This window comes from Leptinotarsa decemlineata, unplaced genomic scaffold (assembly GCF_025532065.1).
Source record: "Leptinotarsa decemlineata unplaced genomic scaffold, Ldec_3_MD MMD2_tig00000218_RagTag_RagTag, whole genome shotgun sequence".
Lineage (NCBI taxonomy): Eukaryota > Metazoa > Arthropoda > Insecta > Coleoptera > Chrysomelidae > Leptinotarsa > Leptinotarsa decemlineata.
The window spans coordinates 963124-1035212 of record NW_027412545.1 but is presented as its reverse complement, the minus strand read 5'-3'; the positions used below and the strand labels follow the sequence as shown (position 1 = coordinate 1035212).

Here is a 72089-nt window from a genome sequence, read left to right as displayed (position 1 = left end):
AAAAGAGTTTGAAACTCTTCTAGAATATTTGAAAATCAATAGATTCAAGAATTTGGGTAATTTACTGAATGATTAATTAGAATAGAATAACTCCCCTTTGCTAAATATTTTTACAAATGTGGAAACTGGGACATAAGCTCAGGTAATTTAATTCATTATAAACGTAGATAAAAATCAGGTACACGCCCGGAGAAGCCATTGAATGGCGAAACACGGGTTGCATGTTTGTGAAATTGTCTACTGAAATCTCACAATAAAGTGTTTTTCAAGTACGTTTCATAATTTGTAATAATTTGTATCGCTTTATATTTACATATATTTTTCATTCGTTATTTTGTATCAATTGGATAGAGTTTTGGAATCAATTCAAGATGGTAACTCCGGAAATTGAAACTCCTACAGAAACAGTAGAGTCATTATTTGGGGATAGGTATGATACAAGTAAACTATTGTTTGGGAAAACACTGAACCAAATAAATGAATGGCAGCATTTTGATAATTAAAAAAACTGTTTAATGATCTCATAATGAACTAACGCATCACTGTATGCATTATGAATCGTATTTTTCTTAGCAACTGTCGAAAGCTCCATATATTTTGTGATAGTGTAGAAGAAAGATATCATACTTTTTGGCTTATATATGGTGATAATGATATCTCCAAAGAAAATATTGCATAAAATTGCCCTGGAAAATCCACCTATTGAGAGAACCTTTGTCTGAGTGAGCTATGGAGTATGGAGAATCTCCATCCTAATTCACTGATAAGATTTATTTTTACTTTCCTTGTAAAAAGTTTACAAAACCGTGACACGTGTTTCGTTATACAATAGCTTTCCTGGGCAGGATTTGATTCAAATTGATCAAATCCTGCTTGAGAAAGCGAAACACCTATCGCAGTTTTATAAATCTTTTATAGATACAATCAAAATAAATCTCATCAGTATTTTTGGTAATATAGACCTTTATCAACTATTTTGAAATTACTGTTTTAATCATCTCCTGATGATGCTGACTTGGTTAGCGAGACACGCGACAAGAGACAAAACTTTTGTTCTGGTGAAGGAAAACTATTATCAATAGATATTAGTGATGTTTTCTGACCTTCCATTGAATCTGTAGAATAATCAGAACAAACCAATAGAATAATCGGAATAATGTACACATTGAAAGGCTTTCTGCTCAAAAACTACAGCCAACAAAGTGGTTATTTTTTTTGTAGTATATCTTGGATATGAATTTGATGGTACCTACCTTCAAACAAGCTCAATATGAACAAGGCGTCTGGTTCTGATGAAGTGCCCGTCATCGTACTTAAAAAGTGCGCAAATGAAATCGCACCAGTATATTGCAGACTTTTCAACCTGCCTTTCAAGGAAAGGGTTTTTCCTTTTTGTTGGATCTTTAAAATAACTCTATATCAGTCGCTTTGCTATCACTGATATCAAAAATTATGGAGAAACCCGTAAACTACCATATCCTCAAATATTTGGAAAGCTTCAATATCTTTAGCTATCATCAATATGACTTTCGGAAACAAAGAGCAACAGGCGACCTTCTATCGTATGTCAAGAGGTGTTGCGATTGATATTTCTAAGGACTTTGACCGTGTGTGGCATGAGGGTTCTCTGGCCAAACTTCAATGGTATGGCTTGTCGGAACATTCTTGTGTATGACTCTCCAGCTTCCTGAAAGAAGGTTCCCTGCAACCTTGATAGTCTGGAACATTGAAGAAAGGTTGGGGATTTGTCTCTCTTCAATAGATACTTTCACGGGAAGTGTTCAAGTGACTTGGCACATTTGATTACACCAACAGCGGTATATATCAGTAATGGCTGCTCTTCGTTTTGAGGTCCAACTCAGTACATCTCCAACTTCACTGTTCAAGAACTCTCTCATTTGGAGAACTGCGTTCATGTGAAATAAACTTCCTGAGAACGTTTTTCCAAATGGATTCAATCTCCACCGATCCAAATCCAATGGGAATCGCTACTCACGCACAGGCACCGTTCTTAGAGCGCCTCAAGGATTTTCCCATCGTGCTTGTGTTTGTCCTTGAAAAAAGTTGTGAGGAGAGCCCAAAAACGAGGCATTCGTGATCCAATATCAGACAGCGCTATTTCGACCCAAAAGTAATACTAGGTACATTCACCAATGTTCTCAAAAGATAAACCTAGGAAAGTGAAGACGATCACATGTAACCATACGAAGATGCCATCTATAGGATCGACAGACTACTCAATCCACCATAACTCTCATCAGTGGCGCTAGACTGATCCATGAGTGCATTGCTGTACTCAACCGTCCATAATTGACATGCCTGGGAAAGTGAAAGCGATATGCAGAACGCGTTGAGAGTTCTTGCTCTTTATCTGTTTAAAATATGTTTCAAAACTGTTTTTTCGTTAACCAACTGTCGCCTTCTCTACGAACGATGACTCTCAAATGTCGAAACTTGTGCGATCTAAGGACTTACGAGGTCTCAAACCTTCAAACGTGTGATTCCTAGCACGGGTTGGACGATTTGAAGTGAAAATTGATCGTCTGGCCTCGTGGCTTAAACCAACAGCACCGGTGCACGCAGCGGTTGATTAAATGAGTGGAGCAAAGCACCTCTGTCAACCTGACCGACTACCATCTGTTGTGGAAGAAGCGTTTTCAAAAGATTATTTTCATGCCAGAGATTCCAATTCTACCTTTCATTTTTCGTATGCCAAAATATTCTTTATAAATTCGCCAAGTGGATATGAATGACCCATTATATTCAATCTATACTATTTTTCTACATTTCAAAAAGGTTCACCTTGAGATGATTCCCACTTCACAGAAATAATTTACATAACTAAAAAAAATCACAGAAAACCTTGAAGATTGGGTTATCTGTATCTGTAGAGTAGGTAGGGTGAGTGTAGGCCCACAGCACTTAGGCCACATGTGACCCATTCTACATCCTCTCAAGGAGTTGTCCTCCTAGGTCATCGTCCATCCTGTCCTTCCCAGGAAGATGAACAGGTCTCTGGGAGACATCTCCTTATAATCGGCAGGTGTAGGTCAAGACTCGCCGAACACACACTCTCTTATTGACGATAACTCCGGACATTCTCATAGGACATACCTGACAGTTTCATCTTCTTGTTCACATATTCTGCATAGAGGTGTGTCCACTAGCCCTATATTGTGGAGGAGTTTCTAGTTGACAGTGTCTAGTCAGAAATCTTACTGTTAAGCGTAGATTTTTTCCTGGTCCTGGTCCTGATCCACATATTTCTTCGGCGCTAGCTTCCCAGGGTCGCCAAGGGTGATCCTGACAAAATTGCATCCTTTGATTTCATCCCATATCTTTAGGGATTGAGCATTAGTGTGACGTTTGGCTAGTTCCGCAATTGTCGAAGTCATTAGGCCTTAGTCCTTAGTCACTGGGTCCTAAAATTCTCAGTCCAGCTGCTTCCTTGGCTAAAGAGTCGGCTATGCGATTACCATTACTCCTGTCGTGCCCTTTAATCTATCTCAGGATAATGTTATTATCTACCGAGACTTTGGCTAAATCTTGGTGGCACTCTAGTACTAACCTTGAGGTAACACATTTTCTGTTCAAGTTTACTAGGCCTTTTCTGCTATCAGAAATTCCTTTCCTGTTTATTTCTTCTGTGGCGATTGAGGTACCAGCCAGTTCTGTTTGAACCACGCTGGTATTTTTTCCCATTCCCAACTTAATCCTTAGGCTTAGTGATCTGGAGTATACTCCACATCCTGAACCTTCTTTGGTTTTTGAGCCGTCTGTATATATGCATATTGCATTTGTAGCATTTGACTCTGTATTCTGTTTCATTTATATTTTGTAGGGTTTATTAAACACAAACCCGAGTTCAATTGCATCCCTGATTGCCTACAGCAGAGGTTGTGCAGTAAGCGCTTCTTGCCAGAGGCTCAGCCTCAATTGACCCATTCCTACTTCGATGTTTACACCAGCCGTGCACAATCGTAACATGACCATTAACGCAACCTTCTTATCATACAGGTCCAGAGGGGTCAGATCAGTAAATAATTCCATTGCCATTGTCGCGGTTGGTGTTGTTCTCATGGCTCCCGTGATGTTCCAGCAATTGTTGGATTTGATATAATTTTTGGATGACCGTTGCTTGTAGAACTTTCGGTCCCCTTGCAATGGCGTCGTACGTTAACATAGGTCTTTTTATTGCAGTGTAGATCCAGGTGACCACACGGAGTGAAAAATCCCATGTGCGTCCCACTGTCCTCCGACATTGCTCATAAGCCACATATGCTCTTTTTGCTTCACTCTGTAGGGTTCCATGTTAGCTTCCTGTCGAGAATAGTACCAAGGTATTTCACATCTTCAAAGAAGTTCAGTTTGCTTTTAAAGGTTTCGGGAGGTTTAAAGCCCGATAAACTTATTTTCCTTGTTAGAAGTCTCTCAGTCTTTTTGGGACTGATCGACAATCGGTGTTTCTTACACCATGTTTCTATTAATTTGAGACCATCCTGCGCTCTATCGCACAGTGTGTTCACAAATTTGCCTGTCTGCATGATAACTATATCATCTGCACATGCAATTGTGTAGAATCCATTATTATTGAGGTGATTAATTACGGTATCCAGAACTATGTTCCAAAGAAGGGGTGATAAGGCCCCTCCATGTGGACATCCCCTCATGACCAGTCCTCTCACTGTAATGTCTTCTACATTGATACCTAATTATTGCTCTTTATTGAAGATTGGGTTTTGTGCTTTTTCTGTGAGAAGAAAAAAAGTTACTTGATGGTGTTGAAAATTCAAATAATATTCGTACGAGATACTTTCACATCTATTTGTAGATTCTGGAGATAGCTATTACCTCGGCCGGCTATAAATAGTTGGTAAAAATTCCGTATTCATTCTTCATCCACAGAATACACCATTCGTTATGGACATGATTTAAATGACCGTTTATTTTTCAACCAAAAATATTTCAGTGTTGACCAAAATCAGCATACTCTCACAAACTATCAAGAAATGTCGAAATTTCAAAAGAAATTAATATTTATCAGAGGCCGCTTTTTTGTATTCTGGAGCGGTCCAAATAACCCAATTCGGCCCTGACACTTCACGTAAAAAATGAACAAGAACGACGACAGACGTCGTGAAGGCAAAGCTGAAGGTTGGGAGTGTGAAGGATTACGAGTTCGTTGACTTCACGGTTATTCACCTACTGAAAGTTGGAGTGCCAGATCACGACTGGTGTGGTACTCGGCGTGTACTTACTGACCCACTGTCCGCAGCGAAACGATCATGCGGATCCTATTCGGCAGATTATATGAGATCTCGCAGCGTAGGCTGCCAAAACATACAGAGTGGAGAAAATTACTGAGAGTTATACAAGTGTGAGAATCAAGGTAGTAACTAGAGTGAATCCATTCGACTCTTCACTGCAGCCTAGGAAGGTGATAACTTCATTCAATGAGTGATATTTCGGATCAACTGACAAGAGTGGGACCCTGCCAAACGTTCACACCTGATTTCGTACTCTGATACCAGGCAGGGTAGATAGAGTGAATGTGCTCTACTATACCTGGATTTGAATTCGTTTGTGCAGAATACGTTCACAAACCAATGTACACCAATGTAGAGACTGCGTCTCTCACGACATATTATTAGCATAACTATATTACCATGGCGCCTGGGAAGTATCTCTATCCCTTATAAAATCATATTTGTCTAATAGATATCAAGCAGTCAGTAGCATTAATTGCATTTCGAATTTAAAACTCGTTAAACATGGTGTTCCCCAAGGATCAGTATTGGGACCACTTCCATTAATAATTTACCTGAATTACATTACTAACTTCATGCATCCATATGAATCTGTTTTGTTTGCCGATGACACTACGTTCATTTACTCTGACAAAAATTCTATTGAACTATCTGGAATATCAAAGGAAGTCGGTGAGAAGGCAGAAAGTTGGTTCGTGACAAACTGACTCAAACTGAATACAGACAAAATGTAACAGTTACAGTTTTCAGCAAGCTCTGCCACTACATCAAGTGCAAACAGTGTTAAATTACTTAGGTTAGTTGTCGATAGTACTCTCACTTGGACCTGTCATATAGACCAATTGAGTGAAAAATTATCTAGAACTCCTTTTTATTGCGTCAATTGAGAAATATAACTAGTTTCGATACACTGAAAATAACACATTTCTTCCTCTTCCATTCTCACATTAGCTATGGTGTTATACTCTAGGGCAACTCAACTGGGGCTGTAAAAATTTTTAAATTGCAAAAAAGCTTTCAAAATAATTTCTAATTCTGGTTATGAGGATCATTGTCAACCTCTGTTTCTATGGCTGCAAAGTACTAACTGCACCCAACAGGGTGAAATTTAGGATAGGTTGAACGTATTTTGTACCTTGCACCTATCTTGACAAAAAAGTTGTGTGTACTTACGTATTTTGATGTGTAGATCATCCTTATATCCATTGGTATAGCCCTCCAAATTTACGAAAATTGCAACTTTCCAGACTTCATTTGGCACAATATAAAATTTAGAAAAACACAAGTATTCATCCATCACATCACCTTCATTTCTCATCACTTTGACACTTTTCAGTTTGATAATTACCATTTTTTCTATGAAAAACTTCAATAATTCACGGGACTGCTTTTCGGTGATAAATCTTAATATGGTACAACGTATAACCGCTGCTAACACTTCAACTTGAACTAAATAGAAAACTAAAATTTGTCTCACTTTGACTATATTTGAAATGCATGTTCAAGATTTTTATAAATCGCTCATATCATATCAAATTATATGAATTTCGACTAGTAGTCAGTGACAGAAAACAAATAGAGTTTGAAAGGCATTGGAGAGGATGCATCAGACCAAGAAGGAAATATCTTGACATTAACAGGATGTTGCTTCACCCCGTAATACAGAGAGTAGCAAAATAATGATGGAAAAAATGTTTCAGGAAAGATTGTTGGCCAATGAAGACTCATATCTTCAACCAGCTTGTTCACCATTCGTTACAAAATATTTTCGATGTCTTGCAATCGATCAGTCGCGAATATGTTCCTGAAAAGACAATTTAAAGAAATATAAAGTTTCATTTGTCGATAAATTATCAGATTTATTCATTCCTTTCATTGGCGTCCCTGTTCACAAGCCGTTGAAGAAATAAATTGCAGTCAATACTGTATCAATTTGTTCAGTTTTCTTCTGTGATGTATCAAAATATACATTTTAAATTCAAGTGTTCATACACCAGAAGATTTTCAATGAAATCTGTAGATTCACGACACTTTTTCTACGTTTGTAAGAAAATCTTTATCATTTTTCTCATTTTTCTACACCTGTATATAGTTCTCCATTATAATTTTTTTTCATATTTAGGAAGGGGGAAATTTCCAAAATAGGTAGGTCGCTGAAAACGTTTCCAAAGCCGGGCTTGCGCAGAATTATTGAAAACTATGTTGATTCGGATCGCTGAAAATAGTGTTCAGAAGTTTATTGTTTTGATTGTTTGAATGAAGTTGCCAAGTTCAATCAGAAGTATATTGAGTTGAATGGTCAAAACAATGTGTATTTACAGTTTTCTGCTTATTTTTATCACTTTTAGGAGAATGAAATGAGCGACGTCACTCGAACAATTTTGTTAAAGTATCAGTTAACATGAAATTCCATAATATAAATCACTGACTTGTTGATCTTACACAAAATAATGTTCTGGAAAGTAAAGGACAAAAGGATGGAATTCATCCTGATTTTCCTTGCTGTTCCCTAAATGTTAGGAAATATAGAATTTTATGTTCCAAACAGAATTTTTTATGGACATTTGGATGGATGAGTAGACATCAAACGAATTTTGGTTCATCATCTTAGTTGTTGTTGTAGTTATTCTTGCACCTGAGAAATTAGTCCTAGTATGTTATTCAATTCATCCGAAACTGAAAGCAAAAAACGAATTAAGTTAAAGGGAGTATAAATTGAATTGAATAAAATTTTATAACTACGAAATTTTCACGTTTTTATGTAAGAATAATCTACTTTCACTTTTTTATATATGAATTCAATTCAATATGAGCAGTAGGTTTTTCATTAGCATATTCATAAACTCTCGAAAACAGGTAGGTGAATGACACCGTTGACCTTTCGCATTTCAAGTTATATTGACGGCAACTCTGAGATTCTGTATTTTTGTTCAATGAATGACATTGTTTGATCCAATAACAGCAAACCAAAAAAACGTAGCTCATGTCTTTTTTGCATTCTGTGTTTGAACTACTTCAAAATTTTCGACGCCCCCGTGTCCGCGGTTTGCCCCTAATTTTTGAGTGTTCTGTTCACGAATTTCCCCCTTTTGATTTATATTATACACACTCGTTAATATTTATATCTCTGTATTTATATCTTGGACCCGGAAGTCACGCAGGTAGCTATAGCTGCCTACGTGGTGATGGTAGATGATGCCTGGGAATTCTAGGTCTTCTAATTGAAACCACAAATGTGCGGTTAGCTCCTGTTGGTAACACCGTGCATATATGATGTTTTTCATTTTTGGTAACCAGTTGTTGTCCATCTTTGCAATTGGCTGCACCGCGCTGGCTATTGGCCTCACCAATAGCCAGAAACACGTGTCCGCGGTTTGCCCCTATTTTTTGAGCTGGAACTCATGGATATCTCACTAGACTTGGCTGGACAGGTAGGTTTTTTCACTGAATTTATTATTACAAATCAGTATTGACTACTATTCTGTTTACTTCTTAATTTATATACTATATATTTCAAATTTTAAGGAGAGAAAAATTTAGCGTGGCGTCTCTTTCGTTGCCTCAAGAAGAATCCCGTTGTTCATGGAAAATTTGAAAATCTATCTCGTTCCCCTAGTTACCATCTATCAATTTTCACATATACAAATTTTCAAATTCTTTTTCAGGAAAATTATCTATTCTACTAATTTAACATTCGCTCTTAAATTTAGATACATTTTCATTTTATAGTTTCGTACAAAAACAGTTAACCCCACTTTTATGTAAATATAAATATTTTCCAAAAGCATCACTTGATGTCAGTTTCTAAGGAAGTGATTCACAATAATAAATTTTGAATTTTACATAATTCCTGAATAATGACAACTAGTTTATCATGCCTTCTTCGTTTTTTCATCACAGATGTTAATTTAATTTTATCTGACATTTCTTTCTAACCTATATCGGTTATCAGTTTTTCGTATTTCGATGCGTTTCGATGCAAGAATCTTAATATTTGAATTTCCCACTCTTATTTGCTTGTTTCCGGTCAAAGCTGTGGGTTTCAATATATGTACAGAGTGTCCTTTTTGTAGTTTTGTATCTGAATTCCTTCGTGATGTTTTTAAAATTCCCATACACTGTTGTATTCCGAGTCTTTTCATAACAAATACCTCAAGTATCAGATATATTTTTTCTTATAAAAAAAAATATAGCTCATACTTTCAATTATGATTATGATTATGACATGTTTCTATTTTTACGTTGGTTTATAAAAATGAATATCATTTATGTTGAAAATCCTCTTATTCTTTCATTTAAATATATTAATTTATGGCTATTCATATTATTTTCACTGACAATTCCATGAGGACCTTCAAATATTGGAAGTAGCTTTGCACATATGTTCTTTTTTTAATCAGTTTCTCTATTTGCCCTTATTAAAACCAATTAACCTTTTTAAAAAATTATAATTTTATGTGTTTTTTTTTATTAATTCTTTTTAAATATTTTCTACCATTTTTATTCTGTCTTATTCTTACTTGTGTTAAAATTTCCTCTAATGTTTTGTTTTCCTCTTTCAGCCATTTTCTGGGAGGATGTTGTCCCATCATTAAAAAATATGGAGTTATTTCTGTTACTGTGTGTGGCAACTGATTGAGATATTTCTTTACCTCTGGAAAAATATTGTCCCATTTTTGATGATTTTCTCTGGACAATATTCTGAGAAATTTGATCACTTTTTGAACATATCTTTCCAATGGATTTGACTCTGGATGTCTAATACTGGTTCTTCCAAGATGATGTCTCCTATTTCCTGCTGTACCTCTTCCACATTTTTCTCAGTAGTCTGTTCTGGCTGTTGGCTCTTCTTTGTTCTTCTTGTTTCCATTTTTCAGTAAGTTCATTTGAATTTTATATATATATATATATATATATATATATATATATATATATATATATATATATATATATATATATATATATATATATATATATATATATATATACATATATATATATATATATATATATATATATATATATATATATATATATATATATATATATATATATATATTTGAAGGACAGTCTTTGCTGACTAGTTAAGAACAAAACTTGGGAATTTCTTTGGGTGAACAGCAGAACGGAAGTGTACTCTTATAACACAAGTTATTCCAATATTTCGATAAAATTTATTATCATCTTCAGGGAAAAGCTACAAATGTCAAATGTTTTATGGTGATAATACAATATGAAAAAGTTTTTTTTTTATTTTAATAATGATATAAAAAATTTTTTTTTAACAACTTACTGTTAGTGAGGTTGGCCGTGTCGAAAAGAATGTTATATCTAAACAATTGAAACATGTCAATACAATAAAATAGTCATCAAGTTAAAAGAGGTAGACACCTCACTGGATACAAAGAAGAATAATGAATTAAAACTTTTAATAAAAATCGTTATTTGTTTTAAAATTATGGGAATACCGGTAAACGCCATGTGCATTCAGAAACAAGAGAGAGGCACAAGACAGTTGACATTTTGACAATGACAGTTGTCATTTCATTATATTATAAAGGTGTGTTAGTTTGTAAATGATAACAATCTGGAACACAAAGGGAACTGATTATGGAACAAGTGTGATCAGAGACATCTGCTGTTTTGTAAGTAAATAAATGAGAGAAAATCCACAAAATCAAATATATTAATTAATTAACAAAATCCTCAGTGGTCTTGAGGAATGGAATGAAGAAAATATTTAATCAAAATAAAACCCTGCCTTAGGGAGGTTGGAAGTTTTGTTGAAACAATATCAAATATTATGAATTTATATTGGAGAAAAGAACCCAGAATTATTGTTCATTTGGAAATTATGTAAATTTTTATCAATGTCTAATAAGAAGGCATAGATTCCACTGAGATGATCAATGTCAGACCTTTTATTAAGGCAGTTATCTGATTGTAATATGAAAGACATTCCCAAAAACAATCTTTTAGATGTATTTCTTTCAGTTGATAAAATTTTTGCTGAATTAAAGTTCATGTTATGACCTTCTTTGTAAACATGATTGCTGAGAGCACATCTCTCAGGATGTAATCTACTGTCACTCTTATGTGACGAGATTCTGTCTTTTAGTAATCTTGACGTTTGACCAATATATTCACTACTACAATTTAGACAAGGAATGGAATAAATTAGATTAGACTGAAGGTTGATAGGAGTTTTATCTTTAAGTTTAGAAAATAGTTTATTAATGGTGAAAATGGTACTAAAGGCTATTTTTACATTTAAATCTTTGAAAATTCTGCATAGCTTTGGTGTCATATCGCTTATGTATGGTTCCTATATTATTCTCCTCTTTCCATACATAAGCGATATGACACCAAAGCTATGCAGAATTTTCAAAGATTTAAATGTAAAAATAACCTTTAGAACCATTTTCACCATTAATAAACTATTTTCTAAACTTAAAGATAAAACTCCTATCAACCTTCAGTCTAATCTAATTCATTCCATTCCTTGTCTAAATTGTAGTAGTGAATATATTGGTCAAACGTCAAGATTACTAAAAGACAGAATCTCGTCACATAAGAGTGACAGTAGATTACATCCTGAGAGATGTGCTCTCAGCAATCATGTTTACAAAGAAGGTCATAACATGAACTTTAATTCAGCAAAAATTTTATCAACTGAAAGAAATACATCTAAAAGATTGTTTTTGGAAATGTCTTTCATATTACAATCAGATAACTGCCTTAATAAAAGGTCTGACATTGATCATCTCAGTGGAATCTATGCCTTCTTATTAGACATTGATAAAAATTTACATAATTTCCAAATGAATAATAATTCTGGGTTCTTTTCTCCAATATAAATTCATAATATTTGATATTGTTTCAACAAAACTTCCAACCTCCCTAAGGCAGGGTTTTATTTTGATTAAATATTTTCTTCATTCTATTCCTCAAGACCACTGAGGATTTTGTTAATTAATTAATATATTTGATTTTGTGGATTTTCTCTCATTTATTTACTTACAGAACAGCAGATGTCTCTGATCACACTTGTTCCATAATCAGTTCCCTTTGTGTTCCAGATTGTTATCATTTACAAACTAACACACCTTTATAATATAATGACATGACAACTGTCATTGTCAAAATGTCAACTGTCTTGTGCCTCTCTCTCTTGTTTCCGAATGCACATGGCGTTTACCGGTATTCCCATAATTTTAAAACAAATAACGATTTTTATTAAAAGTTTTAATTCATTATTCTTCTTTGTATCCAGTGAGGTGTCTACCTCTTTTAACTTGATGACTATTTTATTGTATTGACATGTTTCAATTGTTTAGATATAACATTCTTTTCGACACGGCCAACCTCACTAACAGTAAGTTGTTAAAAAAAAAATTTTTATATCATTATTAAAATAAAAAAAAAACTTTTTCATATTGTATTATCACCATAAAACATTTGTAGCTTTTCCCTGAAGATGATAATAAATTTTATCGAAATATTGGAATAACTTGTGTTATAAGAGTACACTTCCGTTCTGCTGTTCACCCAAAGAAATTCCCAAGTTTTGTATATATATATATATATATATATATATATATATATATATATATATATATATATATATATATAGAGGAGAAATACGGAATAATGTTGGGGATGCAGTCAAAATTGCTGGGCTGTTGTTTAAAGAATACTCTTTGTTATATGGTCGAGCTTTCGAGAATGTTTATTCCCTTTATCAAAACATCTACAATAAATTGATAACATTGAAGCAAAATTGTAAAACAATAGATAAAAAGTACTTACTAACTTGAGGTTATAGTAAAAAGTCGAAAATTTCACTGAGAAACACAAAAAAAGTCCTTTTCATTATGTAGAAAAGTGTCACACATTAAATTTTTATGGTTTAAAGAAAAAATATATATATATATAAAACTTATTCAGAAGTAACATTTAGAGGATTTGAAATTTTAAATTTTATTTTAACGGCCATGCATGGCACTTACTAGTGGCGTGGTAGCAACTAGAAAGAAAGAAAACAGGAAATATTTGTAAATTGATAATTGACATTATGACATTTGAAGTTTAAAATTTGAAAATTGACAATATAACTGAAACAGGATTACCAAAAGGTACATCAAACAACAGTGTTGACACTAGCAGTCTCAAAAAGTATCTGAATATGGATACAGTGCATTGGTTGAACATGTCATCAATACAAAACACACAATGAATTACACAGAAGATCAAAGTCGGACATAGCACTGACGAAATTGGCTTTTGGCCAATCATCACTATGGTGCAGTCAAGTGTAAGGATGACCAACATTTGGTTACCAAAAGAAAGAAATACAAATGCACGGAGTCACCAGCAGGAGTCAGCCGCACATTAGTGGATTCAGTTAATAGATCTTGTGTTCACAAGAAAACTATCAAAATCAATTATCTTCTGTATTTATATCAAGATACTCAATAACCTTCCTATTTGTATAATTTCCTGGACCCGGATGTCACGCAGGTAGCTATAGTAATAAGGTTGAGTTCAATAATTGCCAAAGTTTGTTGAAAATACTTACGAAAATTCATACATAAGAAGCAAGCATGAGAAATACTGTTTTTCTCAAAAACTGCTACATGTGGGGGTTAATGAACACTCATCAAATTTATTAACTTAATAAACATGAAAACAATGTAAAAAAGGGTGGATGACGCTAATATCATCAACTTTGTTATAACATGATTTAAAAAAATATACACATTGTGAAAAGGACATGTCCAAGTCAACTGTCAATTGTCTTGCCAAAAATTTGAAATGGAAAAAGATAGTGTCTGAGGCATGGAATCCAAAGAGAATGGTTGTGTCTCTCAAATAGACTCTAATGAAGTTGTAATGAACTCGAATATATTCATTAGAAAAACTGATTAATGAATTTTCAAAGCAAGTTGGATAAATGAACAGTTTTCCTGTCATGACCAGAAAACATTGGAGTTGATTCATATGTTGTGTAACATTGATATGATGATATGAAGGCTCATCACACTCAAAACAAATATAAATATTGCCCTTCCGTCCATGTGTTTTGTTTCTGATTACAATTATAAAAGTTTATATCAGCAAATACAATAGTAGTGGAATCGATTGTTATACTTCTTGAACCTCGTAATTTCGACTTCTTTTCACATTGATCCCTCTTCAATTTAGAGAAAAATGGAGGTATGAATTTCTTTCTTCATTCCGAACAGTGTTTTCCGCAGGTTCCACTACTTTCTTTTACTGAACGACTCGTTTACTGAAAGAACTATGACTCTTGTAAGCATCCACTAGACCTTCATTACCATATTTGAGTTTTCTATTTGTGGCACAATATATTACAGATGATTCATTGTTCAATCAATAAGTGTGAGTTTTTTCATATAAAAGCCATTTTCTGAGTTTTTGTACGTGGTCTGCAGGTTTTTAGGCGTGACGTTTCGTTAAAAATTGTTGTTTTCGCAGTATAACGTTCAGAGCAAGGTAAATAGTTGAAACCATACTGGTTCATATAAAGACATCACTGTTTCGACCTGCCTTAGGTTTCATCAATGCTACAATGCAGAAGAGAGGACAAATGTCGAAGTTTGGCTTTGCAACTGACCGTGCTGAGGAGACTTGTTTCACTTCGATATTATTGAATTGAGTCTGTATGAATGAGAATATTATCACTTCTACTTATTATGGCTCATCTTCTAAGGACAGATGGGCCATACTGATGAGACCCAAGGTTGGACGAAAAAAATGAAGAGGAACTAACGTAACGTTAGTTACAAATAAAGGTGGTAAAACATAGAAAGCTGTTTTCTTCATATTGTAGTTACGGTTACATCCATCAATTTATTGGAATCGGGAGAAGTCAAATACGGTGAACGAACAAGTCATTCCAGCAGACCATTCCTACCAGTCCATATGACTGGATATGTATCCAACCAATCCCTTACAGGCCTGAAAATGTGGGGCGCAACATCTTTTTGAAACGCAACTGGATATTCAAATTCATCTTGATTGTTGGCCACAATTCCTTGAATTCCTGGGTTATTGACGTTTTGAAGAATTTCCAAATATAAATCACTAGTCAAATTTTCCTCTAGATATATGAGACCAACAATAAAATTTTCCAATATTCCTGAGGACACACTCATTTTCTCAGAAGTTTGAGTGTGATGATTTCGAGAAAAATTAAGGTTTATGGCGGTTGACATTTATGTTTAAGAAACAAACCTATTCGTCACTGAAACTGATACTGATATCTTCAGTCTATAGGATTTGGATGGGTAGGGTGAAAATAATACTTCACAATTCACACTACATCAGAAGATGACACAGTGTGTTAAATTAGATCTCAGCATTAATTTCTAGTGTAGTGTAAATTATGAAGTATTATTTTCACTTCATCCATTCAATTAAAATGAATTTGCACATAATTATTAGAAGCCGAAACTCTAAGACATTTCTTCTGAAGTTTCTATTGAAGATGGTTGCTAAGAAATCATACTCACGAGCAACTGTTGTTGTGGACTGCAGGGGTTATTCGCTGAACACGCAACAATTCCTATCCGTTTTTCCAGTTTGAAAATTTACAAGTAATTTCCTGGGATATTTCCGGCAGATAGGTTATTTAGAGAAACTTGCATTGAATACCCTTCTGCCTCATCTGAGCGTATATACGAATTGCTTCTGTTTTTCCTCTAAACATCTGGCACAAACCATTCCTGAAAATTCAAACGAAATGAAATAAAGAGAATTCTCAGTATCAAAAGTGAATATTCTGTTGATTGTAGAACTAACGCAATACTCTCTGTCATTAGGGTAACAAGGTCGATCACAAAAAACATTAATGGCATTAAAAGAGAAATGCACCATTTCGTTAAATATTTAGGTTCAATTTCATCCTTGATGCGATTCATTTCCATCAATTCCTTTACCATAATACAAACTTTGTGTAACCTGTGCTAACTGACTTTGGAGCTGTTTCAAACCTATTAAAGTTGCGATTATCATTTTCCCTAGTCTTCAACTCATACACCAATCACTCCGCAACCGGTTATCCAAATCTAAAACAGTGAAGGTCATTGTACAGAGAAGTGGGGTATCATTCGAACAGAGAGTCACACGATCTTCCTTTTTTTCAAGAAAAAAAGATGATGGTGGCGAGTTTTGTCACACCATTGGCTTTTTTTCTCAAATAGTTCTGAAAATGATTCGTTCTCATATTTTTTTTTCGACATTGATATCTTGCCTTGTTCGAAAGTCAAGTGGGAGAAACTATTTACGTCCCTACTGTATATATCAAGTCCCACTCCTCTCATACCGACCTCTTCCTGAAATAGTCGATTTAAATCGAAATTATTATTAAATCAAATCAATAAGAAATAATGAACCAGAGAGCCATAGCGAAGGCCAGGGTCACTGACATTCTGCAACTGTACTTGGTGTAAATACAACTGTATTTGTAGTAGGTAGGTATTCAAGTGACTCCTGTTGAGGAGCCGCTATCATTCTACATGGATCTCGGAGTTTCTAGTAAAAAACAATTACGTTTGTGTACTTATTCATTTGGTTTCAAATTGATATCAAAATCTACAGCTAGTACCGTAACAGATCTACCGTAACAGATTATCGAAAAGATATAATTGATATTAATTTGGGCTGAGCACGTTCGATTACTGAACTATACAAGTTTTTGCAGATACAGATAATTATTGTAATGAAAAATCTACTGTTAGTCCAATTTCCGTGAGAGATTGTCACGTTACTGACATCTTTCAGCAAGGTTTGGATATTTGTTTATATCGTGAATATAATTATGATAATAGATCTTGAACAATTGAGGATTTTAAGATCTTTGAAATTCAGCGATTTTCTCCTATTAGTTTTTTATAATTTCAAGTGTAAGATAACTTTGGTTTCAGAAAATAGTAGTTTTTGAATTTCAGACCAGAGGAACTGGTCCGAATATGGGCTATGTATTTAATATGGGCACCTCTCTTGTCTTATATTCACGGATTCCGCGACCAGTACATATGTTGTTGTTACACAGTGTAGATATTTGCCTTTGACTCTTGAAGAAATTTTATTGGGTCTATATTACAAGATATTTGTGTTTATTGACAGAATTGATAATGTTAGTGTGATAGAAAAAGGATTTTAATGTTGATTATAAACAAAAAATAATTACAAAATCATAAGCTAATATTTTTCTTGAACGTACATATTTCATAGGGGGGCCTTGTGCGAGTTAAATATGGGCTAGGGACCGCAATAATTCATAAATCTTTTTTTACAGGTCAACAATGTCTGTCAATGATAGAAAATTTATTTGTCAAAATGTTCGAAAAAAATGGAACCAACATGACATGAAGAAAGCCGTCGATGCTGTAAAAGAGGGAAAAATGGGATTAAAAAGTGCCTCCAAAAGTTTCCAGGTGCCAAGAACGACTTTACAGAGAATGGTAAAGAAAGTTAAAATGAGCAACAATTATGTTGCTGAAATTATAGGTACCAAATTGGGACGAAAACCAACTCTTGGATATAATATAGAAGAAGAATTGGTTGATTATGTTCTCAAAATGGAGCCTCAGTTTTTGGTTTAACAGGAGAGATCTGTGTAGAATGGCATATACACTGGCTATTAAAAATAGAATCAAAAATCCTTTTGAAAATGGGATTGCTGGTCGTACCTGGTTAGACGGTTTTTCAAGAAGACATAAAAATCAACTGTCAGTGCGAAGACCAACTGAAACCTCTTTTGCAAGAGTTTTGGGATTCAATAAGGAATATATTTCGATAACCTTGAGGCACAATATGAAAAACGTTACTATGCTCAACATCAAATATACAACGTCGACGAAACCGGTCTTTCCGTTGTACCATCGAGGATTCCTAAAATCATTGGACGAAAAGGGAAGGGATCTGCTGAGAGAGGTTCGCTAGTGAATATTGTTGCAGCAATGAGTGCAGTAGGGCAATTTGTTCCTCCAATGTTAGTCTTCCCATGTGAAAATAAAAATGATCAGCTTATGCGCGGAGCACCACCTGGGAGTATCTATGCGGTACATCCAAGTGGCTGGATCCAGCAACATTTATTTACTGAATGGTTCAATCATTTTCTCCACTTTGTAAAGCCTGCTGAAGAGTCACCTGTATTGCTTATAGTAGATGGACATTACAGCCACACAAGAAATTCAGATATAATAAACTTGGCAAGGGAAAATAATGTCTGCATCATATCACTTCCTCCTCATTCGACACATAAACTCCAACCGCTAGACAAAACGTTCATGGGACCACTAAATGCTTATCATAGTGAAGATATTAGAACTTGGATACGAATTATTAACAGAGCCCTAACACAATTTGATCTAGCCGAACTATTGGGAAGAGCATTTCCGAAATGCCAGGCTGCAGAGATAGCTATGAATGGCTTTGAAGTAGCAGAAATCTGGCCAATAAATAAAAACATTTTTTCTGATGCTAATTTCATTGCTGAAAAAATTGAAGCCAAGAAAACCTGTAACTCAACTGGAATTTATTTGGAAGTATTGACAAGTGACCTTGCAGAAACTATTTCTTCAGAAAATATATCAGTTCGTTCAGAAGATCAAGAGCCAAGTTGTTCTAAAGACCTAGATCCACCATTAAGGAACACAACGAACGCATCAACTGTACCAGAAGATTGTTCAAAAACATTTATCAGTCCATTCGTTCTTTCACCTGTCCCATCTGTTAGGAAGCGGGCGTCTTCAAGAGGAAGGAAAACTTCTCGTTCTCAAGTCATAACTTCATCTCCGTATAAATCAGACCTTGAAGTATCATTTGAGAATATGAGAACATCAAAAGTAGGAAAGGGAAAGAGAAAAGTATTTTCAGTTGAATAAAAAAAAAATGTAAAAAAAAACGTAGGAAATGGGAAACGAATAGTTTCTGCGGCAAAGCTGAAAGAAAATGTAAAGAAACCCAAGCGAAAAAACAAAACCAAATTAAGTTCGGATGAAGAAGAGGAAGAGTAAGAGGAATTTTTGCCCCCTGACGATAACCTTGACGTAGAGCAGATAGGACAGTATTCTCCTGAAAACAATGAGGCCACATGTCTATTCTGTGAACAACAGTTTTCTGATGATACTAGTGGAGAAACATGGGTTCAATGTTTAATGTGCAATCTCTGGGCACATGAACAATGTCCTGGAGCTGAAAAAGACTCTTACGTTTGCCATTTTTTAAGATAATTCCATTTTATTTTTTCACAGATGTGTTTATTTTTGCTTAAGTATTGCTAAGCATGCAATTGTTTGCTATTTATTCCGTATTTTCGTTGTGAAAAGACAATTTTGTTACTTTTTGAATGAGGTCCATATTTCAAACAGCCTGGCCTGGTTAGAAAGATAAGCCACACTTCATATTATCATCTATAAAATGGATGGGAGGGTCCATATTTGGACTAGTTCCTCTATATATATATATATATATATATATATATATATATATATATATATATATACATATATATATATGTATATATATATACATATACATATATATATACATATATATATATATATATACATATATATATATGTATATATATATATATACATATACATATATATATACATATATATATATATATATATATATATATATATATATATATATATATATATATATATATATACATATATATATATATATATATGTATATATACATATACATATATATACATATATATATATATATATATATATATATATATATATATATGTATATATATATATATATATATATATATATATATATATATATATATATATATATATATATATATATATATCGGCTTCGTTCAGAAGCTGGGTTTATTTGGTCGAGTGAATAGGTGTGAACCACAATGAACCCTTGCAGATTGCGGCGAGGTTATCGATGACATGAGTAGTATTTCATACTTGTGATTTGTGCACTGTTTGGAATCTTTGGTGTAGTAATGAATATAACTGAAGTTTTTTCCCAACACCACACCGTTATTTTTAAATTCCACCACCAAAATTTCCAAACAGTGCATCATAATTACAGAAGGTATCCACACAATTACTCGTTGTTGTAAATGAACGAATTGTACTTTTCCATATTCCTTATTGAAAGTCCTAATAGAAAACCATTTTATCAAATGCATTTTTCTCTAACAACTCTCATTTTTGCTTTACTCACAAAATTATCATGAATTTCTAGAGTAAGTTGTAAATTCGGAAGATTCATTAGGAATAAGTGAACAAATTAAAAACAGACAGCGAAAGAAAATAGGTATATTATTCTTTTCTAATAACGACATTCTTATATCATACAAGCATATGTTAATACAATAATTAACAAAAGTTCAATCTTTGACGCATTCTGTAATTAATCACCAATGAATCTCATTAGCAAATCTATGTCTCTTACCAAATGAGGATATGCAAAATCTTAAAGTTCATACCAGCATTAAAATTTCCTTTACAAGTTTTTGATATTCTAAATTCACGTTCTGATGTGCTTCACTGTTCTCATTTTTTATTATGAAAACTTTATTTTGATATGTCAGTCTTCAATTGTTTTTGAACCAAAGAGTGCGATTGATGTCAAAAATCTCTACTTTTTATCTTGTAAAAATTTTTGGAAGAATGATCAATGCACAAATATTAAAATTAACCACACCCTGAATACCTACCTGCAAGGTGTGCTTGAAATTTTCTGTAGGTTGGACATCTGTATCAGATGATTTTCTCTGAAAATTAAGGAAATAGTTTTACTATTTCGATGATCAGATCGACGTGGACCAATGAATTTTTCCAAAATGAACCAATCGAGTAGGTGAACGTATGCGAATTCCCAAATTATATTTTTAACCACGTTGTAGCGAACGCCTTCACTGAAAGATCTGGGACTCGGTTGTATAGCATTATTTATTGTCGATCGGTGAGGTTCATTGAACCAACGACTTGAACCTAAATGCCAAAATATACATATCAGTATTCACATACTGGAACAACTTTCCAAAACAGTAATAAAAGGCTGTATTTTGGTAGTTTCCAAATTGAATTTATTGATTCAACTCAACATAAAACAGGTATAAATATTTATTTTTCAACATGAGCCGTATAATCATGACATATGCTGATTTGATATCTTAAATGGAAAATGATTATCCTCGTCAGAGAAAGTTTATAGATGCTTTATTTGTATTCAAATGCCTTACTTATTCCGTTTTCTACTCGGGGGAACACCCGATGTTAGATGAAAAGTCTGAATCCGATGTGTCCTGTGAATTTCTGTACAAGGAAATAACTCTTTCCCAATAATAATAGATCGATAGCTACAAATGAGAGTTTTGAAATAATTTTGGTGAAAATTATTGAAATGAGCTAAAATTTGACTTATTAGTGGATATTAGTCACACACTGGTCACAGTAAATCCTATTAACAATATTGATATCTACTTGACAATATAATCTTCATGAACTCTGGTACCGCAGGTCTGTTGTAGTGATGAGTTGTTAGGATTGTGTACAGCTCTCTACAAATGACTGCATAGGTTCGTACTACATCATTATAGTAGCAGCATAGCAGTAGCTTTTCTGTCTGTTAAGTACAATTTCTACAACTTTAGATCTGTAGTGGTCCTGTCAGTGAAATATGGAAAAGAATCATCAAAATCAATAGTCTTTTGAGACTTACGCTTCTCTCTTTGAGTATTCATTCCAAAACTTCCATTCCATTCCAAAACATTCCAAAACAAAAGAACTGTTCTTAATAATGATAGGAACCCAGGAATGACAGAGGTTGCCGAAAGAAATCAGTTATCTATATATAACATTTCAACTGAAAAATTGTAGATACCTCAGCAACATTTCATGATTCTAAGTCAATAAAAATATTCTGTCAAGCGGCGTTGGAGGCCCTTGGCTCCTACCGAGCAACGTCTAAATTCACTAGGAAGACTCAACAAATTGTTTCTGGTCTGGATTCCTGGCCATACTGGCCTGGAAGTCAATGCAGTTGCTGACTCCCTTGCAAAAGAGCGTGATGCAGGCAGCTTCATCGAACCAGAATATTCCATTGGCATCGCTTCGAAGTTTGAAACCAAAGAGTTGTTGAACTACAGTAGGGATGAATCACGATGTCTAAAAGGCCTCCTCACAGGCCACTGTTGTCTGAATCATCATATGCATTTTATTATAAGGTTGGTGCTAACTCGTTCCCAAGATCTAACCCTGTTGTACTTTTTCTAAATATTCGAAATGACACATGTATGCAAATCGGCTTTTGACTGATCAGGAAGAGTTTGACAATTTGAAACTCAATTGGAAAAATATTTCAGCCAAGATTTGGCGATCTAAAGTAAATTCCTGGAAGTGAACAATCAACAGCGTGGTAACGCTTCGATATTTTGTTTGTCAGCTATTTCAATATTTTTTGTATTTATTCATTAGTCAAGGTTCTTTTGTGCGACAGTTTTGATATATTTTGGTGGGATCTCTTCTGATTCGAAGTAGTTTTATAATAATAAGAAATGAAAATCTCATATTTCAATACGGAGTTTGTTCATTCGTATATCATTATAAGTGACATATTCGCCTCCTTTGAAAATATTATTTCTGCAACAAACATGAATTTGGTGGTTATAAATTTGTTTCAAAAGTTTTGGCGGTTTCAATGTCATGTGTTTTTGTAGCTCCATACCTCAATTTTGTACTCTATGCATTGATGCTGTTAATTTTTTCCCAATTTCAGGTTTTTGCCTCTCCACAGTATATTACTAATTGATGTCGTTAGGCGATTTTCGCTGCTAAAGGAGTCCAAAAAATCAACTAGTCATTTGGCAATGAAAGTGTTGATGAACGCACTGTTCGACGTTGGTTTGCAAAATTTCGTATCGGAGATTTTAGCCTCGAAGATGAACCCCGAAGTGGTCGACCTAGAGTGATCCAGGATGAGGATTTGAGTATCGTGTTGGAGACTGACCATCATAAACGATGCTCCCATGCGGTTTTTGATGGTTTTAAACATATTGGAAAGGCCAAAAAGCTCGAAAAGTGGATGCCTCACGATTTGAACGATCGGAATTGTCACATGTTTTTTTTGCTTTTGCTAAGCCGAAACGATCCTTTTTTGGATCGGATTGTCACGTGCGATGGAAAGTGGATCCGCTACAACAGATGTTTTGGGTAGTGGTTGGACACCGATGAGCTACCCAGGCACTTTCCAAAGGCGAAAACTCATAAAAAAATACCTTGGTTACTTTATAATGAACAGTGGCTGATGTGATTCACAATAACTTTCTGCAACCAGGCCAAATCATGATAGCAGAGTCCAATTGTGAGGAAATCGACGGGATGTACAGAAAATTGCTTCTGCAGCAGCCGGCAAAACAAGAGGTTTGATCTTGCTCTACGACAAGGCATCACAAATCACCGTCTGAAAAATGAACGAATTGAGCGTTGGAGTTCTGCTTCACCCACGATACTACCCAGACCTCTTGCCAAACGTCTTTCATTTTTTCAAGATCTTCGATAATCATCTCACCGGTAGGACCTTCGCCATTCCAGGCAAAAACGGCCTTCGTCAATTTCATCGAATCCCGAGCAGCCCTTTTCATGCTGACGAAATTGATCGACAATTGATCAAAAGCCGCTTATTTCGTTCAAATTGAAGTATTTACTAAGATATTACAGTTTAAAGTAGATTCACAAAAACGGGAAAAATATATAAATATTTCTGAATTCGAAAAATTTTACGACACCGTCAATATGACTCAATCAGAATATCAACTTTTTCAAAAAACAATGAAACCTGAATGCTGGCCAAGACTTGCATTGGAGCACAACTTTTAGTTATAAGCAACTTTACAAATTATATATTGTTACATTTTTCTACTTTTCGTATTAGGGATCGCACGTTAAAGTTAAAACCTGGTGAATCCTTGGCTCGCACAGTTCAGACTATTGAGGGTAGTGGTTCGTAGGAGGGCTACAGTGTCCAACACACTTTTTTCCATTCTTGAAAGAATCTAATATTTTATATCTATTCTGTCTACTGAATGAAAGTCATTCATTTATTATATACTTCCTTCTGCTACCTGGGAGCTATCTGACTTGTACATTTCTTTCAGCCTCATGGGATTGTCTTTTCCATCATCCTTTAAATGTTTGTCGTATTCTTCTGGACACAATATGGGTTGTCCATAAATTTGTTACCTCCTGTGATCAAGTTGCATTGCCTGCAGTTAAGGTCACCAGTTTACAGCCCTATTTTGTTCAGGTGCCTTCTCAATTGACAGTGATCAGTGAGTAAACCTGCAATTTCTAAACGCTGGGGTCGAAGGATCCCTTCATGAAGGTTTTCTTGTATTTGTTCTCGGGTATATTTTCCCCAACACAATTTATGTATCTGACACACCCAGTTCCTGATCAGGTTCAGTAACAGAGCATTTCAGTGGCTCTAATCTATGAGTGTTCTGGCACCCTGAAAGACTGATGTGAATTGCCTCAGCGGATAAATGAAAATGTTTAAGCACAATGAATTCTAGCTCGCTTTCCATGTTCGGTTTTTGTTGGAGCACGTCGTATATTACAAAATCTTCTCTCTGGTTGTCACAGGCTTCAAGTCTCTGAACTTAGGGGTGAGAAGATGAAAATTAATTCGATGTGGAACTCAAAAAATTTTAAAAATGATTTTCAATAAGTATCTCAGTTATTCACAAAAAAACGTTCACGAGATTATAAGGTGAACTGAAGAGCATCAAAAAACAAAATATAATTGACCTCAGTGAACTCAAAGCATCACAAATTGATTATAGCTGGACCCACCTCAATTCATAAACGTCCCCCCTTCCTGAACACCAAGCCTCGGCCAAAAAATCAACCGGATCGGCAGGTGATATTTGGGTTCGTCATTTATTCTTGAGAGAGGTCATTGTGCTCAGTGGGTGATATGAGAATCGATTAACGGGCTCGATACGCTGGACTTTCACTCTCATAGGTAGACGATCGTTAGAGGTATTCGGACGGCACGATGAACGATTTTTGGTGCGGATGCGGTACTTTGACATCCTTATAAAAAGTACGGCGCCCGAGGTTCATTACAGAATGTGCCGTAAACTTAACAGCAATTTATACGAAATCTTTTGGAGGCAAGATGATAGATATGGAGTGATACAACTCAGATGATTGATTTATACCTTCAGTTTATCATTTTATTGAAATTAACAGATTTTTAGTTGAATCACAATCACAATATAGATTATGTTGAAGACAATTCTCAATCAGTTTATTCAGGTACAACACCATAGTTGAACGTACGAAATATACTCATTCTAGCATGATTGGATGAGTTTCATATTGTGTTGTATTGGAGTAGGTACTATCCCATTTTCTGTGTTCATTTCTGATGGACAGTTTGCTTTACGTTATTGGTATAAGAGAGGTAGATTTGCAAGCTCTTGCAGACGACATTGTCATTTTGGCAAGGACCACATGGAAAAGGGGAACCTATAATAACCTCCAGAATATCCCGATGCACATGTTGAAAGCTCTGAGCTCCATTGAGTATATATGATGATTTTCAAAAACTACACCTCACGATTTGATCCCCATAAACTTTCCGATTCTATATTCCTGTTGGAAATCTCTTGCTATGAGGTCAAATCATGAGGTGTAGTTTTTGAAATTACTATGGATCTTCATCAAGTAACGGCCCAATCAATCAGAAAAATATATGATGATGTTCAAACCTATGATCACGTACAATGCAAACGATTCAGGTGCAGCTTCCTTGTGTACAATTTTGTTTCATGTATTAGTGGAATTGGCCGCAGTGGTAGTGCGCCTGACTCACGATCGGAGGACCGTGGGTTCGATTCCCGCCTCGACCAGATATTTTTCTCGAGAGTATTCATCTGGTTGGAGCTGGAATGATTTCGCAATCGTTTTAGGAATCAGACGTTAAAAGGAAAGACCTCGTTAGTCCTTAGCTCGCACAACTTCTGAGAGTTGTCGTTCGTATGGGGGCGACAGCTGATTAACAGAAAAAGAGATTTTAAACAGAATAGACAGAATAGGTCTCTTACTGGTATTGTGTCATATTCCTGTGGATACAATTTGGGATGTCCCTACCAGTGGTATACTCTTGGATCAAAATTAAGCGGAACAAACGATTTGGAATGGAGATTGGTGGACGAAGCACTTACATATAAAGGAGATCTCGCTTACGACACATAGCATGCTTTCTCAGATTGATAAGTGTAAATGATTCTGGAAAGAAAATACTGCTCCAGACACTGAAATGCGAAAATTCGATAAAAATACATACAGCACCCTATTGAGTAGATCCGTGATCAACAAACGAAATGAAAACAAACCAGAATTTTCATAAGTTGACCTATCCTATGCCATGTGCATCATCAAAAAGTATCAATAAAAGATTATATCTATCTCTAAAGAATCTGTTGGACGAAAAAATCATAGCAAGAGATTTCCATCAAGAATATAGAATCGAGAAATATGTCCAAAGTTGCAGGAAAAATAAATAGACCTCGACTTAGTGATCAAGGAGACTTGGCATATCGTACCACCTAACGGTTCCAGGTGGGTGCTTTGTTCACTCAGTCAATCGGCCAATGTGTGAGTCGATGGTTGAAGCCCCAGGCTGAACGCTCGATTTTCACAAGTCTCGACTTCTGAGGGTTATCGTTCGTAGGGGTGCGATGGCTGGTTAACGGTGAAAACATATTTTCAACATATTTTATCAAACAACAGGGTACAAATATATACTTGGGAATAACGAGACCAATGGAAACGACTCCAACAACTGCATTGAGAACACTCTTGAATCTTTCTCCTTTACACGACAGATGCTCAACACAAAGTTTGCAGTATGATGTCTTGAACCGCAAAAAATGAACTGCCATTCAAGAATATGCCACCCAGAAATACCTGGTATAACGACTGCTCGAAAACCAGTGCAGGGAGAAATATTCATTTCAGTCACCTACACGGTCAGTAGGTACACATCAGACTTCCAGGGTATGCAATCTTGCACTGCATAAGGAACAATGATTGAGACAGCCATGCTATACTTGGGGCACTGAATAATCTAAAAGTAACATGGAGATGAACTGAGGAACTGGGGGACAGGAATAGATACGCTCTCTTCTGGGTATAGTCAAAGTAAACGTTATTGTGCACACTTAAAGTTGTCGGCATTCTCAAAGGATAGTTTTTACTAACCGAGTTTTATGATTGGCTGAAGAGTCATAAAATTAAATTTGTGTGTCATGTTACGGTGACGAATAGAAATTGGGAATGCGGTGATGATTATCGCCGTCATGTTCAGATCAGTAAATAATCGCGATATGATTGTTGAAATTCGATATTGGTGCAGTTATAATTACTTAACATTTTTGTTATCCGTTTAAAATGTGGAGTTCTTGGACAAGTACTGATAGTAATAACGAGTGTGATAAAAACGCATACTTTTTCCAGTGTACTGATTCCAATAACGATGATGAACAATGCGAAAAAGATATACCAGTGAATACGATTCGGATGCATTTGAAACACAGAGAGTATGTTTCAATGTATATAAGAATCTACATCTCGAATTTGGTTTCGAGGGAAACAAACTATTACAAGCAACATCAGATTTGACCGAAATTCCTTTCTCAACTGTAAGTAAAATAGTCAAAAACAAACCTTATGAACGCTAGATATTCATGTGATGAAATCATTGAAGAACACAATATACGACTGTTACAGAAGCAATGAGATTGCTACAACTGAAATCATAAGGAAATTAATTCAATACTTCCGGTCATAACGTGAGCTGTTGTGTTAAAACTCTTCAGAATTGGATAAAGAAACTAGGATTTAGATTTAAAATTATAAACAAACGTCAAGCAGTTATGAAAAGCAGAAGAATAGTGGAATTGCGTAACAAGTACTTAGAACAAATAACTAAATATAGACAAGAGCAACGGCAAATTTTCTATTTGAACGAAACGTGGTATGACACTCACGATACAGTTATGAAAGGGTGGACTGATGGTTCAAGATTGTGTACGCCTAACACGCCTGCAAACAAAGGATCGCGACTGATCATTGTGCATTGCGGAGGAAGTAAATGATGGGTTCCGAATTCTCTGAAATTATGTGAAAAAAAACTTGAGGACTTCAATGGTGACTATCCTAAGAATATGGAAGCTAATATTTTCAAGGAATGCTTTGAAAACACATCGATCCCAAATTTGGATGCGAATAGTGTAATAGTTCTTGACAACGCTTCCTATCATTCGCGACAGCTTATCAAAGTACCGAATAAAAATTCGAGGAAAGATGAAATACAAAGTTTTTTAATGGATAACAATTTGTATTTCGAAGATTAATACCAAAAACCAACTACTCGAAGTTATACCAGGATACATATGCGAAAAAGGCTGATGAGTTAGTCAGACAGGAATTATCAACTCCATATAGGTACCATGTGTAAACGATATCAGTCTCGTCTCCACAACTTTTTTTTATTATGGTAATAATGTGGAATTTAGGTGGTTCAAATTCATTGAAAGTAATTATTTGATTCCTACATGGATCATGGAAGCAAATGAAATATTTCACAGTGATCATTGCTTTGTATGTGTTGTTTGTATGTGAAATGAACTGCTGAATCAAAAAAATTCATGAATGTATCAGGTGTTCTATTTGGAAAAAAAAAAAACTGAAAAGCTAACATTTGATCTAATCGATCCAATTTGTGACACCATTTGAACCACCAAAACCCCCATTGATATCGGGAGTAACCAGCAGATAGGCGCGACCTCAAATCGGTATATACCCTGAATAGGACTTGAACCAGCTGTGGAGGGACCAGAATATTTGGAACGAAACCAGATTGGAAAGTGGGTCCATAAGAGGGATAAAGAGTATTGGGAACCGGCCAACGAGAGAACTTAAGAACTGTTTTAGAAAGCATATTAAATCCACCAAAGGATCTGTAAATACCAGTACATGGAACAACAACAAGTAGATTGTTGGATTGGGTGTCGTGTCGTAATAGAAATGTGAGTTTCATGTTTATTGCTCTAGTAATGTTATTAGTTTGGTGCTTTTATTCGGCAGCATCCTAATGGAATCAAAATAATCTATTATTGTTCATCAAGAATCCTCAAAGTCAGTCTATCATAGACAACTGCTTCAAATAACTTATTACCGCTACTATAGTATTGTACATTCTGAATAGGAATGTATGCTTTCACGGTTGGCGACAAATTTTAGTTGGTTTCCGGGTTTTGCCGTGGTTTTTTTTAGTTGAAATCTTCAAACATTTCAACTGTAACTGCGGCATCCATCTTCAGTGGCGTGGTTGAAGTACTCCTCTTGACATATCAACTGAGACTCTGTACATTCTGTGTCTCATTTTTTTATTGAAGGTAGACAGATTTGAAGAGCATCATTTTTTTTGGATTAACAGATTTGTCAGGACCAAATGAATTTTGCTAGATGTTTCATTCAGTCTTTATTAATAGATTATCGCCAATAATATATGATTAAAGCACATGTGAGTCTTTAAATGCATTAGAGTGATTAAGCGCTGCCGCCGCTGGCTTTTACTATTAGTTAATACTTCTCTCATCCAGACGAGTTGAATGAACACATGCTCATTTTCTAGTTGTTTTCTCCCATATTTCATGACAACGACAAGTAATTAATATATATCAAAGTGTTATCAATAAGAACAACACTGAAGGAAAAAATTAAGAGAAAATTGATAGTGAATATATGTAAACGTTGGTCCACTGACCTACTGACAACAAATCGAGTCTTTTAGTCCCACCGCAATTTTTTGGTGCAGGTCGTTCACCTCTATTGACTTCAGAACGCCGAAGAACTTGAATACAAAAAGTTGTATTGTGAAAGGACAATTTCTCAGCTGTTTAACATTCTCCAACTATGTTAATTCAGATACAATCTGTAATTAATTTTTTTTCGGATTAGCTTTCATGATGGAACTGATAGAACAACAATGAAATCATCAATAATGAAAAAAGAATCTGGTTTTTTGATGACTTCTTGTGAAATATTAACTGTTTCACAACAGAAGTCTCGTGCCAATTTGTACGGGTGAACATTAAAACTTAGCTTATACAATTGAAATGGAGTCGATGTCTTGTTTCAACTATATGCTTTATTGGGTGATATATGAAATCAGGGGTAGTTTAAAAGGGTGGCAGGGGACGCTATGTCCCAATTCTCTTGTATCTAGTCTTGACACAAAGATTTAATGAACAATATGAATATTCTTGAAGGAATATCCTGGTACTTTATCGTCTAGTTTTCACAATTTTTTTTGCATTGTTAGGAAGTTGTGAAATATTTTTTACTATATGAACTACATACAGTAGTGTATTATTCACCCGATGGAAAGTTTTTATGAAGTTCTTTCGTGAAGTATCGAATAAGTTCAATGAAATTGGAACCCTTCTCTCAAGACAAAAATGCTTGTGGAAAAATCTATTAAAATCTACAAGTACAAAATATATCCAATTTCGAGTTGAAGTTGTTTCCTGTCTACTCTTATCGTCATTATTTTTCAAATGATTGAATTAACATAAACAAATTCTCTGGAGGACTTGCTATAAACCCCAAAAGTAAACAAGACTCAAATCGATCGAGAATCATGTACCTATAGAAAATGGGTTCAGCAAAATGGAATCGAAAGTCAGTGAATATGAACAAGTTTGGAATCTTTGTAAATCTAGTCGACCTTTCTGCTCGGTGTAATGACTTACCACTGTGAAGTAGTATTTATAGTTCGATAATATTGTCTCTGAAAATTTTGAATTCGATTCATTGTTTTAATAGAACTAACTGTTGAAATCGACACAATTTCATGTCTCATACCATATAAAATTTTTGAAGTTATGTGTTGGAGAGTTCACAAGTTTTACTATGATATGAAGAAATCTATAATGTGAGCGTTTATAAATAAGTTTCTTTCTATCTATACGAATCTATTTAGTAAATGTCTGTTATGCCTAAAAAATTGCAAAAAGAACATATTTTCCAAACAATTCGACATAAATAATATTTTGTTAAAATCATGGGAAAACAGTTGGACCTGAAATAACAAAAATCAACTTATAAATGGACCTTCCAAAACGACCCGTTGCTAGTATTGAGCTGAAACTCGATTAAAAGTTATTTTATCGAATGCGGTAAAAATGACTACAGTCCTGTTTTATTGTTTTCAAAATATCTTCAGAGCGGTACAATTCAAAGCTCTATAGAAAATCAAAATACGTTGAATATTTCACAAAATTTAACATTCGATGACTCAGTCATGTAAACTGTTATACAAGGTGTTTATTAAACATGCGGCAAAAAAATAAGGGACTATTCGTTGGACTATTCTAAGGATATTTTGTTCTTTGATAATTTTTGATAGGGCGCTTTGTTTAGTGAACACCTTGTATTTCAGATTATATCGATATTGGTATCAGAAAGTTTTATTGCCCTCATGATCTTCCCTCTACATTTTGTTTGACATGTTTGGAAATATTTCAATAATGTATTCATTTTCACTGAAGTTTACAATAATTCTTATGGGATTTGGATGAATGCTCAATATAATTCTAGCCTAACTGGTACGGTGCCATTACAACATGAACTTCTTGGTTTGCTAATGGTTATTCTGACGACACATTACCGCCAACATTATGGCCCAATTGAATATTTTTGAAGTCCCCATACTTAGGCTCATTGCCATAGCTTACTTGACAGTTAGAATTGGAATTAGTAGCGTTGGAAGAACACTTTTACCACACTTGTGTTTCGACGCGAAATATGACTGAAATTGAGTTTCAGATGATGATACTATCATGGTTATCGAAACGCACGTCGAGAGATAGTACATTAGTTCTAGTGCGGAAAAATTATTTTCGCTAGAATCATACTTTCTTCTAAGAAGATAAAAATCTCCCTGTATTGATAAAATACATCTTCTACTAGAAGAGAATGTTTTTTCTTTTCTAGTTATTACCAATTCAGAAAAGTTTTGTTTGATCAATGCCATATATTACATATAACAAAAATCTTGAAATTAAAAATTATTTTGATGAAGTTGAATTCTGATTTAAGCTCGTAAACTATTTTCATTTTTTCCCCTCTCCTCTCCTCTCTCCCCTCTCTCTCTACTAACCCAACCGCTGAACGTTGGTTACGCGTTCAGTTTTGAACTAAGCGCAATTTCGCCGCGCCGTGCGTATTTATCCCGTTCAAAGCAATCCAGATCGTTCTCGAACACTAACGCGCTGGTCCGGCTGGTCGGTTCTAGCCGATTCTAGCTTGATGGCGTCAGCGGCAGATCGCTCACCGCAACGTTGCCGCTGTTTATGTTTAATATTATGACAATTATATTTATTTGTGGAATTTTCGGAAGCTTCTCTGATTTTTGCAGTTTGTATTTTTTAAATTAAAATCGTTGTGAGAGCTACCAGAATTGCCTCCGCGAGCTACCGGTAGCTCGCGATCGACAGGTTGGCGACCACTGGTCTAACTGATATACCCATTATTTTTTTGCTAACAAATGCGTTTTGGTAGTCGTGACTATTTGCCATGATTTGGTATGGAATAAACTATAATCAAAATTGATTCAAGGGTTTTTGTTTGAACTTAACAAAAAATAAATAATAATTGCACAAAGAAACTTTCCCTCAGTTATCTCAAAGGTGCGATTTTATTCCATCCTTTTCATAAAAGAGGACGTATGCTTCTCCACTCACAAGCGATTTTGGTGAAATTGGTGACACGTGTGAATCGTTGTATTTGTGCCACGCGCCAGTATACGGGTGTCTGCAGTATGCTGTATAATGCTCTCTGTAACTACTCCCACTGTGATTCAAAAGTGCATATTGCGTATAGATTATAACAAGTAGCCACATTTTCTGCTGCAAAATTGTCCATATCCATTCCTTCTATGGGAAATTCGATGACATCATTCAATTTGCCTCCAAATCTTTCCGGTGGAGAGAATCTTTTTAAATGAATGTACATTTATATTTACATAAATGATTTACAGCTTCTACAGATAAGGAGCTTGCTATCAAGCTGGCAGCATTTTTGAAGAAAGTAATTTTAAGTGTACTTCCATCCGTTCACATTCCGTCTCATGACCCTCTTGTTTTTGATCACAACCTATCTTGGCATGGAGACATTGGCATTGCCATATATATATATATATATATATATATATATATATATATATATATATATATATATATATATATATATATATATATACTCTGAAATAAAAGTGAATTTTGGCCACCACGAGTGTGTAATTGAAAATTGCATTCGAGTCACTGTCTTCACTGAATTGTTCAATTTCCAGACTCCAGTTGGGAATTCCGTACCATACCAGGCTGGTGACGTTTAAAGTACCACTGCAAAAAAAATCATCATTATTGGTTATACCGCTGACTTTGTGGTGTGAAATCATTTTTGTTTCTATTTTGAAAGGTCTCAAAAAAGGTACGATTGATTGGATATAAGTGGAAATTATCAAATTCATGATCAGTTACAAACCAATGCCTGGTGGCCAAAAAACTCAACAGCAAATGGGTAAGACGACGTTCTCAGGTCTGCAGAGACAGGTTTGCTAGGCTACCTCCGGCGACACATGCACCACATCGTCATCAGCTAAGAAAATTTTTCTAGACTTTCCTCCTCTCCACATATTCCTGGAGAATGTCTAGATAAACAACAACACAACTCTGCAAGTTGCCAATTGCACGAAACAGGTTTATGCGGAGCAAAACCGAATAATTCGTCAGGAGATGCATTGAATTGATTACTGATAATCCAATGACATATTTTCATATTCATCTGGACGTTCTTTTGCTTTGATGATTCGGGCAATTAAATTAATTCTTGTTGCCTATTATTGTGTCAGTTGTAGATAAGTTGGTCAAGTGCAGAACAAGCAAATAATTCAAAAAAGGTTGAGTCAAATTTTTCATTTCTTCTGAGTTAGTTGTATATATCTGTATCTGTATCTGTAGAGTAGGGAGGTTGAGTGTAAGCCCACGCACTTAGGCCACATGTGACCCATTGTACATCCTCCCGAGGAGTTGTCCTCCTAGGTCGTCGTCCATCCTGTCCTTTCCAGGAAGGTGGACAGGTCGCTGGGAGACATCTCCTTTATATCGGCAGGTGTAGGCCAAGACTCGCCGAACACACACTCTCTTATTAACGATAACTCCGGGCACTCGTACAGGACATGCCTAACAGTCTCATCTTCCTGTTCACACATCCTGCATAGAGGTGTGTCCACTAGCCCCATATTATGTAGGTGTTTCCTTAGCTGACAGTGGCTAGTCAGAAATCCTACTGTAAGGCGTAGATTTTTCCTGGTCATCGCCAGATATTTCTTCGGCGCCAGCTTCCCAGGGTCGCCCAAGGTGATCCTGGCAAGATTACATCCTTTGATATCTTCCCATCTCTTTAAAGATTGTATATCAACAAAGTTGATATACAGTATGTGTCAGAGATATTCACGATATTGAAAACACATTTCATTTCTAGATCTTACTTCTTCGCTTCTAACCTCAGGAAAAAAGTTATTTCTGCTTAAAATCGGGAATATGAGAAGGAAGTGGAAATCGTAACTCGTTACAAAAAGTTGTATAATACAATATTTTGATCAAATGTTCCCGAAAAATTTTCCCAAATTTGACTAAAAAAAACTTTTTTTTCATAGTGTATTGGTAGAAATAATGAAAAAGTGTATGAGATGATTGTAATATCTAATATATTCGCAATAAACCTAAAGAAAGTACTACCCGAAGACATAAACAGTTCATCACACTGAAATATCATCATTCGATAATGAATCTGTTACACTGCACAATCAATGAAAAACCAATTTATTTCAAAATACTATATCGAATATTTTTCTGGAAAATTCCTTAAATTTCAATGAAGCCATTTGTATCGTACATGGAAATAAACAATAATATAAAGATATTACCTGGCAATGCCAATGTCTCCATGCCAAGATAGGTTGTGATTAAAAACAAGAGGGTCATGAGACGGAATGTGAACGGATGGAAGTCCACTTAAAATTACTTTCTTCAAACATGCTGCCAGCTTGATAGCAAGCTCCTTATCTGTAGAAGCTGTAAATCAAAAGTCTTTATTATTTTTGAAGAGATTGCTTTCGATGAATAATTCCATATAATATACTGGGTGCTTATTAAACATGCAGCAAAACATCAAAGGTCTATTCCTTGGACCATTCTAAGGATATATTCTACTTTGATAAATTTTGATAGGGCGCCATATTTGGAAGATACGGGACGAAAAAATTTCGACATTAACAATTTTGGTAATTTTAAAATTATTAATGTAGCCGAAATAAAAGTATATCGTACTACACTGGACCTACCAAGTAATACGAAATCTGACAATTCCGTTGGTACCTATCAACAACTCCAGTGGAAGATGTGATTTGAGAATTAGGTTAATTGCTGGTTGTAACGCAATCAGAAACGATCCTGGTGTTTTTGAAAGAGTTCGGGAGTCGATGAGGAGAAGATTGGATTCTTGCATCCGAGAGGGGGTTAGTCATTTTCAACAGTTCTTGTAGATTAAAAAACATTACATGTAAATTTTGAAAAGCAATTGTTATTGCCGAAATTCTATTTCGTTCAGTATCTTCAAAACAAAGCGCTCTATCAAAAATCATCAAAGGACAAAATATCCTCATAATAGTCTAAGGAACAGTCCCTTGAATTTTTGCCTCATGATCAATTACCACCCTGTTTATATATTCAGGATAATTCATGACTGGATATATTATATGAAGAACAGTACTTTGGGGTCGCTAAAACTCGAGAACGGCTGGACCGTTATACATGGAAGTCCAGCGAAGGTTTAAAAGGTTAATGAATAAGAAAAAATAATAATGATAATACATTTTTAAAATAAATAATTTTTGTCTTTATTCGAATAGAATAATGAGTATTGAAAGTTGATATTTCATCAATAAAAATAATAAAAAACTCAAGAACGACTAGACCAATTTTAATGTTTTTGCCTTTTCGTATTTGTATTCGTCGGGAATAGAATAGTAAGTATTGAAAATTGATATTTTATGAATAAAAGTAATAATAAAAGAACTCGAAAACAGCTGGACCACTTTTTATGATTTTTGTGTTTATGGATTTGTCTTCTTCGTGTATAGGATAATAGTATTAAATATAAATCATTAATAATAAAAATAATAATAATAACGGCAAGTATCGGCACAAACTTCGACAGATCTGGTCATCGGAACTGTCGGGGAAGAACAAAGTTGCTGCAATAAATATGCTTACCGTTCCAATCTTACTCTACTCGTTTGGAGAAGTGAAGTGGACTTTGGAGGAGCTGTATCAACTCGACGTAAAGACCAGAAAAGTGATACATCTCTATAGGAGTTCACCTCCCAAATCGTCCGTCCCGCGGTTGTACTTCCCTCGACAACAGGGAGGATGTGGACTTTTGAGTTTGGAGTGTCTACATGACAGAATGGTGCTGGATACAGCCTGTAAAGTCGTCAAGAGTTCGGATCCCCTTCTCTGCATGGTCCGTAATTGGAGCATTTCTCTTCAGTGCAGCTGCCCGAGCAGCTGATGAAGTCGGTTTAGTGATCGACACTGAATGAGCTGACCACAACTCTGTCAACGAGTTGGAACCCGTTCAGCGAAAAGCTCATATAAAAGCCACAGAGATCACCTCACTGCTGCGGAAACACAAGGATGGGGTCTTCTTCAATAACATTGGAGACCTTGGCTTATCAAAGCGCCTGACGTTCTCTTTTCTCAGGTCAAGTGGGCTTAAGTCGGAAACTGAGGGGTTCATCATGGCTTGACAGGATGGTGTCTTCAACACCTTAGTCTACCGCAGTCGCCTAATGGGTATAGAGGTTTCTGACTCAAGGTGTAGGGCCTGTCGCGAGGCGCCCGAGACCCTATTGCACTTGCTATCGGCATATCCAGCATAAGCGGTCTCGGCCTATATCCATCGATAAAACGCGGCCCTAAGAGTGCTATATTACCATACACGGCACTCATACGGTAGTGACGAGATACCGGTGTTGCCTCACGCTCCGGAGAATATTGAATCCGTTGTAAGGAACGAGAAGTCCTGAATTTATTGACACTATTTTTTTCCCACCTTCACGATCATACAAGCTCATAAGCCTGATGTAGTCCTTCTCGACCACCAGATCAAGACAATATTTGTCATATAGTTTCCAGCTACTGGCGAGACGAATATCGTCAGAAAAGAGAAGGAAAAACGGGGAAAATATCGGGATTTTCTCTTCGAACTCCGCAGACTCTATCCAGATTACTCTGTCAAGATGGTTATTCTAATTATTGAATTCTTTGGTGGAATGGTGTCATCTCTACTCTCGAATCTCAAAATCATACCGGCGTGCCGCACTAAGGCAGAAATCTCAGCCGCACAGATACAGAAGGCTGTCATTTTTGGCTCACTGCGCTTACTTGAGGCACATGATTGTCGGACCCAATGATCACTTACCCCACGGTGTGGAGAGTGGTCATTAATTGATAATGCTGGCGCGCCCTCCCGAATGTATCGGGGCTTCGGGGGATAGGGCCTGACCCGCGCACACTACGGTGAAAAAAAAAAAAATAAAATCATTCAAGAATGGCTAGACCAGTTATTATGATTTTGTGTTTTTGGATATGTCTCCATTGACAGCCTTATTAGAAAAATAGTTGAAGAGAGAAGTTCCTCTTCCCAAAATACAGGAGTGAAACACATATATCACAAAATTCCATTTGTAGAAAAATGTTCTGATTAACTTGGAATGCTACTCAGTACCGAATAAATTGAAGTAGCCTTCTCAAACAAACATATAGTTAGAAAGCATTTTTCTCGAAACAAAGCAACACGTACATATTGATTTTGTTTGTACAAAATGTACATATCTACTACTCGGCCCATAATAAAGAAACGTTCGTTACTCCAATCATCAAAATCGACTCAGGAGATAAGGTAGGCACTGTATGTGAAATATACTTGAATAAAAACATACTCGTAGACAGATATCATCATAACTCTTCCTTTTGGCTTTGTTTGCAGCAAGCTAATAACAATAACTCAAATGATACCTGTCAGTGATTGCCTCAACTGAAAACTAGAAAAAACATTTTCTGAATCACGTACAGTAGGTGCATTATTATTCATCAGTTTTTTAGAATTAAAATGAAACGAGAGATTGAGGCGATACATGTCTCTTCAGTCAGTCATAACAATTTCATTTTTCAATGCAGAAAAATGACAAGAACTTGTAAGCTAGTCGCATCTATAAAGTATGCATGAAAACTGATAGTGGTGAATTTATTTACGACAAATATACAAGGTGTTCCTTAAACACATGCTAATATTTAAGGAGGTAATTCTTAGACCCATTTTAAGGAAAAAACGTCCTATGGACGTATGTCCTAAACGCCTTAACTTTTGAGATACAGGGTGGCAAATTTTTCAAAAATAATCAGTTTTTTAATAATAACTGAGATAATTTTGTAGACATCTTTGGCATATTTGGTACATATGTTCCATGCCTCAAGGCGCATTTTCTGATGTACAATTTTCCTAATTTTCTCTGCCAGTGGCGTACGTACGAGTTTTGAAATGTATATTTTTGGCGAAAAAAATACTACGCCACTGCTTTATCTTGAATTAAAAATTATTTTTAAAATCTCCATACATTCTTGAGCACATTTGATCTGCTGGGTTTTCTTTGTCCGACGCATGGTTTTCGCTCAAAAAATTAAAAATCGCTTTACTTAAGGATAAATTCCTTAAAAATCTGATGCGATATCGTGCATCGACTGAAAGCAAACTAAGAGATCAGATTTGTTGCAAAATAATTGAGGATCTAAAAGGTATTTGTTTGTTGTCAGATGCACTGTTCTCAATTAAAATTACGTCATAACGCAGCACCGCTTAATAATTTTTGAAAACATAAATTTAGTTATCCTGGAATAAATGACGTTGAGCTGAATTTATTTACTGCACCTCTTGGAAATATGGAGTTTGTCGATATGTGATTTCTTTGAAAGATTAAAAGCAGAAAAAACAGCATACCCACCATAGCAATAAAAAACGAATTCTCTGTATGTACAAACGTCAGTAGCTAATATTGATGTTGGTTTGAAGTAAGGTGTTGGTGTTAAAAACTGTCACAGCGCGTTTTGATTGATTTTGAAGTGTTATTGAAGTTATTTTGGTAGTCCGCTGTTTTTCTGAATATCAGTAAATAAGGTAAATTATACGAATGCGGAAATGGCGCAAATGCATTACGTATATGGCCTTGCCGATGGTAATGCAACAGAAGCCAGGCGCATTTATCAGGAAAGATATCCTAATCGTGCCTTACCAGATAGCCGAACCTTTTCAAATATTCATCGTCGACTTGGGAAAACTGGTAGTTTCAAGAAAGGGACTCCGGAAGGTAGACCTCGTGTAGTAAGAACTTCTGAAATTGAGGAACTTTAATTGCAAGAAATTGCAAGAAATTGGGGAACATCCTGAGACGAGTACGAGGAAGATCATTAGAACTCTGGATATTTGTCATCAAATTGTTTGGCGTATTTTGGTTGATTTTTTGTTATACCCATACCATATTTCAAGAGTGCAGGCATTACTCCCCAGAGATTTTCCACAGCGTGTGAACTTCAGTCAGTGGTATCTACAAAGTATTGCACTGAATCCGCAGTTTGAGACACAAATTTTGTTCACAGACGAAGCAATTTTTTCTCGGAATGTCATTCAAAATTTCCATAACAATCATGTGTGGGCTGAAGACAATCCCCATGCAATAACCGAAACCCATTTCCAAGACCAATTTTCGGTTGATGTATGGGCAGGAATTATAGGTGATCATCTAATAGGCCCATTTTTTCTACCAGGACGCCTTAATGGTCGTTCTTATTTACACTTTCTCGAAGAAGACTTACCTGGGTTATTGGAAGATGTGCCACTTGCGTTAAGGAATCGAATATGGTACATGCACGATGGCGCCCCTGCTCATTTCAGTGTAATTGTCCGAAACCATTTAAATACAGTTTATCCTAATCGCAAGATCGCCCGATCTCAACAGTTTAAATTTTTTTTTATGGGGTCACCTTAAAACTCTTGTGTATAAAACTCCCGTTAATACTTTAGAAGATTTAAGAGAGCGAATTGTTGCCTCGTGTGAAACTATACGAAATACGCCGAGAATATTTGAACGGGTGCGTAATTCCATGCGTAGAAAGGCGGAAGCATGCATACTAAGTGCAGGTGGCCACTTCCAACAATTTTTATAATCAGTTTTGGTATTATTACTAATTGACAAATTTGTGCTATTCGTTCAGACTTACTGTCACAAAATAAAATAAAACTCGTTTTTGTGAAAAATTAATTTTTTTGCAGATTATGTTTTCAAATATTATTAGGGAATTGGTAATGCGTTATGAAGCAATTTTCAGATTCTCATTCATTTTAGAATTGATCTAATTTCTTAATTTGCTTTCTGTCGATTTTTATTTTTTTTTGAGTGAAAATCATGCATCGAACAAAGAAATACCAGGAGATCAAATTTTCCCAAAAATTAATGAGGATTTCAAAAATGATTTTATTTTGAAAAGAAAGCATTGGCGTAGTACTTTTTCCCCAAAAATATTCAATGCGAAACCCGTAGAGATGCCACTGTTTGAAAAAATACAAATTTATGTACATCAGAAAATGCGCCTTGAGGCATGGAACATATGTACCAAATATGCCAAAGATGTCTACAAAATTATCTCAGTTAATATTAAAAAACTGATTATTTTTGAAAACTTTGCCACCATGTATCTCAAAGTTAAGGGGTTTAGGACATACGTCCATAGGAAGTTTTTTTCTTAAAATGGGTCTAAGAATTACCTCCTCAAATATTAGCATGTGTTTAAGGAACACCCTGTATATTTACAAATACTCAATTGGAAAGTTAGTCTTACCATTCGCGGTATAAACCAGCGCAATAAAAATGAAAAGTTTCAATGCTACAATTTTCTTCTTGTAGTAATTTCTCCTTGGAAAGAACACCGAAATGATTTGAAATTAACTTCGTTTATATAGCTGTTATATGCTTAGAGACGAGTCTCAATTAATTGGATATTGAAGTGGATCATATGTTGTTTGAATGTTATTCAAAAGTCAATAAATTTTATCACTATTATCTGATCCACTTCAAGAAATGAAAAACACTCATTATTTTTTATTATTACCGAAATGAGAGTGTCGTGTACAGTTTCACGAAAAGTATAGTAAAGGGAAATCAGTAAACTTCAAATCAGAGTTGTAGTGATTCGGTCGAAGCCAAAACAAAAATTAATCAAAGTTTTAAAAACAATAAAATTTAATCAAAAACTGATTTTCAGCATAGAGGAAAAAAACGACTCGAAACTCAACTACCTGGACATAACTATCGGTTATAACCACAACAAAACAAAATTTAAAATGGAAATATACAGGAAACCTATACAAACAAGTACCACCATACCCCTAAGTTCGAACCACCCACCATCACACAAAATGGCTGCCCATAATGCATTCGTATACAGAATGCTAAGAATACCACTCAGCAATGAAGCACAGAAGATGGAACGGAAAATATTATACTAAATAATAGCAAACGACAATGGATACACCCAAAGGACAATAGATAAATTAAAAAATAAAATCACATTCCTAAAAACAATGAAACTAGAGAAACTCCAACACAAAGGATATTACCTGATGTAACCCAAATACAGGCAAATTTAAAGAGACATCCGAAAAACAGGAGAGAACAAATACCTTAACTTAGGCGTTCTAACCGTATAAATGAACAAACAAGAAGATAAAACGTTCAGTTTGAGTAGAGCCATGAAGTACAGCCTGCTATCGAAAGCATATAATATATAGAAGTTATTAAAGCTTCAAATCCTTTTTGTAAACAAATGTTAATATTAAAATACTGAAAATAAAGAAATAGTCTTAAAGAAATTATAATTTGAAATAGAAATATCACAGACAGAAAAAATGCGACCATCTCTTTTCACATATGCGTGGCGAAATGTGTACCTAAATACTTTCAATGTGAGATTTTCAATATTACAAAACAGTCAGGTGTAGGGTAAGATGTACTTACTGAATCGTAACTGCTATGATCTGTTACGTTCATCAGAACATAGTTTGAATCAAAATAATTCGAATCGAATCCATCGACTAGCTTATGATTCAGAATCATTATATTTATTTTTTTATATATATACATAGAAATGTTCCAATTTCTGTTGAGCAATGAGCTTTTGAACAACTTTTGACGAAATAATATCCACAGCTCCAACAGTATCCATTAACATATCGTACATATTTATGAACTCTTCAAGAATAGGCACGTAAAAGCAATACTGAAAATTGTGTACCTAATCATTTTAAAGTCCAGACCCTTGAATGGAACAACCGATACTTGATGCTATACAATGGCTTTCTCAAGCAGGATTTTCATAGTGGAAATCAAAATAAGTTTCACTAATAAGTTTAAATGATTTGATGATTTTCAACGGTTTTCAATAATTTGAGTTGTGACACTGTTAATCTACATTTTCACTTTAATAAAATAAATGAAAACACTTTTATGTAATTTACACTAGTTATTTCATTTTTACGGTCGGTTTCGTTTTTTATCTCATGTCAATTAATTTCCATGGCTTCCAACCAATTCATTTTCTTCTCTTTCTCACATATGTGTGTAATTTTGAGATTATCTTCAGTTTTGTGCAAGATTCATAATACAAGATAAATAAAGATAATATCTCAACGTTTGTTTGAAGGTGGTTAACAATGTTTCGAGGTGTATTTCATCAGTTCGGACTTTCATTGTCTAATATAATATAAATTGATTTGAAATCCCTGAAAAAAATAAAAGGATTAACCGAAAATAACAATTTTATCAAAACAAAAAACTGAAATTACAAGGAAATAACATTCAAGCTACAACCAGAAAATAAAAAATTGAAATATCAATGAAAGCTGAAAATTAAAAAAAAATATTAACAAAAATGAAAAATAAAAATGAAAATTAAAAGATTCCGAACCAAGTTACGTTACGACGTTTCGATTGTTAGTATCTGTTGATTATTTGATTAGTTTTGAGTTATTAATTTATTTTCTTGATCTTATTACCGTTGAATTATTGTTGTTATGGTGTTATTGAAAAGAAAGAGTTTCAATGTAAATTTGACATTGTCAATAAAATAATTGTCCTGACGAAAAGTGGATATTTTCTTGGCACGAAAGTTTGATACGAAATAACATTGGTGACCCCGACGTGATCGCGAAATGGAGGAAGAACAAAAATTGAGCCAAAGACGCACCGCTGGTTTGAATAGAAGCCTATCAACGGATTATATTTTGCCACAAAGATTCGGTGTTCCGCTCAGATTTGGTATAACAACAGCAGTAATTAATCCCCTCATAAGTAGGAAGTAAACACCAAAAGTTTAAGTGCAGATACAGAAAAGTGTATGGCAAAAATTACTGTAAACTATATCATCAGTTGATACATAAAGACCTACCTTCTAGAAATCCGGAAGTTAACGTCAACGAATCGTCAATGGAAAATAATTCTGAAATAGTTTGTGCAATGGAGAATATATCAAACACCAAAATTTTATTGAGGACAATTCCAGTCAAATTATGTGAACCGAATGGACATTTGTCAGTTTTGGCATTATGTGATGAAGCATCCACGGTAACGCTGTTAGACCAGGAGATAGCTGATAAATTAGAACTTTCTGGTGTATCAGAATCACTTTGCCTTCAGTGAGCAAATGAAAATCATTCGATACAGCAAAATTCAATGAGACTGAACTTGAAAATATCAAAAACTAATGATGATGGAATATTCACTTCGAAAGGAGTTCGAACTATTGGAAATCTGTCACTTCCAGAACAAGAAATCAGAATGGCTGATTGGAGAAAATATTCTCATCTGAAGGATATCCCAATTCAGGATATTCAACGAGAAAAACCTGTCATCCTGATTGGACAGGACAATATACATTTGATATTACCCAGACAAATACGTTGTGGATCAGATAACTTACCTGTAGCTACCAAGTGTAAATTAGGTCGGTCACTACACGGTCCAAGTCCCATCAATGTTGAAAAAATCTTCAAAGCCCATACACTGCATGTTTGTGAGAAAACAGAAGCTTTTGACGACATTGAAAAACTCATAAAAGAAAATTTTGCAACAGAGTCTTTCGGAGTATTAGTAACACCAGACAAGATGAGCAAGGATAATAAGAGGGCAATGACTATAATGGATACTACCATTTGTTATACAGGAGAAAGATATGAGATAGGTTTGTTGTGGAAAAATGATCATGACATCCTACCAGAAAGCAAATATATGGCCCTACAACGACTTAAATGTATGGAAAAGAAATGCAGTCTCGACAAAAACTTCGCCGAAGCCTACTGCCAGAAAATCAATAGTTACATAGAAAAGGGATATGTTAGAAAACTGAAACAGGAAAAAATTCTCACAGACAATCCACGTCTTTGGTACTTACCACAATTTGCTGTGAATAATCCGAATAAGCCCAATAAAATACGCCTAGTATTCGATGTAGCCGCCACGTCAAGAGGAGTAAGCTTGAATAGTAAACTGTTACCTGGACCAGATCTATTGAAATCTCTGTTTACTATTTTATGGAAATTTCGCCAACGACGATTTGGATTTTGTGGTGACGTCAGAGAAATGTTTCATCAGATTCAAATTCGTGAACAAGATTAAAAGTCCGAGAGATTCCTATGGCGAAACTTAGAAAGTGAGAAAGATCCAGATGAATATGAAATGATGATGATGACGTTTGGCGCAACTTACCCTCGCGTATGTACCCAGTTTGTGAAGAACTTTATTGCTGAAAAATTTTGTTCTCATCCCGAAATTCAGAACGCAATTATCAACAATTTTTACGTAGACGATTACTTGGATTCCAAGGATACGGAACAGGAAGCACTTTATACTATCTCAGAAGTATGCAAGGTACAGAAGAAAGGAGGCTTCGAAATAGTTAATTGGATGACAAACTCTCAGATTATACGAGAAAGACTCAAATCTGAAGCTGTATTGGCCCATTCAAGGATCATTGGTGAAACTTCATTCCATCGTGTTTTGGGACTTTGGTGGAATACCGATGATGACTATTTTTCTTTCAAATTGGATATCGGACATGTTCATGATAAAAAACCGACCAAAAGAAATGTTCTCAAGTGCATTATGTCCCTGTTTGATCCACTTGGCTTAATATCAACACTTACTATACGAGGTAAAATATTGATGCAGAAGATGTGGCGTTCTGGAATCTCCTGGGATAGTTTTTTACCGGAAGAATTGATCAAGCCTTGGCAAAGACGGTTGAAAGATCTGAGGACTACAAAATATCAAGATGTTACAGTTTTCTAATCTCCGGAGCAGATAGAATTGAACTCCACACCTTTTGCGATAGCAGTGAGGCATTTGCCACGAAATGTTATCTTCGAGTATTGAAAGGGGACAAAATAGAGACTTCCATAATTGCTACGAAAACGAGAGTTTCACTTTTAAAGCAGCTTTCAATTCCGAAGTTAGAATTGCAAGCCGCAGTTATGGGAATGGCAGAATTAGAACTGGAAATAACCATCAATAGAATGTATTTTTGGACAGACTCTAAATGTTTTCTGGAATGGACAAAAGCAGATGGAAGATTTTTCAAATTATATGTCGCTCTTCGCATAGGTGAATTAGAGGAAGCAGAGTCCATAGTAAATTATAGGCCGCTGACTAAATTTTCCTGCGATCCGTCAGATTTAGAAGCTCTTACTCTCATGTATTTTTTGTTGAGATATTCCAACAGCACGCACGAGCCTACATTACTTCCAATAAACCCTGATGCTAATGGATTGAGGCGCGAATGGAAAAAATCTCGAATGTTGGTCAACACATTTTGGGACAGATGGGTAAAAGAATATCTTCCAAGTTTGACGAAAAGGAGTAAGTGGTCCAACGACAGCAAACACATTGTAGAGGGTGATATAGTAGTTGTGGTCGACGACCAAGCTCCACGATATAAATGGAAATTAGGAAAACTCATAGGTGTGCATCCAAGTAGAGATGGACGAGTTACGGTGGTAGACGTCAAGACAGCGTATTCAGAATTTCGACGGCCAGTAACTAAGATCTGCAAATTGGAATTAGAAGACTGAGTTGATTCTTCTAGGGGGGGGGAATGTTGATTATTTGATTAGTTTTGAGTTATTTATTTATTTTCTTGATCTTATTACCGTTGAATTATTGTTGTTATGGTGTTATTGAAAAGAAAGAGTTTGAATGTGAATTTGACATTGTCAATAAAATAATTGTCCTGACGAAAAGTGGATATTTTCTTGTCACGAAAGTTTGATACGAAATAACAGTATCCACAAAAGTCTTCGGGTGATAACTGGACTCATTAATCCGAGGTCTGACTATTCATAGGTCATTCGGGTGCTTTCACCTTTCACCTATCCCCTCTTTCCTCTTTCCGCTTCATTGGTTTTAGCGGGAGATGACCGTTTGGCGGGAGTTGGTCGTTTTTCGTTTGATAAGAGGTTTCCATATGTTATGTATATCTACGCTAGTTTGACTCAATGCGTTGTTGGACAACATATACGCGTCTTCATTGGATTTTCTCCTGAACCAGTGTTCCTCTTTGTGGATGATTTTCGCTTGAGCCCATTTGATATTATTTTGATGAGTCCAAACATGCTCTGCTCTTCCGGATTTGCTCGTTTCTCCTCGTCGTGTGTGTTTCTTGTACTCAGCAATGCGAAGTTTCAATGGCCTCTTAGTTTTACCGATGTATGATTCTCCGCACTCGCAGGGTATCCGGTAAATGCAATTCTTGGAATCGCAGTCCGCGTTCAGTGGCCTAGTTTTTGTGAGGCTGCTACGGATAGTGTTTCCAGATCTGAAGCAGGTCCTGATGTTATACTTGGACCCAATCCTTCTTATCCTTTCCGATAATCCTCTGATGTAGGGAAGTACAAGTACTGGTTGTGGCGGCTTCTCTTCCTTGTGGAAAAGAAGTCGGAAGTGACGGTCCTCTTCACCATTACGTCTAAGAAAGGCAATTCGTTGTGGACTTCCTTCTCCATTGTGAAAGTGAAAGAAGGACTTACGTTGTTGATGTGCTTCAGGAAAATGTCTAGTTCTGCATTCCCATGGTTCCATATTATGAAGGTGTCGTCTACGTATCTCAACCAGACTCAACGGCCAGAGTTTCAAACCACTCCATATATATATTAGCTATAATCTATGAAAGTGGCGATCCCATTGGCAGTCCCTCATCTTGCGTAAAAGATTCGTTCTTCAGTTGGAAGTAGCAGTTTCGTACACAGCATCCTAGTAATTCCATGATTACTTGTATCGGTAAGTTTGTTCTATCTTTCAGGTTCCCATCTTCGGATAGCTTTTTTTGTATGGTTTGAAGTGCTTCTTCGACAGGAACGTTGGTGTAGAGGCTTTCGACGTCGAAACTGATCAATTGATCCTGCTGATCAAAAAGGAACATTGGTTTAGGAGAATATTCAAGAAAGCCGCGTATACAGGGTGTCCCTGGACTTCCTCTTTTCCTCTCGGGAATGTATAGATGGGGTCAAAATATCACCAGTACTTCATATAACTTTTTTTCCTAAAATCCTTCGTTACCAAGTAACGGGCCCTCGAAGTTACAAAATGAAAAATGTTTTTCTTTGATAACTTTTCAAGTGAATATTCAAAATCATCCAAATTTTGGTAATTGACTAAACAAATGAATTCCTTCGATGAGCTTTCATGCAGGAGTTAGTTGTTTTGCTACAAAGTCAGGAACGGACTACCCCCGATGGTCCACACTCCAAAACTTTGAAATGACAGATATTTTTCAATATTTTTCAACAAATTAAGGTTACTTGGACAATTTTATGAATAAAAGTACTCGTGTGGAAAGTCGATCGGAGCAACGAGTCTTGATAAAAATGTAGTTTCACTCGACGACATCAAACCCGCTCGTCCACCATTATTTGAAATGAATAATTATCAAAGCAGAAATAATAATGATAACGTTAATTCAACAACATTTATCCTGAGATGTTTACCATTATTCAAAAATATTAGTTTTTAAGGAAAATGGAAATGATAGGTAAAATGTTCATAACGAATTTTTATAATGCAAACACGTTTAACTAACGAAACTCAAGAGCCTCAAGAGCAAACAGAAATGAAAAATCCGCTACAGAAACTGCTCGATATGACCACCTTCTCTCTCTATACATTTTCTTAGTCTGCGAAGACACCCTCTCTGTACTTGAAATAGCATTCCAGGGTCGTTTCGTATGGCTTCACAATGTAATTTTATTCTATTCAACAATGCATCTCTTGTGTGAATAGGTGTAGCGTAAACAAGGCTTTTTAGCTGCTCCCACAGAAAGAAATCCAATGGATTTAAATCCGGAGACCGCGATGGCCATGAATATGGCCCACCTCTACCAATCCATCTATTGTGGAAAATATGGTTCAGATGGTCACGCACAATCAAACTAAAATAAGGAGGAGCGCCATCATGCATAAACCACATATCTCATCGGGTTTGCAATGGAACATGTTCCAAAAGTCCATTCAAATCGTTCTGAATGAACTCCAAATAACGTTCTCCATTCAATCGGTCCTGTAGAACGAATGATCCTATAAGATGGTTTCCTATGATACCAGCCCAAACATTCACGTTGAATTTCCGTTGGTGTTTGGTTTGCAATATCCCATGGGGATTTTCTTCGGCCCATATATGGAGATTATGAGAGTTGATAACTCCATCTCTACTGAAACCTGCTTCATCAGTGAATAAAACTCGATTAATAAAAGTAATATCCTCTCTTTGCCTATCCATGAACCAATTGGCATATTCCAGTCGTGCTGGAAAATCTTGAGGTGTCATGGCATGTACCTTCTGGATGTGGAATGGGTGGAACAGTTGTTCCCTAATTATTCTATGAATAGTGGACTTGGATGTATGGAACTGTTCTGATAGATTTCTGATGCTCATTGAAGGATCATCAGCGACGGCTTCCAAAATATTTTCCTCCAATACAACGGTACGTACAGTCCTAGGAGCGCCCTCACCACCTCGTTTTGGCAAAAGTGTACCTACAATAATATCGAAATAAAACAACGTGCTCAAATTAATTATCAATTATTACATACCTGTCTCCCTCAAGCTGCGATCGACACGCTCGAATGTTTCTCTTGACGGTACCGTTCGATTGGGAAAATGCTCGGAATACAGACGACGAGCTTCTGCAGCATTACAAAATGCTCGTCCATAAAATACATGCATATCTGCATATTCATTGAATGTAAACTGTTCGGCCATATCAAAAAAATTCAAAATATCCTATAGAATATTGACAATACAATGATAGTCATATGACAACGCACCACTCAACAAAACAAAATCGCATTCCAGTTTCTCATTTTTTATCAAAACTTTCTAAAAGGTTTTTTTGTCAACATCTGTGAAAGAAATATTATTCCCTGGATATTTTTCACCTGATCATGTGCAGCCGTTTTTGTAGTTCATTCGTTTGCTTTTTATTAGTATAGTAAATATTTTTTCCGATGTGCGTTTTTTCAGCTAAATTTAGATTCGTGTTAAAGAATGTCTCCCATAAAATTATAATTATCAGTGAAACTCCTCAACAGTTTAGCTGTGAAGAAGAATTTGAAACATTCGAATGTTGAGTTTCATGAGATTCAGATAACTGATCAACACGAAACGTGATTATTCCACACGTATTATGTACATACAAAATATGGAATGAATTCGATATTTCATAGTAGAGTAGCTTGTTAGTTTAAAAACACCACGAATCTACAGAACTTGATATTTCTTTTGAAAAAATATCTGCTATCACAATTGTGACTTAAACTTCCATATAGGTACTGTACTTTTTGTTTACGACTTCATTTTAGCATACTTTGTATTATTCCTGTTATAAATGTTGTTGAATTAACGTTATCATTATTATTTCTGCTTTGATAATTATTCATTTCAAATAATGGTGGACGAGCGGGTTTGATGTCGTCGAGTAGAACTACATTTTTATCAAGACTCGTTGCTCCGATCGACTTTCCACACGAGTACTTTTATTCATAAAATTGTCCAAGTAACCTTATTTTGTTGAAAAATATTGAAAAATATCTGTCATTTCAAAGTTTTGGGGTGTGGACCATCGGGGGTAGTCCGTTCCTGACTTTGTAGCAAAACAACTGACTCCTGCATGAAAGCTTATCGACGGAATTCATTTGTTTAGTCAATTACCAAAATTTGGATGATTTTGAATATTCACTTGAAAAGTTATCAAAGAAAAACATTTTTCATTTTGTAACTTTGAGGGCCCGTAACTTGGTTACGAAGACTTTTAGGAAAAAAAGTTATATGAAGTACTGGTGATATTTTGACCCCATCTATACATTCCCGAGAGGAAAAGCGGAAGTCCAGGGACACCCTGTATATTGTCCAACAACGCATTTAGTCAAGCTAGCGTAGAGATACGTAACATATGGAAACCTCTTATCGAGCGAAAAACGACCAACTCCCGCCAAACGGTCATCTCCCGCTAAAACCAATGAAGCGGAAAGAGGGGATAGGTGAAAGGTGAAAGCACCCGAATGACCTATAAATAGTCAGATCTCTGAGGAATAAGTCCAGTTATCACACGAAGACGATTGTGGATACTAACAATCGAAACGTCGTGACGTAACTTGGTTTGGAATCTTTCAATTTTATTTTCATTTTTCATTTTTGTTAATAATATTTTTTAGGTTTCAGCTTTTATTAATATTTCAATTTTCTGGTTGTAGTTCGTATGTTATTTCCTTGTAATTTCAGTATTTTGTTTTGATAAAATTGTTATTTTCGGTTGATCTATTCTTTTTTTTTCGGGGATTTCAAATCCATTCATATTATATTAGACAATGGAAGTCCGAACTGATGAAATATAAAATCTCAAAATCCTACACACATGTAACGAAGGGAAGAAAATGAATTAACTGAAAGTCATGGAAATTAATAAATCAATTGAAAACCCGAAGTATGTAACGTTGAACATTTTTTCAGAGAGAAATATATCGTAGATTGAGTCTGAAATTTTTTACCTGAATCTGAAGAATATCCGAAAAATGACATGCAATAATGTTTATCTGTGTAATTTTTTTACTCCTTCAGATATCTGTTGAAATTTCAAATGATTTTTATTCTATATTAATGTCCCTATATTTTCCATTCATCATTCATTCTGTACATTTTCACGTTATCCACATGCTCTTAGATTTCAAATCTGAAACATTTTTCAGATAATGGAACTCCAAATCACTATGATTGTAAAGAGATATGAATATTGCAGTGAAATAAAGTTTATTCATTATTCATTAACTGAAATTTACATTTTCAAATAACATCTCAGTTGTTCCTACAATATTCCAAAATCTTATCGATCCTTTCGTTATGTTGGAACCAGACAGTGTTCAATCTTGTCTTCAATAGGTCCCCAAGAACATTTCCCATGGCTCCACTGTCGATGTATGCTTTAACGAGTCCACTTATTGTATTAGAAATTGCACCATTAAAAATTCCAAGACCGGTGAAGTCGAACTGAAATAATAATATTTTGGTCAATGTAGTGAAATAATTCAGGCAAATTAACAAATTTATTTTGGAAATGCCTTAAAATCTCAAAGGAATCAACAACATTACATTTTCCTCATATGATATATTATATAATCTTCATATGAAAACAGAATATAACTCTAGAAAAATAATGAGATTCAGAACAGAAAAAATATTGCTGAAAAGGCACTCTTCTTGCATCACATTCGATTTTTGACAATATGCGGAAACTGAGACCAAACGAAGACACTATTTAATATTAACTTCGAAATAACAATAACACAATAAAACAGTAACACTTGAATTATGCTAGAAATATTGTTCACGAAGTAGTGAATTCGTATAACATTTGTTAACTTACAAAGATGACTCGATTTCATCATAACTTAGGATATATATATAGTACTTACATGCACTTTGTCAGCATTCCAGCTCAAAGTAAGTTCTTCAATACCTTCTGTTAGATCGAAACCTGGTTTGGTGAAGTTGACTTCACCAGTCCATGAGGTGCTGGCTAAGGTGACACTGTGAGAAATGAATTTGATATAAATTTGAAGATTTATATGTGATAATTGAAAAACTCGATAGAAATATCTACATGTCTTCATGTACCACTTATGAACATGAATAGTGATACATATATTCTCTATTGAATTTCGAATTTTGGTCGTATAATTTCTGAGCATGGAATTTACCGTCATATACCATTTTATGTCTCTGAAATTTTGTTTGAAAGCAGAACCTTCCACCGATGTTAAGTACGAAATATTTGTTTAATTATAGCTCATTGTAGTTATTGACAAACACTTTTTGGTCGTACCATCCGTCAGATGATCAATATCCCAATAAAAAATAGGAAAAACAGTTATAATAACAAGCAAAAACTCATAAATATGTCTAATAATGACATATAATTATTCAATCCGTATGAAAAACAATCACAAGCACAAATTTATGAAGTGAGTTGGACCCATCGCATTGGTATGGTTACTAACAACAGATTTCAGGATAGTTCATGTAACTAGGTAACATAAAAAATTCAGGTTTGACATATCGAAAACAGAAGTCCAGACCATTCAGCAATAAACCTATATTCACTAATTGAGAACGAATTGTTATTTCAGATAATTGATGGAACTCAACAGCTATTTTCTACAGGCTTATATATTTTTTCATTATTTTAGTCAATTATTTCCTAAACAATCACCGTATAACACATACCACATAGAAAATAGATATAACCCAGTAAAATATAATATATAAATGAGAGAATCCACATGAATCAGAGATACTGATTTGAAATCAACTATAAAGAAACAGAACCAAAATAGATACGTAGCTAGTTTGCGTATCATCTGGAAATCATATGGAAAGTTACATACATAGCAACACTTCCTTAATATCGATTCGATATGAAAATATTTCAGGAAGCATTCCGCAATATGGGATAAAAGCAAATTAGCCGAATACTGCTGGCAAAACTCTACCTATGGAACTTTCCATGAACGCTTCCTCGCTCACGAGAATGCGGAACAACCCCTACATAAAATAATCATGATCCTATCAATGCTCACATTCGATAAACAGAACTTCTGAAACTATTACCTTCACTCAAGGATGTAATCAGAGCATTTCCGAAAAATTTGCCGCAAAGGGTAAAATTCCTTTTCTCGAAAATATTAAACATTCTGTTCCAGAATGCTTCTTTCGCGGCAACAGCTGGCTTAGCTGTTGTTTCCTTTCGGGTATTTGCCATGCGTACCAAAAAAATATATATGATAAGAAGTTATTGGACTAGCACTCATAGGAAAGAGGCAAACCGCAGACTCGTGTTTCTGGCTATTTAGCCTTCGTCAGTACGGTACAACCAAGTGTAAAGGATAGACAACACTTGAGTTGAAAACAAACAAGAGGATTCACCATTAGGGGCCAACTGCGGTTTCGTGTCATCATCGGAAGACCTTGTGATTACAAGGACTAACTCCCAACTTTGTCACGGGTGCAGCTGTAGCAACCTGCATGACATCCGGATCCAGGATAAATCAACAAGAATGATGTAAAAATACTATAACTTACTTCAAATATCCGGCAACCTTTCCAGGAATCAACGCCACATTTGTTTCAAGACTGTACTCTGAAAGAAACTCGAATTTTGGCCACCAGAGTGTGTATTGGAGGACTGCATTTGAGTCACTGTCTTTACTGAATTGTTGAACATCCAGACTCCAGTGGGGAATTCCATACCATTCCATGTTGGTGACGTTCAATGTACCACTGCAAAAAGACATTTTAATTGTTATTGGTTATATTGCGGACTTTGTGAGATGAAATCATTTTTGTTTCTATTTTGTAAGGTCTCGAAAGTGAATTGCATTCGTAATTTGTAGTTTGAGGTGAAAATGATACGATCCATTGGATAAACTTAAAAGTTATCAGATTTATGATTAGTTACACAATGCCTAGTAGACAAAAACTCAACAGCAAACGTGTAAGGCGAAGTTTTCTGGTGTGCAAAGACAGGTTCGCCTGGCTATCTCCAGCGACAGCTGCACCACATCCTCATCAGCCACAAAAATTCTTCAAGACATTCTTCCTCTCCACATTTTTTTGGAGAGTGGCAGGACTCTGCATATTGTTAATTGCCCAAAACAGGTTTTGGCAGATTACTTTCGACACTTAAAGTAACGTGATTCTGGAAATGATCTTTGACTAATTGCCTTGAAATTCATCTATACAGCCTTGATCCGGAATAAATTGGACTGAATAGACCGGGAGGGAAAAATAGTGAAAGAGAATTTTCAATTCACAAATAGATCAGACAAATCTCCAGGTTTCGGTGTAGATATATACAAACAGTCAGAGACCCAAGATTTCAACTCCCGCTCTCCTGACCTGGAAAACAATTTTTCCATACTCCAGAACTAACTTATTTTCTCTATACATGCGTATCGTCGAAAAATTAGCATCGTCAAGAGATGCATAATATCAATTACCGATAACATAACATATTTTTATATTCGTATGGACGTTATTTTACTTCGATAATTAGGGTAATTGAATCATTTCCTGGTGCATATCATTGTGTCAGTTGCATTAAAGTTGGTCAAATGCAGTACAACGAAATAATTCAAACATGTTAAAAGGTGGTTGACAATGTTTCAAGGTCATCAATCGAAGACGATTGTGGATACCAAAAATCGAAACGTCGTGAAGTAACTTGGTTCGAAACCTTTTGATTTTGATTTTCATTCCTTGTTTATTGTTCAATTTTCAATTGTTTCTTGTATTCCAGTTCATTGTAATTTCAGTTTTTTGCTTAATATAATTGTTATTTTTTTCAGCTGATATTTTTAATTTCATTGATTCTTTCAGGAATTTCAAATCATCCCATATCATATATATAATGGAACTCCGAATTAATGAAATAATTCAAATGGGGTTGAGTCAAATTTTGAGTTATTTGTCTATAACTGAGGCATTAAGAGTTGTAGGGTATAAAAATGCGAGTATACAAGCTTTGCACCGGTAATAATTTTCAAAATATTTCTTTAAACTACAAACAAAAATCAACAAATCCATGAATACCACCTTGTACTTGAAAGTAATTTTCATAATAGAGTCCCATATATTTACTACTTTCATCAATTTTTGCATTCAGTTCAACTCATAAGTTAGTTCAGAGTCTACAGCAAATCAATATGTTTTATTCTACAATGTTGATTTACAATTCACAATATTGAAAATACATTTCATTTGTCGACCCTGTTTTTTCATACCATTATGCATCAAATGAAATGATAATTACCACATTTACCATTCTCGATATGATGATATAAATGAAAATATTGGGATTTTTAGAATTTATTATTTGGCAACTTCTTCGCTTCTATCCCCAGGAGAAAAGTTATTTCTGCTAAAAGATCAGAAATATGAAAAGAAAATGAAACTCGTAACAAAAAGTTGTAGGATACAATATTTCAATGAAATTTTTCAAATTTGACCACAAAAACTTCTTTTCTGTAGTATACTGGTATAAATAATGAAAAAGTGTATGAGATTATTGTAATATGTAATATATTTGTATGACACCTAAAGAAAACACTACCCAAAGACATAAAATGTTCATCCCACTGAAATATCATCATTCAGTATTGACAAAATGAATCCGTTACCCTACACAATCAATCAAAAAGCAATAGAGTTGAATATAACACATTAAATATTTTTCTGGAAAATTTCTAAAATGGCAATGAAGTTATTTGTATCGTACATGGAAATAATACAAAGATATTACCTGGCAATGCCAATGTCTCCATGCCAAGATAGGTTGTGGTTGAAAACAAGGGGGTCATGAGAAGGAATTCGAACAGATGGAAGTCCAGTTATAATTACTTCTTTCAAACATGCTGCCAGTTGGATAGCAAGCTCTCTATCTGTAGCAGCTGTAAAATAAAATACATTATTATTCTTCAAGAAATTGCTTTCGCTGAAAAATTTCATACAAAATGTATATATATATATATATATATATATATATATATATATATATATATATATATATATATATATATACTCAAAAAAGTAGTTAAAATTTTTATTTACGGTAGTTGTAAAGCTACTGCAAGCTTCACAAAATATTTTCTATCTGCGAATATTTTTTTGATAACTTTGATAACTTCGAAATCCCTCTCGATACGAAAGCAACATGTACATATTGTTTTCGTTTGTACAAAATGTAACTATGCCACTCGAGCCATATTAAAATAACTCAAATTATAATCGTCGTTGATTAACAATTATAAAAAACTTTATGTTTAACTGACAACCAGAAGGGAGCATTTTTTTAAATTATGTAAAGTACGGTATCAATTATATTTTTTTAGAATTTAAATGTCATAACAATTCATAACAATTAATTTTTCAGTGCAGTACAAACTTGTAAGCTAGGCCGCATTTGAAGAGTATGTATGAAAAATGATATTGGTGACTTCATTAATTACGAATTGATATTTACAAATACTCAATTGGAAAGTTAGCCTTACCATTTGCGGTATATACCAGCGCAACAAAAGTGAGAAGTTTGAATGCTACCATTTTCTTCTTGTAGTAATTTCTTCTTGAAGAGAACACTGAAAAAATTTGAAATGAACTTCGTTTATATAGCTGTTAAACGTTTAGATACGAATCTTAATCAGATTTTGAAGTGGATCATGTGTTATTGGAATGTTATTCAAAAATCACTATCTGAATCATTCTAACAAATGAAAAACACTTATTATTTCTGAAATGATAGTATCGTGTACAGTTCCACAAAAAGTACAGAAAATGGGATTCAGTAAACTTAAAATCGGAGGTGTAGCAACGATTTATTTGAAGTCAGAACAGAAATTAACCAAAGTTTATGCAAGATTTAGCTACCGAATTTTTAAAATCCTAATGAAAGCTATTCAGATAGCCTAGACTATCAATAAACTATCCATCACGTTACAAAGAACAAAATTTGATACATCTGCTTTGTCGACCAATATACTCAGTCAGTAATAAAAATTATCTCAGTTAGGGAAAATTCATGGACAGAATAAACAATGTTCAGTGTTACTATCTCCATTTGGGTTTGAAGGCCGTCGTAATTCGGAACTGCATCCTAACGACCGATGTCATCGGTGAATCATCAAGATGAATAAACCTCTGAAGACGCCAGCCACTTGTGGATGTGTGAATGAAAATAAATTGAGAAAACCCAAAAAGAAATCGCTGTCAGAAATTGGTCTAAGTCTGTATATCGATTTTTTATATTTATTTGAAATTAGAATATTTTGTTATTAATTGAACGGTCAGATTTTGATGTATTGTAATTATAAACGACATTTTTTCAAAAATAATATTTTTTCAATATTGTCAATTTGAATTAGAAGGAATATATTTATTCTCCTGCCCTTTGAGTGTAGTAGGTAGGTGTCTAAAGTGAGTGGGACTATTCGACCCTCCACCGCAACCCACAAGAGTTTATTGTGGCTCACACCTATTCACACTCGGCCAAATAAACCCAGCTTCTTAACGAAGGCGATTAGTTTGTATGGTGAGTGATCTTTCAGGTCAGATGGTGAGAGTACGGATCTGCCGACCTACAACTGTTTGAGGGTAGTACGTATACAACAGTTAGTTGTGTCTCTATGTTACATTTGGCGACCGTGATGGTCGTTCCTCAGAACTTCTTCACGACGGAGTTTTGATCTCATTGAGACAAAATTGAAGAGAACAGAACCTGATATGCTGACTACAAGCTGACATGTACAAGATAATCTATACCTTTTAGATCAGAAAGTTGAGATGCGGAATGAACTTATCCTGGATGCTGATTTCACTGACATGGATGTAAACGAAGTAGTAGCTGGAGCTAATGAGTTCTTTGCAAGTATAATACCCTTGAGTTGATAGTGGAAAATAGTGAAAATAAACTGCCAAAAATTTAACTAATAAAATTTAGTGGCGGAGTCAAGGACTGGCTTTTCTCTTGGAGCTAATTTAAGTGCATTGATGACTGTTGTGAACCTACCTTAAGGGTTTTCGAGAGAGTGTGTGTTCTATGGCTGGGATGTTTTAGAACTGAGTTATGGAAGTCAAGATTTTTGAATAAAAGTATGTCGTGAAGAATGCGTGTATTATTGTCAAATAAATGAAAATACACAGCATTATTGGCGACGAGGGAAGTTGAATCCACTAGTAGCAAGTTTCGCGTCAGTAACAGTAAGTGCAGTCCTCATAGTCATGACTCGGGATCAATAACCTCGAGGAGTAGCTAAGTCAAAGTCTACTTGAAGATGTCTTTTATTGGAAGTATTGAGCCTAGCGAGTCAGATATTTCGTCGTATATGAAAAGGATAAAGTATGTTTTTGTATGTAACAGTGTTACTGATGAAAAGAAAAGAGCAATGTTCCTAACCGTAATTGGTGCGGAAGCATATGGTGCTTAAAAATATCTATTGCCCCAGATTTACCCAGCTCTTAATCGTTCGATGAATTGAAAACATTACTTAGCCATTTCAAACCAAGAAGGTTAGTCATTGCAGAAAGTTATAAATTTTATAGTGCCTAGCAGGAGCAAGAAGAGGATATCAAGTCTAATGCCACAAAATTTAAAGACTTATCACAATATTGTGACTTTTTCGAATAAGGCATTGAGAGATAAATTTGTATGTTGTTTGCGTTCAGAGGCTACAAATCCTAAATTATTGTCAGAAGATATATTAACCTGGGCAAATGCTTCTAAAACAGTAGTAGCTATGGAGCCAGCTGTAACAGTACACATCAATAAAATGAGTTACAGAGAGCTACAAAGCAAAGGTCCTGAGGAGGAGGAGGAGAGGAGTCTCAAACGAAGAAAATTCCTCAAGACTGGGATTTCGAGAAAGACGCAGTAAACAGTTTGAAGGTAATCGTTGATGTCGAAGGCAAGCTCCTGAATTTTGAAGTGGACTTAGGTGCGTGTGAAACTGTCATACATGTATCTACATATAAAAAGTTATTCAGTTCTTATGTATTATATCCTGTTGAATGTAAACTAAAGGTTGTAACTGGCCTAAACGTATATATTGTAGGTGAATTCGTTTTCAAAGTTTTATATAACAAGCAACACGTTTTCTTACCTCTCAGTATTAGAAGGTGATACAATGTTCACACCATTATTAGGTAGAAATTGGCTTGATATTATTAGTTCTAATTGGGAAAATATGTTGAATGTAAGGCATGTCAGTCATGATGACCAAATTTGTAAGTCAAGGTTTTGTCCACCAGTCACACATCAAATAAAAATGGAGAGTGATGAAGTAATAGTCCAAAATAAAAATTAGTTGATAAGAGTTGAAAACAAATTACTTAGGTCAGCGCCAGTCGAGTGAGTGAAAAATGCTTCAGAAGTGTTATAAGGGCAACCTAATTCATATATACTAAAGTATTTAGTCGAGCTAAAAGTCAAGGAAAGTACCCAACCTATCTTCCATCGGGCCTATAACTTGTCATTTGCGTTACGTGCAAAAGTGGAAGCTGAGTTATTGAAAATGGAATAACAAGGTGTGATTTCAAAAGTAATTTTTAGTAACTGATCAGAGAGCTACAAAGCAAAGGTCCTGAGGAGGAGGAGGAGAGGAGTCTCAAAACGAAGAAAATTCCTCAAGACTGGGATTTTGAGAAAGACGCAGTAAACAGTTTGAAGGTAATCGTTGATGTCGAAGGCAAGCTCCTGAATTTTGAAGTGAACTTAGGTGCGTGTGAAACTGTCATACATGTATCTACATATAAAAAGTTATTCAGTTCTTATGTATTATGTCCTGTTGAATGTAAACTAAAGGTTGTAACTGGCCTAAACGTATATATTGTAGGTGAATTCGTTTTCAAAGTTTTATATAACAAGCAACACGTTTTCTTACCTCTCAGTATTAGAAGGTGATACAATGTTCACACCATTATTAGGTAGAAATTGGCTTGATATTATTAGTTCTAATTGGGAAAATATGTTGAATGTAAAGCATGTCAGTCATGATGACCAAATTTGTAAGTCAAGGTTTTATCCAAGGTTTGTTGAAAAACAAATTACTTAGGTCAGCGCCAGTCGAGTGAGTGAAAAATGCTTCAGAAGTGTTATAAGGGCAACCTAATTCATATATACTAAAGTATTTAGTCGAGCTAAAAGTCAAGGAAAGTATCCAACCTATCTTTCATCGGGCCTATAACATGTCATTTGCGTTACGTGCAAAAGTGGAAGCTGAGTTATTGAAAATGGAATAACAAGGTGTGATTTCAAAAGTAATTTTTAGTAACTGATCAAGTCCAATAGTCACTGTTCCTAAAAAGAATTTAGAAGATATAAAAATTTGTGTAGACTTCAAAAAGACACTAAATACCATTTTGGAATCAGATCATTCACATCACCCTTCCCTGAAGACATTTTTGCTTGTTTGAGTGGGCAAAAATGCTTTTGTGTAATAAATCCCAAAGGAGCTTATGAACAGCTCCAAGTCAGTGAAAAATCTAAAGAATTGTTAACTATAAATACTCATGTAGGTCTCTATTCTTATAACAGGTTGACCTATGGTATTAGTGCGGCACCAGGAATTTTTCAGAATGTCATGGATACCATTTAGGCAGGATTACCAAACTTAAAGCTCACCTTGATGATGTCCTGGTTCTTGGAGCAACTTAACCTTTCAGTGGTTCAACAGTTGCCGTAGGCCACGAGTGGTGACTTCGGTCTACCACACCGATCGAGTTTCATCGTCTATATAACGTCATAAATTGTATAAACTATAGGATTTTAATGAAGTTAAACGTTTATTGACTTTTTCTTCAAGTAAGTATGAAAAAAACCTGAAAGAGTGAATAATTATAAATAACAAAAAGGAACATTCTAAAGCCTACGTATTATAATTGCGATGCCCCCATTCGAAGGTTGAACTCAGTCTTTGGCTTCTTCTTGACTGGAACATTCCATACAGAAGATAGTCACGTGTTCCAAACATAGAAATTTATTGCAGTCTTGACAGCGGTATTTGGTCCTTCTGTTCTTCTTTGAACTACAGTTAAAACATCTTCCGAAAATATTTTCCGTGTTGCGATTTGCCTCTGCTACTTCTGATTCACAAATCTGACATATTCGAACTCTAAGAGGTCTTGGTAAATTTTGAGACATTGCACGGATTTTCAAATGTGGTTCAATCAGACACAACGCAAGATTTTCGAGAAATTGGCGTCTAACTACTCTGCTCTGGGGTTTATTTGCACAAAAGATAACTTGCAAATTGATTGAAGATAAATTTAGCAAACTGTAAAAAAATACCATTTGCCGTCTTCGAGTAGCTCTTGCAGTGTTATAAGATGCACATAATTTATCCACTACGTCAACTCCCCCTTTAGTACGATTATAGTCAATAATTATATCTGGTTTTGAAGTATTCCCATCGATTTTATCGCCACTGTGGCAAGTGGAGATCAAAAGAACATTTTTCTTCTTTTTTGGTACATAGGAAACGAGAGTACAATCTTTTCTAAAACCGAACGTACTGGAACCAATTGGACGATTTTTTCCTTGAACAAATTCAGGCGGTATCTCCTTTTTGTTTTTTCGTATAGTTCCAATTGTTGTTAGGTTCCGTTGTATAAGTTCAATCAGACACAACGCAAGATTTTCGAGAAATTGGCGTCTAACTACTCTGCTCTGGGGTTTATTTGCACAAAAGATAACTTGCAAATTGATTGAAGATAAATTTAGCAAACTGTAAAAAAATACCATTTGCCGTCTTCGAGTAGCTCTTGCAGTGTTATAAGATGCACATAATTTATCCACTACGTCAACTCCCCCTTTAGTACGATTATAGTCAATAATTATATCTGGTTTTGAAGTATTCCCATCGATTTTATCGCCACTGTGGCAAGTGGAGATCAAAAGAACATTTTTCTTCTTTTTTGGTACATAGGAAACGAGAGTACAATCTTTTCTAAAACCGAACATACTGGAACCAATTGGACGATTTTTTCCTTGAACAAATTCAGGCGGTATCTCCTTTTTGTTTTTTCGTATAGTTCCAATTGTTGTTAGGTTCCGTTGTATAAGTTTTTCAGCTAGAGGAGTACTTGTGAATCAATTATCGGTTGTAATATTCCGACCAGACCCGTGAATTGGTTCACACAACCTATCGACTAAAGAAAGTGTCGATGTATTTTGAGCAAATGGACCATCTGGTTGAGTACCAACATATACTTCTAAATTAGAGGTATAAAATGTTTTTGAATCGCAAAGTGCAAAAATTTCAATCCCATATTTATTGGGTTTATTTGGCATGTACTGCCGAAAAGAACAGCGTCCACGAAAAGCCTCAAGTTTTTCATCAATTGTAACTTCTTGTGACAGATTATATGACCATAATCCGTTTCATAATGATATCCATTATGATACAGATTTTTCATAACGATACAGATTATCAACCAATAGAAACCCATAATTTTTCAATCAAGAGTCCTGTTCCTTTGTTTGTCCTAGATTCTAACCTAAGTAACTAATTGCTTTATTTGTCAAAATCAGTTTTCATATTACCTACCTATATTATCAAAATGTCTAAAAACAGCGATAGAGAAGGAATACCATTGACTCCAATATTTTCAAAAGATCAGATTAATTACAGTTGTTATATTCAATATAAATATAATTAGAATCTTTATAGTTTTCATATATCCATGATAATACCATTAAGTTTGTGTTTTTTTAAAAAAATATGAGTTAATTACTGTAAATGTGTTCAATACAAATATAATATTTATAGTTTTTCATTATTTATCGGGTTTAGAAAAAATAGCGTATGCAACTCTCATGTAATGGTTATTACATGATCGTTGCATAATATACTATTACAGTTATCAATAAATTTTGTTGATGAAACTCCTTATTGGGGCTAATTTGTCAAGAGCTTTTCTCTCTGCCCTTGTTTCTAAATCATCAAATCTGATATAGCGCAAAAGAATACGAAATCGTTGGACATAGTCAATCGATATATTTCAACAGAGGTACCATCAGTTTTGAATAAGTCTTCTGTGTTCAAATTATTATTCTTCTTCACTCCACTGAATAAGAGCAGTTCTAAAAGTGCCTCTATCTCTTATCTGGTGGTAGGTCTTGTATATGTTGCTCGGTTATATTTATGTGATACGCTCTCTAAATAAGAATTGGTATCAGTAACTATAACGTTTATCATATCATTGTCAAAAACATTTCTCCAAATATCTAATTGATCTGTTATTTGTTTCAGAGGGCCCCTCACACACGGGAGTTTCATTCTTATTATATTCTTAGAGGGAGTTTTCACATTTTGGTTCGGCATGTGCTTGTTCCATTTAGTAACTTTATCTTTACTAGTAAGCGTTGGTTCTTGGACCATCTTCCTTTTTTGAGGAGGCTGTTCTTCTTCCTCTTCTCCACTCTCTAGCTCTTGTTCTCTTCTTCCAAACGATCTTCCATATCTTCTTCCTCGTCATCGTACTGCTCTTCAACAATATCCTCAACAATTAATTCCATAAGGGCCATCAGCCGTTCTTGTTCACGCTCATAATCACCCATTTTCTTCAAATAATTAAAATATATTGAGTTATGAACTATAATTTTCATTATCTTCTATCATACTTACAGAAGTTTGCGAATTAATATATTTTTCTTCAATAACAATTCCCTAACCGCAACAGTGACTTCGGTTTACGACACCAAAACTTGACATAACCTGTTCATAAATTATTTTGACAACACACCACTTCATCTTAGTATCTAACGGAACGTAACTGAGAGATACATGGAGGGAATTGTAAATATTATCCCCCACTCAAAAGTAATGGAAGGGGATGTGACGCATCGGTGTGAGAAACCGTACGTTACCACTGGAAGGTTAAGAACACTGTTACAAAAATTCAAACGTTTTCAAGCATATTCAAGAATATAACGTAAATGTTAATAAAAATTAATGTACAAAATGGTTTAGACTTTCGCGGCTGAGGTTTTCAGTGTCAGAATTTTTGAGCTTGAAACCCGTGGATTTTTAGAATTTCTTCCTGACGTTTCGCTGGCGCGAGTGGCTAGCTTCTTCAGAGGTTTAACTATCATGGTTTACTCTTTGATGACAGTCATCGGACAGCAAGCCATGATGGGTAAACCTCTGAAGAAGCTAGCCACTCGCGCCAGCGAAACGTCAGGAAAAAATTCCAAAAATCCACGGCTTTCAAACTCGAAAAATAATGACACTGAAGTTAATGTCAATATTTTGAAAATCGTATTCAGGTCTACTTAATTACTATAGAAAATGTTACGGTTGAGCCGTTATATGATTTATGTAAAGAAGGAGTCATTTTTGAGTCAAACTGGTCGACAGAATGTCAGAAGGCTTTCAACTTGAGCAAAGAACTATTTACCTACATCTGATGGCATCAATAGTATCACAACCCCTCCTTACCACCCACAAAGTGATGGCTCTGCAGAAAAGTCAGTTCAAACAGTTAAGAAATATCTGAACATTTTTTTTTCTCTAAATAAGGAAGAAATATCAGAAAATTTATTGCTGCATAAAATAAGTAATTTCTTATTCTCTTCTCGAAACACTCCATCGACAGTCACTAGCCTCACTCCGGCGGGATAAAACCTAGATAAAACCTAGAACAAGATCAAATCTAAACCGGTCTTCAAAGGTACGAACTGTTCTAGACTATATAAATTAAATGATCAGGTTTATGAAAAGAGAAATGAAACTTTCTATGTTTTGTAACTAACGTTACTGCAGTTTCGTCCTATACGGACATTTTCAAACTTATACAATAAACTAACAATGATTCATTACATTATCCATTATATACCACCCCTATAGGTACTAATAGAAATAGAGTTGAATTTCACTAGTTCGGACTTCCATTGTCTACCATATAAAATGATTTGAAATCCCTGAAACAACTAAAAAAGAAGAATCAAAAATGAATAGCTGAAAATAACAATTATATTAAGCAAAATAAACCTGAAATGAAATAATAGTGAAATAAAATACAAGTAAAATGGAAAAATTTAACAAAAATGAATAAAAATGAAGAAATGAAAAAAGAAAATAAAAAGTTGAGAGATTCCAAGTCACGTTAGTTCACGACGTTTCGATTGTTAGTATCTACAATCGTCTTCGGGTGATGACTGGACTGATTTCTCCAAGTGATGACTATTTATAGGTCGTTCGAGTACTTTCACTTATCCCCGCTTTCCATTTTCTGCTTCACTCGTTCCGTGGGAGATGATCGTTTGGCGGGAGTTGGCCATTTTTCGCTTGATGATGGGTTTCCATATGTTGCGTATTTCTACGCTGACTTGGCTGAATACGTTGTTGGACAACATGTAAGCGGCTTCCTTGAATTTTCTCCTAAACCAATGTTCCTCTCTGTGCAAGATCTCAGCTTGGGACCACTCGATGTTGTGTTGATGGGTCCAAACATGGTCTGCTATTCCTGATTTGCTGGTTTCCCCTCGCTGTGTGTGTTTCTTGTGCTCGGCAATGCGAACATTCAATGGCCTCTTAGTTTCACCAATATAGGATTTTCCGCACTCACAGGGTATACGGTAAATGCAATTCTTGGAATCACAGTCCGCGTTTGGTGGCCTGGTTTTCGTGAGGCTGCTACGGATAGTGTTACCTGATCTGAAGCAGGTTCTGATGCCGAGCATTGCCGAGTACAAAAAACACACATAACGAGGGGAAACCAGCAAATCAGGAATAGCAGACCATGTTTGGACCTATCAACACAACATCGAGTGGTCCCAAGCTGATATGTTGCACAGAGAGGAACATTGGTTTAGGAGAAAATTCAAGGAAGCCGCTTACATGTTGTCCAACAACGTATTCAGCCAAGTCAGCGTAGAAATACGCAACATATGGAAACCCATCATCAAGCGAAAAATGGCCAACTCCCGCCAAACGGTCATCTCCCACGGAACCAGTGAAGCAGAAAATGGAAAGCGGGGATAAGTGAAAGTACTCGAACAACCTATAAATAGTCATCTTTCGGAGGAATCAGTCCAGTCATCACCCGAAGACGATTGTAGATACCGTTGAGTTTTAGGTCGAACACAGGATTATTCAACAGTGAACAACTTTAATGAAAATAAATATACAAATCTCAAAAAAAATTAATTCAACTAACTTGACAGTGACAACTCTATCAACAACATTTTTTTTATCAATAAAACAAAACCTAATACATGGTGATGTAGATCAAATTCTTGTTCATTCCTCAACAGATACTAACAATCGAAACGTCGTGAACTAACGTGACTTAGAATCTCTCAACTTTATATTTATATTTTCTTTTTTCATTTGCTCATTTTTATTTATTTTTGTTCAATTGTTCTATTTTACTTGTATTTCATTTCACTATTATTTCATTTCAGGTTTATTATATATAATTGTTATTTTCAGCTATTCATTTTTAATTCTTCTTTTTTAGTTGTTTCACTTGAGCTTATAAACTCCGGATTTTTGCAACTTGTCGACCTGCATTGAAAAGGTGGAAAGTGGCGGAAAGTCATCTTCGTTTCATTCAGGATTGGAGTCCAGCTCCCTTACCCTTTTGGCTGATTGTTGATCTCAAGAAGGACCAATAGGTTCATGGCATTGAAAAGGAAGTGAGATAACCTGGCATGTGGTCTGAATGCCACTTCCACATTGTTTTTTCTGAAGAAACCCTCAATTAAATCTGTTCTTTTTCCAAAATATGTTAGCGTTACCCATTTCTTGATTTCTGGTTGTTTGACATGAGGATATATTAATCTGTAAGTGAATTTCCGGCTTTGTTTCCTGACTAACTTCTGGATAGTATCTGCGTTGAAACCATTATTATGACCTATATGTGTAATTATATCAATTTCCCTAGCTAGGTTGTTAGATGACAAAGGTTGTGAGAATGCTCTGTGTAACATTGAATTGTAGGCTGCTAATTTATGACTGTTTGGGTGGAAAGAATCGCTTGGGATGGTGATGTCTGTATAGCGAGGTTTTCTGAAAACTTCGAACTCAAATTTATTCTCATTGTGTGTAACGGCCAGGTCTAAGAAATTTATCTGTTTCTCTATATCTGTTTCGAATGTGAACTGATTGTTCATGAATGTCATAAATTGGTTCAGCTGTCGTGTAGTACCTCTGAAACAGGCGAGAATATCGTCTACATATATGTGGTAAAAACATAGAAAGTTTCATTTCTGTTTTCGATATGATTTCCTTCCACGTAGTAATGGCTACATCCATCAATTAATTGATCAAGTTTATATTAGGAATACTCAGACAAAGTTAGATAAAGCAAAAATTGAAAAAATTCTCAGTCATTCGACATATTCGGCTTTAACAGAGAATGAAACAGTTAAACTGGTGCATGCTGATAGTATTCGTTTAGCGTTTTATAATACTAACACTTAAATACAACCAAATACGACGAAATCATCAATATTACCCAATTGTATATCTGTAGATATTAAAGTTCCTGATCCTAATCCATTGAGCAACTCAAGTTGCAGTAATTATACAAACATAGCTGGAAGCTTTTCAAATGTTGCTGGTGCTAGTTCAAAAAGGGCACTTAGTGCTGATCGTTCTCCTTCTAAAGTTGTGAAACCTGGTAGATTGGTTAAAACAACCCAGCCGATTAGACCTGTAAATTATGTATAACATTGTTTTTCAAGAAGGGAGGATGTGTTGTGAACCTAACTTAAGGGTTTTCGAGAGAGTGTGTGTTCCATGGCTGAGACGTTTTAGAACTGGCTTATGGAAGTCAAAACACTGAACTTGAGTGTGATTTAACTGTGAAGTTGAATAATGCGAAAACTGAATAAGGCACTTCAAAATCCAGAAAACAAATCATTACACAAGAAATTATTACCAGATGTGAAACGTCCTTCGAGATTTACCCCAGCTTAGAATCGAGCCCAATTTGAAGTCCAGTCTCATCTGCCGAAACTGCGACTTGAAGTGGGATTATTTCAGAAATTGATCTGACTCTGTATGATTTGAAGTCAGTTCAATTTGAATAAGTGAAATTATAAAACAACAATGAAAATTAATTGGCGCTCCGGGGCGACTTCATTGATTTCAGTGGCGCATTTGCTTTTTCTGCTGTAGGAAAACCTGGAAAAACCTGCAGCACCACATCATCTGAAGATCTTGATCTGCCAATGTCCTCTCTCTCTCCAATAATGAATTTATTGGAAGTAAGAAATTTTGTTTTTCAATGAACAGTCTGATTTTAATTTAATGTAATTATAAACAACATTTTAATCAAAAATAATATTTTTTTAATATTCTCAATTTGAATTAAAAGGTTATCTATTTGTTCTCCTGTTCTTAAAGATCAGTACGTATACAACGGTTAGTTGTGTCTGTATGTTACATTAAAAGCAAAGTGTGGTAGGCACCCAGCCATGAGATACAAATCAATGCAGAAGCATTGATATACATACTGAATCAGAATAACTGATAATTTCAAAAATCTTCATGAGGGTGAGTATATTTAAATACATTTTATGAAATTGGCAATATAACGATGAACTGCAGCTTTTTTACTGTCTTTCATCATTACCATTTGTACTATTACCAATTTTAGTATAATCATTAAACCCACAATTCAATTTTTCTTTCTTGAATGAGCAAATATGATTATTATTCATAACTGACTGAGGAATATCTGCATACATACTGAGACCCATACAGTGAAACAATGAAAATAATATTTTTATATCTTGAAATTGGGGGTGTGTGTTATAAAGATTAATTAATTTCTGTTTTCATGTTTTCAACATGGAACCTTGTTGAAGTAGAGTAGAATGAGCATTTCATTAAAACTATATTTAGTTGGGTAATTACGTTCCTTTAGGAAACTATTTTTACTAATCTTGAATACCTTTATTCAAATATTTATGTTTTTCAAGCCTTTGAATTCCTTCAATTTATAGGATGAATCCCAAAAAGGTTTTTTATCTATAATATTCGAGAATTCTGAGATCAGATTTCATTTTGCCGCTCTAAAAATAAGTCGTACTTTGAACATCTCGATCAATCTGGATTAAACAGATAACATTGTCTTGTCTGAAATTACTCAAGATAGATAACTCGTGCGGACTAATTACAGAAAAACATTCAGGAATGATAAAATCAGTGTAATTATGAATAGTTTATATTTTTGAACACTTTCAATTAATACTTTTGATTGGTTAGCTATCATTGACTGATTGTCATCAGGATAGAAGAAATATTCCGTACCTGCATTGCATTTTGTGGAAAAAGACCTCGTTAACACTTTGTTTCGACTTAGGTGGTTCACGGGAGGCAACGTAAACATAAGCTGATGCATGTGTTTTCAACCTCGATTTATTAGAGATACTGTTCTTTGCCTTCCTCAGCTCGAGTGGGCTAAAATCGGAAACTGTAGAGTTCATCATGGCCTATTAGGATTGGTGTACGTAGTGGAATGATTCTTCTCTCGATCTCTACTGCTCAATCCTTAGTGCGGCTAACTGCACTGCACAAGCAAATTGAAAACTGTTTAGAATACGCATTTTCCCTCAAAATAATAAAAGTCAATAAGAACAAATCATTCAAAGGGTGGATAACCACAGGAATTGAGCTGACATGTAAATTCAAATTTCTGATAGATTTGAAAAAAAAACCTTCTGATGCAGAAACTCTGGCGTACATTCAGAAATATACTGAAATATTGAACCATAGGAGAGGCAACAATTATTCACTTTCCCGAACTCAATAAATCCTCTGACAATCAAACAAAAATAACATGGAAATTGGTGAATCATTTCACAAATAAAAAAGGCAAAAATAAAGAGAATATTGAAATCGAATTCTTTTTCGAGAATACAAACGCCAAAATTGTTTTACACAGAAATACAGAACGGTCAAATGATTTCCATCCACACAATGTTAATTTTAACAATATCATTAATTTTTTTTGACACCAGTAACAGGAATGGACGTTTCATATTGTATTTCGAAACAAAAACCGAAAATTTTCGCAGGCAATGATAATATTTCGATGATATTAATCAAAAGAAATATTGAACATCTGAAATAACCCGTAACATCAATTATTCTACCCTTCTTCAAAAAGGGTGACAAATTGAATATTAACAATTACCGCGGCATCTCCTTACTTTCATGTTTTTTAAAGTTACCAGAGTCGGTCGTGATTAAACAAATAAATAAGTACCTCAACCTCCATAATATCTTGACAAAATCACAATATGGACTCAAATCTGATTCGAGTACGACCGACGGTACATTTGCTTTGGTTGAACCATTTATCAAACAATAGAAAACAAACAGCATTGTCTAGGAATATTTTGCGACCTGACCAAGGCGTTTTATTGCGTCGATCATGGGCTACTGCTGGAAAAACTTTATTACTACGGTTTCCGCAAACATTCTACCTACTTCATCGCAGAATGACAGTAAAAATATCACATTTCTATCAAAACAGTATTCAATTCTTTGCCTATTACTCAGATATGGGGCACATTGAAAATAGTGTACCACCGGGCTGAGTATTAGGACCAACTCTGTTTTTATTATATATTAACGACTTGACATTCAACTTTCCTACAGCACACTTATCACTATTCGCAGACGACACCAGCATAATCGTTCAAGACTTCGATCATTCCAAACTTCAAAATACTTCAAAAAATCCACATACAGGACTGGTTTTCTGCATATGTCTCAACTTTTCTGAAATCACTTCCATATCATTTAAATTTCATAGCCATATCCTAGAATTTGATATTGAAATCAATAAAGAGGTCATTATTCCGACAAAGTCTACAACGTTTCTAGGCATCCATTTGGATAGCAACCTGAGATGAAAAGAACACGTTATTCAACTGAGCAGAAAACTCCACACGTTCTTTTATGCAATTCGAACTATCAAGCAGAACATACACGTATCGGCTGCCAAGACGGTCTATTTTTCCAACTTCCACTCCTCGATGCAATACGGCATCAAATTTTGGGGTAATTCAAAAGATACAAAAAATATTTTCATTGTTCAAAAAAGGCAATTCAAATTTTATGAAACCTTACACAAAAAAAACTCCTGCAGAAACCATTTCCAAAAATTAAATATCCCAATATTTTATAATACCTACATATATTCTCAAAATAGTTCTCACGATTTACAAGAGGAGAATCGAACTGACGAGACCTGCATACACACATTTCTACCCAACAAGCAATCAGGATTTTATACTACCCACATACAGGTACGACAAATCAAGAAAAGGGCCACTTTACACAGTCATTAAGGTGTACAATAAAATTCCAGACAACCTCAAATCACTTTTCCAAAAAAAATTCAAACGCGAAGTTGAAAAATACCTGAAACAGAACACCTATTACATCCC

The 72089-nt window shown here is 35.0% G+C and overlaps 2 protein-coding genes and 2 long non-coding RNA genes across 4 annotated transcripts; 1 reads left to right on the top strand and 3 right to left on the bottom strand.

Annotated features, from left to right (window-relative positions):
* Positions 1 to 33630: 33630 nt before the first annotated feature.
* On the bottom strand, positions 33631 to 41447 carry LOC141481595 (uncharacterized). Its single transcript, XR_012465050.1, has 3 exons — positions 41378 to 41447; positions 35350 to 35497; positions 33631 to 33763 (listed from the first exon to the last, which is right to left on the bottom strand). It is a non-coding gene; the product is annotated as an uncharacterized lncRNA (long non-coding RNA).
* A 2923-nt stretch (positions 41448 to 44370) lies between these two features.
* LOC141481588 (uncharacterized) lies at positions 44371 to 45207 on the top strand. The gene has a single exon (XM_074173336.1). The coding sequence runs from the start codon at positions 44371 to 44373 to the stop codon at positions 45205 to 45207; it is 837 nt and encodes a 278-aa protein (XP_074029437.1).
* A 6659-nt stretch (positions 45208 to 51866) lies between these two features.
* Positions 51867 to 57337, bottom strand: LOC111516434 (uncharacterized). Its single transcript, XM_074173191.1, has 5 exons — positions 57178 to 57337; positions 56430 to 56577; positions 54212 to 54409; positions 52546 to 52660; positions 51867 to 52120 (listed from the first exon to the last, which is right to left on the bottom strand). The coding sequence occupies exons 1-5, from the start codon at positions 57227 to 57229 to the stop codon at positions 51929 to 51931; spliced, it is 705 nt and encodes a 234-aa protein (XP_074029292.1). The 5' UTR covers positions 57230 to 57337; the 3' UTR covers positions 51867 to 51928.
* Positions 57338 to 61443: 4106 nt separating this feature from the next.
* LOC111513991 (uncharacterized) lies at positions 61444 to 64442 on the bottom strand. The gene is made up of 3 exons (XR_012465035.1): positions 64306 to 64442; positions 61550 to 64241; positions 61444 to 61498 (listed from the first exon to the last, which is right to left on the bottom strand). It is a non-coding gene; the product is annotated as an uncharacterized lncRNA (long non-coding RNA).
* Positions 64443 to 72089: the final 7647 nt, after the last annotated feature.

Excerpts from the sequence above, each read along its gene's own strand:
- LOC141481588 (XM_074173336.1), top strand. The coding sequence starts at position 44,371 with ATGGCTGATTGGAGAAAATATTCTCATCTGAAGGATATCCCAATTCAG.
- LOC111516434 (XM_074173191.1), bottom strand. The coding sequence starts at position 57,229 with ATGGTAGCATTCAAACTTCTCACTTTTGTTGCGCTGGTATATACCGCA. Across the intron at positions 56,578-57,177 it reads GCTGGTATATACCGCAAATG|CTGCTACAGATAGAGAGCTT; the intron begins GTAAGGCTAACT and ends TTTATTTTACAG. Across the intron at positions 52,661-54,211 it reads AAGGTTGCCGGATATTTGAA|TGTCACCTTAGCCAGCACCT; the intron begins GTAAGTTATAGT and ends CATTTCTCACAG.